Raw genomic sequence first — 71,786 nt, 5'->3', positions numbered from 1 at the left:
TAATACAAATCGTGTATGTACGACTTTTCAAGTATTCAAATATCGATTGTACCGTTATATATGGATTTCTTTGAATAATGGATCCAAGGTGTTAAAATTAACAGGTTTTGAATTTGAGTTCCATAAATATATATATATATATATATATGTACGTTTTTATGTACTTAATAGTTTCATATGTTAATAGTATGGATAAATTACAACATCTCTCCTAAGGTTTGAACATAATTAAAAGTATCTTCTTGTTGTTTAAAAAATTACAAATACTCCCCTGATTTTAATGGTCGTCTAATAATTAGTCCAATCCGTTAAGTTTCTATCCATTTTTATGGTGAACTAAACAAAATGTCCTAGTGGATTAAGAATTATAATTTTATTTATTTTTTAAAATTTTGAAATTTTTTTATGGACTAAGTGAATAAGTTTTTTATGAATTTTAAATTTTTTTGATACGCCCAGTTCAATTTTTTTATTTTAAAAAATAAAAAAGATATAGTAAGAGCAAAGTTGATAATTTTATACCTCCATCCAATAATTACATAATTTCATTAGACATTAGGAGGTATTTGTAATTTTTCAAATAATAAGAGATATTCGAAAAATTACATCAAACCTCAAAAAAGATCGTTGTAATTTATTCTAATAGTATTTGTATCTTGATGTGATTTTTAGTTATGCAATTATTAATACGCAATAAATTATAATGTATAAGTAATCAACTTCTCAAAAAAAAAAAGAAATCATTTCTATTTAATAAGTAATTTTTTTTTTTGCAGAATTATATTGATATTTTTCTTATTTTGATTAAGATCAATTCTAAAAATGGGAATGCCACTACAATATCTTAGCATTAGTGAAAATGCATCATGCAACACTAGGGGTGGCAAATGAGTCGAACCGGCTCGCGAAGCATTTTGAGCTCAATTGTTGAGCCAGCTCAAGCTCGAGCTCAATTGTTTCTGTTCATCAGCTCACCAGCCGACTCACGAGCTTTTTCTATTTTTTATATATATTTTTATTTTTAAATTTTTTATATATTTAATTTTATATTCAATACTTTATCAATTTTATACTCAAAATTGACCATATAGACTTTTATTTATATATTTAATCTTTATATAAAAATAAATTTAATCAATAATTTAGTAAATTATAATATTTTTTGTAATTAAAATTATTATTTAGTATGACACATATAAATTTTATATTATATTTTAATATATATTTGTATTACGTTATACTTTTTTTAAATTGACAAGTAATTCACTTATAATTTTTCATCTATTTTTGAGTTTTATATTTATATCAAGATACATACTATTCATTATGCAATCTATTTTATTATTTATAAATTTATGTCAAAATTTAGTAATTCTAATGAATTAATCTAAAAATAGTGATAATAATAATAATGATGGTTGAACAATTTTAATTATTATTTTATTATATATAATGAATCAAAAAGTTTAATCAATAATTACGATATCTTAAAATTCAAGCACTCGATTCATACTAAATTTAAATATATACAAGATTGTGTTTATTATATCATATCAGATGGAATGATTTAAAATCACATGGCCTTATTCAACGATACACCGTCTTGAATGATTGCTCTTGTGTTCTGAATACGATATCTCGACATCCGTATATTCAATAAGTCTAAAACTTACCAAATGTATTTTTTTGTATATTTGATTATATCTAACGATTTGATCTGAATTTTGATTGCCCGACTAACCCATGTTGTTCAACAATATAAGATGATAATTACATCATTATTATACTAACATTTATAAATATATAAATTTTGCATATTGTGAACATATATTAATTCAATTATGTCTATATAAAAATTTGGTGATTCGATCTCATGATCTAATAATAATAATAATTAAAAAAATATACCAAAAAACCATGTTCTCTTTCTTTCTCATTCTTTCTCATCTCTCATTTCTCCCCAAATCCAACTCCTAAAATTCTAGCCCAAATCAACGATTGCAAGCTCCTCCATCTACCAGCGGCAATGAGGACGACGCTCGCTGTTGTGTCGGCCAACCAAGCAACGAGGACGGCGCTCGCTTTCTTATGAGAATTTCTTTCTTCGCTTTTCTTGTTTCATTTTGTATGAACCATGGGTTTTACAAAGGAGTAACAATGACTTGGATTTGGTGGTTGTCTCCTGTTTATTTGAGGTTATGCTATGTTTATTGAGTTGTTGATGCTCTGTTCTGAGAGTGAATATTTAGCTATCTGCGATTTCAGCTGATTGCTCTTTGTTTAGCTTTTCTTTTTTATCTGGAATGATTTTTATGGATGAATTCGTGTTAGCAGAATGGTATTGTGATATTCATCTTTGCATTTTTATGGATGAATTCATGTTAGCAGAATGGTATTATGAACTTCATCTTTGCATCTCAGTCCACGAGCTTGAGTTTGAGCTTTGAGCCGCTCTCTGAATCGAGCTCGAGCTCACAAAAAAAAATCGAGCTCGACTTGTTTACACCCCTATGCAACACAATTAGGGTCTCTCGGGCGTGTTGTATTGTTTGTTTTAACTTTTTCAATTTTACATTTTATTTTCTCAAATGGTTGCCATAGGTGGCATAAAAAATGCAACGATTGAATGATTAGGGCAATTAATGTAAGATATTGTCTATTTTAATTTTTTCAGCCTATTAATTTTAGAAATAATTATATTTACACTCTCTGTTTTATATTTTATTTATACAAACCATCTCTGTCTTTTGAAAAATTGTAGAAACTACCCTTGATAGCTAAAAAGTAGGGATAGTTTGTGTAATGATGCTAACATTTTTAGGAGGTGTGAGTGAATTTTTCAAAAAAGTAAGAGGTAGTTTATGTAAGTGATAATGATATTTTGATGGGTATATATGTAATTATCTAAAAGATAAGAATGATTTGTGTAAACAGGCCATAAACTAAGGAATGTAAATGTAATTATCCTTAATTTTATAATATTCCGCTAAGAAGAGAAGGGAGGGGCCTTTTTCAGGTAGACAATTTCCTCTTCTACCGCCGACACGAGAGCACAACTAGCATCAACACTCGACAAGGGGCTTACAAGTCCAGACAGGTCACCCATCAGTGTCAAATGATGCAGCATGCAGTGTAATTAGATTACAATAGAGTGAGTTATTGTCTACTTTAAATTTTTTTTGCCTCATTTTTTTGTCTTATAAAAATATTTTATTAAACAAATGATAAATAAATAAATACAAGTATCTTTGCTAAAACTCTCTGAATTGACCTAATAAAGCTCAAGCTCGACTCACGAGTACAATTTAAATACATGCTATAATAATAGGTGTTGTTTATATATAATATATTCAATATTGTCGATCAGGATATGCTTATTATAGTTGTCATTGTTTGATTTAGATTTTCAACATGAATGATCATAATCTATTTATTTCAAATAATAATAGTTGATCAATTTTACTTAAAAAAAAGTACAATTTAAATATTGAAAAATTCAATTTTTTAACCATATTTAATTAAATTTGGTTCGAATATAAATGGGCCAGCTAACAAGTACAACCCAAACCCCAATAAAGCAATTATGAAACTTAATAGACTATGTTGGTGAAAATATGAGAGTGAAAAAATGTTAGGAGTTTGAACCTAATTAGATGCCTTATTCCAATGGAACATAAGTTTAATTTGTTTGAACGGATTGAATTTTGTAATCCAATTTTTTTTTTTTTACTTATATTCAATTTTATCAAAGAAATTCTTTTATACAAATAATATATAGATAGATATATATGTGAAATAAAATAAAAAAATGCAATAGGAATTGTAATAGAAATCGATCCCTTTGTTTGAACAAACAAGCGGGGCAAGTTACAAAATTATTTACTACAGCCACCCTTGCAAAAACCACAGCCAACAATTGTTGCATAATCATGATGTTAAATTTTGGCCCACGGCCTAACTCACCAAGGCCCCTTAATGGATGGCAGCCACTTGCTACCGGCCCATCACCCAACCCGACCCGTTGACCCAGCTACTTAATTCCCTAACCCTAATCCTTTCTTCCAAAGCCCCTCATTTTCAGCCGATCGTTTCATTCCTCTTTCTTCTTCAATTCTCTATTCCTTGATTCTCTAAATTCTAATTTCCATGAATTTGGAAAATCCTCCACCACTTTCGTCTTCAATGTCCGACCACTATAAAACTCTTACCCTCTTTTCTGGTTTAAAAAGATTCGAACAAGAACAAGAAAGAACGAAACCTTCTTTGTGAAATTCTTTGTCAAAATATCTTCTTTGTGAAGAACAAAATACTTACTGTTTTCTAAGTGATTCTTAGTGAAACCTAAGTGGATTTTTGTGGGTCTTAGTGTCTTTGTGTCTTGGTGGATTTGTGGGTTTTGCAACCGTGAGGGTTGCCGGCAGGTGGTGGAGCTTGGGCATTTGATTGCCGAATCTGGCTCCTAAGCCATTTATTTTACTGCTTTCATATTGTATTATTTATCTGTTATTTCGTTTGATTATTTATCTGTAAATTATTATATAAGGGTTTTATAAACCCTTCATTATTTCTATAATTGTCGATTAATTTGGGGTCATCACTTTCGGATAAAAATCCAACACATGATCACTAATTATTTTACAACAACTGTTTATTATTAATCATGATTAAATATTATATTTTTTGTGGAAAGATTATAATTTTGGTCCCATAACTTCCGCTTTTTGCGATTTTGATCTCATTGTTTGACCCGTCACCACATCAAGTCCCACAAGCGTAAAAAAATTTGTAGTTTTAGTCTCATTACCAATTTCCATCCAATTCTTCATGGAATGAGCACGTGCGGCACACGTGTTCCGTTATTTTAACCATGGGTTGACTGAAAGAGTTGGCCAGAGAGTATCATACTTTAGGGGGGAAATTTTGGAGGGAAAAGACTAACAAAAACAAGGTTTTTTCTTCACCTAGTTCATAAAAGAATAAAGTAACAATAATGTGGTTATGTTAAAGAAAAAACTCAAACTTCTCAAAGTCATGAAAAGAACAAGCTCAAGCTCTCAAGCAACGAACAATGGTGATGAAGAAGTGTTATGCTACCCTGACAAGAGGGTGAAATTGCGGACTTCATGGATCAAAGATAACCGGGGTAGGAGGTTCTATAATTGCTCTATGGGTCGAGGTAATTGTTCATTCTTTGTGTGGGAAGATCCTCCAGTTTGTGTCCAATAAAAATTGATTATCCTTGGGCTGCTGCGGAAGATCAATATTTGGAGTATGAAGTGGCGAATTTACAAAAGAAACACAATGTTCTTGTTTGTATGTTAGTGTTTCTTGGTTAATGATTCTGTTCATATAGTTGGGATGAAATTGAAGTTGATTGTGGATGAGGATGGAGAAGAAGACTTCATCATTTTGCAATGGTGTAGATGAAGCATACTATTGGTTGTAAAACTATGTTATGTAATTTAATGTCTATAATAGTGTGAAGTTTTAGATATGTTTTAAATGGTATATTTTATGTTTACGGTAATGTTTTTGCTATTATGAAAATTTAAATATATTGTATGGTTATAATTTAATGATACTTTAATGTAGAATTTTAATATTACTTTGGAAATATATGTTTATAACAATGCATTCTATTCCAATTCAAATATGGAACAAGGTATATAAAACCTGGAATAAAAAGTCAATGATCCCATAAAACAACAAACACTAACCAATACTAGAAAAACTCCACATTGATTTTTAAAATAAAGTCACATCTCCACATAGTAAAATGTGTACATTCATTTTGGTCATGATGTTTTGAGGACAAAAAATAAAAAAAGTACATATCATTGCATGTCAAGCCTTCTCTTTTCCTTTGACTTTTGAAGTTGTTGCCTTAATAATTGCAGCGAGGTTAGACAACGTAACAAATTTCTTCCCATCCTTTTTCAAAACAGGAAAATTATGTTCAGCTGTGATTTTTGCTCTTTCCCGAGTCATAATTGATTTTGCTATTGGTGGATAACCTCGAGCAAATGACACTGATTTTTGAATGTTCACTCTTCCTAGCCCAGATGTAAGGAATTAGGTGGTGATGGTGAAGGAGTGTTTGTGACATTCAGAAATGGTGTTGGAATTTGTGTATTTGACCTGCCCTCCTTGATGCTGCTCTTGTACAGATTCCACTTGTTGCAGGGATTGATGGATAAAATATTTTGGATTTAGTGGTTGGGATGTTGCTCTTCTAGGAATCCCTAAATGCTTGAGTTGACAATGATTGAGTTCGTTTCCTCACTTATAACACAGAAAAATCAAATAAATTAACACATTCAGGCTGCATATAACACTAAAATATTAGGCACTTACTGTTATTTTATTAGGTTGTGTTGCAATCTCAATTCCATCATGTTGCTCCTATCCATAATTAAGCCCCTGCAGTTTTAATTAGTTATAAATCAGCATGTTGAAAATATCAAAAAATCACAATATGAATCTTGTGGAGAAATATGTATCTATTTCAAGCATTCATGCAAGAAAAGTTAAACTCAATTATTCAAACAAGTAATATAAGCATATAACACTTACTTGGCTTGTTTCATTTGTTGTATCAATTTGTCTATTGCAACCTTTTTTGTTATGTCCTTGTTCAGCACATTTGCTGCACACTATTGTCATTGGTTGCCTTTTAAGTCTATGCTCACTTTGTTGTCCTTTGACTTCCCTTCTTCTCTTCTTTTACTTTCTAACTTGTTCATTTGGTTCAAGCCTTCTTGCTCTAGCAGGCCTACCTGATGTTCTTCCTTCTTTCAGCTACATAATCGTATAATCTAGCATATTGGTCCTCTGTTTTCCCTCAATAGCTTTCAATGCAACATGTTTTGTCCTATAAGCTTGAAAATTAGATACATGCAACCTGATATCTGTAATTACATTATTCCTAAATCCCTTCACATTTGTTTTAGGATCAGTCCTAAAAGAAGTCTCATATTTGCCTAATAACCAAGAACCTTTTACATTCTTCTCATTATATAAAACCCCACACTTGTGGTTGGGATTATACTATCTGATTTGAAACATTTGTTCATTCTTGCTTTTCAAAGCATGACACTTGCAGTCACATTCATCTTCTGCACACTTAGTATATATTCTTCTTTTATCATTCTATGTTATCTTCAAGTTTCTTCTTGTTGTGATGGTATGTGATTGGATGGAAATTCTAAACTCTGTTTTAGAAGTAAAAATTTAGGCCCAATTGGAGTTTAGGATTATAAGCATCCACTTGATTGAACAGTGGAAAGTTTGTGCATTCTTCGCCCTCAAACCCCTTATCACTTGCAAAATCATCTTCTGATTGTACCAAAACCATTTATTATGTTTGAATTAATGTTTTTAATGTTTTTGTTTTAATGTTTTTAATGTTTTTGTTTTGATGTTTTTGTTTTGATGTTTTGGGATTAACAAGTACTTTTTTGCTTCTAACGTAGGAATATGATGGTTTAAAAGCAGAACACCGACGAAAAGTGGAATGCAAGCTACCGTTCCCCGAGTGCAACAGTATATTCAGATACATACTCAATAACCAATACAAGTGTTTGAACTTTGAAGTTTAGATGGAGTCGTTTTTTTAGCGAACGATATGAATGCTATATATATAGACCAAATAAGTAACATATATGTTATAGTTTCAAATATGCCAAAAGTGTCACTGTGACCATGTGAATCTCCACAGACAATTGGCAAACAATACAAGTGGATGTAGTCAATGTATTAAAAAGCAACACCGTCACACTAAAGCTTATCAATAAATAAAAGGCACTGACAGTACAATGCATATCAGTCATGCACTGCCACACTAAAGCTTAAAAGTAAATATAATGCACTGCCACACAAGTCAAATTTCAATAAATATAATGCAAAACCTATCAGTGAAATGTTAAATCAAGAATAGTAGTAGCACGAAATTGCAGTGTATAGTCACTGCAATTGATATACATTTCAACACTCCATGCAATAAATACTCAGTTATTGCCTTATCTACAGTGCGGCAAAATAGGTCTCTATAGTGCGCCAATACTATATACTACAACACAACCAAATCAATTTCTGAAAATATATAAAAAAAATTATAATGTACAAATCGGTGCTAATTTTTCTCAATAACCAACATATGTTGAGCAACATGTCAAAATTGATAGAAGTAGTTCATAACTAAAAACAACATCCTAAATTTAAATAAAGAAGAACAGTGTGGCTGACCGGAGAGAAACATGAAAGGCGTATGGATGTTGGGTCTCAGTCTCCAACTCCGTTTCAACAGTCTGATTCTCACAATCTTTATTCCTCCCCGGTCTCTCCACCAGCTGCAAGACTTCATTTTTCATCTCATCTCCGACCCTCTTCATCATTTCCTCACTTCACATAAAAAACCCACCTCCAAAACTCAGCTACTTGGATCAAACTCTTTGACAAAAGCAAAGACAAAGTTAGGTAAGAGATCAATTTTCAGATCTGTAAACTCGCGACAGAGACGGCGACGGCGTTGACTCTGGTGGCGGCGGCGACACAAACGGCAGAGAAAAGGGTGCTCCAATTGCTGCAAATTTCACATAATAAAAGTTAGATCAAACAACAAAAGAGAAAGAAAAAAAAACGCGAGGAAAAATAAGAAAAGAGAAGGAAAACAAGATCTGGCAACCATCTACCAAGAAGAACAAAAATGAAAGAAGAAGAAGGAGAAGGAAAAAGAGAAAATGAGAAAAAGAAAAGGAAACCGACCCTCTGCCAAGAAAAACAAAAATGAAAGAAGAAGAAAGAGAAGAAAAAGAGAAGAAGAAAAGGAAAGAGAGAAGAAACAAGAAAGAAGAAAGAAGAAAAGAAAGAAAGAGAAGAAGGTTGCGACAGAGAGAAAAGAAGGCTGCGACAGAGATGAAAGAAGAGAGAGATAAGAATAAATTATAATAAAAAAAATATATTTAAAATTAAAATTGCACACCTAGTGCAGGTGTGCAAATTACAAAACCAAACATAGGGATTGTCTCGTGAGTCATCCCCCACTTCCTAATCATTGTTTTGATGATTACCCTCCTCATTTCCTTGCCATTCATCCTTAGAATCAATGTTTTCTTTGTAAACAAGATCATCATTTTTATCTCTCTCCTCATCACTTGTTTGATCATAATCCTCTTATTCAGTTTCATCTGCTGAACCCTTCCCACTTAGTGTTTCAATATCCACTCCTTCAAACCACTATGTCAGTTAGTTGTGAATCCCCTGCCCCATCTTGACTGCAACAAATGTTTTACCTATCTTGTAACATAAGTATCCACTACTCTATCACAATAATATTTTAAGCACAATTCCATAATCTCATCTGTTTCCATATACTATTATGTACTACATGATACGTTTTAACACCCAAATAACCAATCTCTACACATAATTTATCAATGTAGCCAATAGATATTGTATTAATATCTACATAATCAAAAATACCAATACCACTCTCCCCCTCCCCAACATATTCAGGGGGCATGTGTCTAAAATGCCTTCCATAATGAATTTTTAACGTAACCTCAAGGGCAAGATCATCTGTAAAGCCATAAAAAAAGAAAAAAAAAGAACAACAACTCAACACACAAGAAAAGGCAAGGCAAACTTTATAATACAAAATACAAAATGACAGAAAGTAGTAGGCAAACGAAAATAAACTATCACTTCAAAATAAAAAAGATCGTACATTATGGTCCACCATACTCAGCAAAAAACAAAATTAAGTCAAGGAAACAGGGGACCACAAATGCAAATAACAAGTCACAACCTCACATGTATTACACACACACACACACACACACACACATATATATATATATATATCAATATCCAGTAACTTTACAATCTCAAACCACAACACAATCATTTTTACACATACAAAAGTAAGAAGGGGAACTCACAGTAATGTGGCGGTGGATACCCAACAAATTCTGTCGGCTGTTTGGACATTGCAAATGAGCCCCTAACAAGTAATCGCTACTTTTCCTTCCTGGTTTCTGAAGTTTCTTCACAAACTTTCATCCAATTTGCTACAAATCAAGTCTGAATGTGAGAGGGGCTAGGGTTCGTGTTTGAGATTTTGGGGGAAATATTTGATTTCTCTCTTTGGCCAACTCTTCCAGTCAACTCATAGTTAAAATAACGGAGCACGTACGCCTTCCGTGAAGAATTGGATGGAAATTGTTAATGGGACTAAAATTGCAAACTTTTTACATTTTTGGGATTAAATGTGGTGAAGGGTCAAATAATGGAACCAAAATCGCAAAAGGCATATGTTATGGGATCAAAATTGCAATTTTGCCCATTTTTGTAATGCAACCCTCGCCAAATCTTTTTGCTGCAAGCCCCAAAAGAGTCATTTCAAATCTTTCTTTCAAAACAAAACCGAACAAAAACTTTAAGGCAATAAGAACAATGATTGAATCGAAATAAGCATGAACACTGACCAATATACTTAAAAATAAAGTATTTGTTTTCGAAATAAATAATGATGCAACAATTTCAGGCAATATACACTGACCAATAAAACTAAAAAATGAAATTCTAACAGCATTTACAACCAGATGAGCAAATTCAGTACTCAGACATAATTATGAGAATGTCAAAAGGTTAGCTAGGGCCGTTAATCATGTCTAGAAACCAACAGATGTAGAGTCTGTTCAAAATTGGAGTTTGATGAAAGGCTTCACCAGTAGACGACAGTTGCGGTTCTTGACGGCATATCAGACGTGCTCCTCTCCACCACCTCCATCGTGGGAGTCACCGTTTTCTTTGCTGAGCTTGGATTTTGATAACAATGGCAAAGCAGATTGCCTCGGTGATACTTTGGCTGATTGCTGCCGTGATTGCAAGTTGAGGTACGTGTAGAAAGACATACCGATGAGAGCTGTGGCGGCTCCCAGAATGCTTGTTAGCCCGGGATTTGAACCAAAGAGAAGAAAGCCTCCCAGAAGAATGACACAAGTTTTGAACTGTCCAAGAACGACATGGGTCGTTGCAGAGGTCGCCCTACGTCGATGAGGAAGCACATGGTTAACGATATAGCTATTGCATTTCTAATATCGATTAGCTCAATACAATGAAGACTCGAACTGCATTTCGGCTGAACTATTTACATTAGAGGACAAGATCACCGGTTTAGCATCTTTAGTAAGTCGATACCAAGCTTTTGGTTTCGTTTAAGTATCGCCAGCTTAACATTCTTGGTCATTTTATAAGCTTAAACCGGAGCACTAGAGCAAGATACCTACCCAAGAGCTAGAGCACCAGACCACTGAAGCAAGAAGCCGAGAACAGCGGAACCACCAATAGTAGCACTGTTGTAGAAGTTCCAATCAAAAGAAAGGACACCAGGAGGGTCCAGTGATGGCATCATCATAACCAGGAAGAACAATGTAATAGGTGTTGTTTTCCACATTAGCCTGTCAGAACAACAGGCATGAAAGGAAATTACGGCCTATAATGTCCAATAACGGAATACTGAAAAGGATTTCCTAAAAAAAGAGAAAACAGAACCTATGTAAACATGTGACTTACGCCAGGGCACTCCAGTTGTCTTGCTGTTGAAGATTCGACCACAGTATTTTATTAACTGCACTTGGTATAATCCATGCTACTGCTATGCAAGCACCGAAAAAATGAAACTGAAGATCGGTCACAGTAGCAACAGCGACACCGATGGATACTACAGTTAGTGCAAGTACCTGAAATTGCATAGTTAGTACCAAAAAGTAGGAACAGTCTCACTAAACAGTTCCTCTTATTTCATAAATATAGCAGCTAGTTGCAGTTCATTGTGAAGAATACCCATTTACTTAAAAGACTTCACCATTTACAATGATTTGAACGTATTAAGGAGTTGATAACATAGATTTCTTTCTTTTCTTTTTCTAACATAACTTTTCCTACATCTAGATGGGAAAAGTTTACGAGCACACTGCAATACAGAAAATGATCTAGGACCAGAATTCTTCAATGTCATTGTTTTCATCGCTGTCTTACATATAGCTAAACCATTTGCATCCAAGAATAGAGTATAGTATCAACCTAGTCTCTAGTTTCACAATGGACTTAGAACATTGGCTAACAGATTGTTACCTTTTGCACTGAAATTCTTTTCCGGAAGAGAAGGAATTCAGCTAAAACTATAGCAGGCGTCACAGCAATCTTAGCCATCTGGTAAAATCCGACACTGGAAAAATATGTTTGCACCGTTACTGAGAACAAATGTACGTAAGACATAGACAAGGTGAAGTGATAGTGATGATAATGCCTCACCTGTTATATTTCAAGCTAACATTGGCAAGACCAGTGGAGAGAGACATAACTATACCGAGTGATAACAATGATGAGTATTTTGTCGACTTGGGTGGAGAAGATAGGGAGAGAATTGACAGAGTTTTTAAAAGTGCCATTATCAACCAACTAACTACGTAGTGAATAAAAGTCAAGAATATTGGATAATTAAATCCAACCCTGACAAGTACCTGGACGAACGAAAACGATAAGGTCAGAGCCTAAATTATTATGTGATTTTCACATAGCATGAAATAGGAGAAAAGGTATGTAGTTTACCAATTTGTTCATCAAGATAATACTAACAGAAACCAAAAAGTTGAATGTAAGAGCAACAGTTGGTCCCCATAGAGATTGCTGTTGACGCTTGGCACCATCGATTAACCGTAATTTGCTGAACATAGAGGCACGTAATTCCTCCAAGGCTCTACCTGAAAGAAGATAGTAGATAAATCAGTTTCGACATATAACATGGTAAGAAAACCAATTAAATTCACAAAAACAATCCGTGGGGATAAGAAATCAAGCAGATTATAGTAAACTAATAGTGTCAATAAAAAATCTATATATGTAATTACATATTATATAGATATAAGTACATATGCATAGAGATGAAATATTTTCATAACAATTACAAGACCAACTCAACATTCTTAACAGCTCTTGGGATTTAAAGTTTTAAGGTTTGGCCAGAACAAGCTTAAGAAGGCAGGTAACTTAAATAGAAAGAAGAAGAAAAAGATGATAAAAGATGACATATACACATGGAGAATGCAGGCACAACTACTCAAGGGTGTTCACAGATGCTCCCACATTTAACAAGAGAATTGTTAAAGTTTTGCTACTTTATGCGGCAACTCTCAGAATTAAAACATGAAGAATCATGAAACCAGGCCTCACATGATGGTATCAAGTAGGGTAGGAATGTATCAGGCTAACAATATGAAACATGTGAAGATATCACTTCCCCAATCAAATTAAATAACTGAAATATCCATATATAGATGGGCTGTGTTCTAAGAGTTTTTTTTCTTTTTCCGTCTCAATGCACAAAGTTTAACTTCAGGAAATAAGTTCACAAAGTTAAAAATCCCAAAAGAATTTCAATCCTGAGGACAGGTTTTTGTTTTTACTGTTCCATATCGACAGTAAACTTGTGGTTTTTAATTGTTTTTTTTATCTCATTGAAAGCTTTTTGAGTTTGGTTGCCTGAATATTGCTCAATCACAATTGTTAGGTAATGTCCCCTGCAGTTTAGGCATCATTCATTTCTAAATGAAGTAGATGCTAGGCTGACATTTACTCTCAGCATTAAAATGCATATTTCATCATCTGAGGAGTTGGGCAGATTACTAGTTGAAATAAAAAACTATGGCCCAACCCCTCCCCCCCCCCCCCCACCCCACCAAGCACAAGAGATTGATTTTTAGAGTTAATCCATAAGTTAAGGATGAATCAGCATTCAAGATCTTAAAATCATTAATTTACTAAATACTAACACTTGCTCATCAGACTATATAGTTAAGGATGAATCAGCATTCAAGATCTTAAAGTCATTAATTTACTAAAAATACTAACACTTGCTCATCAGACTATATACTTATGACTATAAAGTAAAAGTACAATTAGCACTCAACTTACGAGATGAGAATAATCAATATTCTATGGAATTAACAGAACTAATGTCAAAATCCCTCGATAAGTTACTTAGTCTCTCGGACAAAATAAATATCTATTAAGATTTAGGGTAAATTATATTTTGTCATCCGAACTATGCCTCTTTTTACACTTTGGCATCTAATTTTTTTTTTGTGTCAACTTACCATGTCAACTATACGAAAGTTGCACTTTGCCATATATGAGGGGTTTTTTGTTGAATTTTTTGTCGGAAAAACTTCACATGTTGTGCATATGTGAAAAATATTACATCACATAACTTTTAAATATCACATGTGCACTGCATGTGACTTTTTTTTTTGACAAAAAACTTGGTGGAAAAACAGTTATAAATGACAAAGTGCAAAATTTCGTAAGGTCGAGATGGCAAGTTGATGCAAAAAAAAGTTTCTAAATGTCAAAGTGTAAAAATGGTCATAGTTCGGATGCCAAAATGTAATTAACCCTAAGATTTTATTTCATAATACTTTTAAGGAAAAGTTTAAATTTCCTCAGATTTCTGCCTCTGCAAAATGTCGTGTTGGAAGGTTATATGAGCCCGCAATGGTTGTGTTAAATCTGTGCTACAAAACATTCAACCCTTCCCTTGAATCTGGCCTTTTATACCAAACCTTGGGCACAACTCTAGGTCCCCCATCCACTTTAACACTATTACAATGGGGAGCTTTTACATTAGTTACATAGCAGTTTTCGCATATGTGTTCTGAATTTCCGATGCTCCTTTGTTCAAATCTCAATCTCTAAACGACATCCATCACATGTTGCCCACTCTTAACCAATTAAAAATCCAATCTTGCTGGCCATTGAAACCCCATAACACAACAGTAAAGGAACATATAGCAGAACCATATGCTACTCATTATGATTACCAAAAATCAGACATTTCAAGCAATCCAACTCCATGTAAATACCTTAAAACTGATACACAGCCAATCTGCTGAATTTGAACATAACAAAAATCCGACATTATTAAAAAAAAAAAAAAAAGAAAATGAAAGCTGCTTCACAGTACCAGATCAATAGAAATTCACAAGCCCATTTCATTTTACTTCAATTCTGGGTTTTTCTTCAATTTTTATTTCCATTTTTCCCATGGAAACTTGAAATACTACACTTTACCCCATGATTACCAAATATTTTGAAACAAAAATTAAAAGTGATAATGACATTTGCCATTCTTCAAGTAGACAAAGTGACTAGCAGCCACATTTTCAGAGATCGTAACCACAAAATAATACTCCAACTCATAAAAGAAGACCAAACTCAGAGCAATTTGTCAAGAATAAAAAAGAAAGAAAAGTAGATGAACCTCTTTCACCAGCATCACTGTCCTTGCGCTTGAGAATTTTCCTGACATCTTTTCTGATCAAAAAATTCAGCATTTTGTTCCACTTCTTCTGGTGCTGATACTGATGCTGATGCTATTTGTTGCAGAGTCAGTGCATTCCCTCAAAAGGGAGTGCGTGCGAGTGTGAGTGTAAGTAGAAGTGGGGTGTGTGTGTAGGTGACAGACGAGACACTCAGTAAATGTGAAAGAAGTAATTTTCACATTTATTGGGATATATATCAACAACCCAAGAAAATATAGGACAAAATCTTTGTAATCCGCAGATTTAGAGAGAGAGGATTTTGCGGAGAGAGAGAGAGAGAGAGAAATAGGCCGTTTGGGAGATGCTTTTAAAAATATTCTTGGTGAATAACAGGGTGAAGGGGTCTTACATTCAACGGTAGAGGCCCCTCAAATATCCTATTCTTTTCCGAAAATTCCAATAGTTTACATTTCAATTGAATTTATATATTATATTGATGCAATATGCAACATAATTGAGTGTTACGATAAAATATATTATTTTTTTTTATTTTTTAATGTACGCAAAGTATTTTGTATTGATTGCGAATGAAAAGTTTCAGTGGTTTATAAGTTCCAATATCTACTCTCCCTAACAAGGTGTCTTTCTAGGACAAACCCGTAAGACTCATACGATGACGGAGCGGATAATAACTCATTCAACAGGGCACGGATCGAGCTGCAAGTTGCATTACTTTCTTGCCTCACGATAATTTTGCAATTTTATTTTAAAATGACATCTCATAGTAATTCTGATCAATTTGATATAAGACAAGAGCAAGCACCCTCGACTTAATACTAATTTTTTGGATAAATGTCGTATTTTCATTTGTTGAACTTTAAAATTTAAATATATTTCCGGTATTTCCTAAAGATCATAAATGAATCAAAGGATTAGGTCGTCCCCAGACCAAATGACCCCAGCTCATTCATTGATTATGAAACAGATCAAGCCCCACGCCTTTTTTATTCAAGTCATTCCCACAGGCCCAACCTAATATAAACTCAAGTATGTGTGGACTCATAATGACCTTATGATAAATCCTAGATATATAGTTAAATCAATAAATACCAGCCCTATATTCTCCACATACAACTTTTAATATCCATACATTTCTTACAACCTTATATATCTCTCCTATGCAACTTTATTGATTTAGGCATTAAATCACTATAATCAACAACATCTCGATCGATTTTTACCATTTTTAAAGTTACAGGTCACATATAAAAAAAATTAAAATTTATATAAACTATATTAAAATTTTATTTATATATTTGATGTAAACAAATTGAAGGATAGGTGTAGACCTATAATTGTATAAACAAGCATAATTAAATTAATAAATGAATCGAGTAGAGTGTAATACACTAAACTAAATGATAGATGTTAATTAATTATAGGGTAGGGAGTGGTGAAATAAATTTTGAATTTGTTTAAGAATGTCACATGTTTTATTAAAAAAAGAAAAGAAAATTGTGAGACATGGGATTATGAAATAAGAGGTATGTGTCGAAAATTAAGGTGGGAAAGGATGAAACTACAAAGTCGAGTTTTTGAGTAGAAGGTGAACATGTGCAGTCACCGACAGACAGGTGAGCGAAATAAATGTAAAGTAGGAGGGTGGGGGACCCAGGATACCAGTTACCAGTTATACCAGTCACTTCCAGATTTATTTATAGGGTTTTTTCGACTCCTTTAAAAATGATTTTTTTTTTAATATTTTATTTTTCACCTAATTAATTAAAATTTTAATAGGGCTAAATCAAATTTCTAACCTCGTCACTGATGTAACGGCGTCAACTTCTAGCCTCTTCTTCTTTTTTCTTTTATTTTTCCTTTTAAATTAGAGAAATTATAATTTTTTGTAAGAGCGTATTTTTAAAATAAATTATGTCATTTCGGCTAAATCCAATAATATTTTGTAGTCCTCGCAAACAGGTTCCTATCACAAAAGTGCGAGTGCATGCTAGATAATTCACTATGTCATTGATATGAAATTTACAAAAAGTAATAAATATATAACAAGTATAACCGCAATTCCACTGTAATAAATTTAGACGAGGCAAAATTTGGTCTGGGATATGAATTTTTTGTAAAGAAACCTAATTAGTTCACGAGTTTGAATAGGAATTACAATTGAATCGGGGCAATGGTAGTCGGGCCCCCGACCCGGACTAGTCCCTATTGGACGGGTTTTGTACTCTTCTTTGTGGCTTCGGGACCGGACAGGTCATGGTCCGATAATTGATTTCGATTTTATCTCAGACTTATCCCCTTCTTTTTTTAATATTTTATTATTAGTCATATATAACACTAGTTAATATGAAATTATAATATTAAAAATAAATTCGTAAATAATTTTGCATATATCTAACTCTATACAAGAAATATAAAAATAAAAAATAGTTGAATGTATTATTTATGTTATATAATTCATTCTAGCTAGATACAAAAAAAAAATTAATTATTGAGATGAATGTATTATTTGAATATATTCTTCAAATCAGAGGTGGAATGGGTTTGGCGCAGCTATACGGGCCGAGTGGCAAGGCGGGTTTTCCTTATCAGGGGGTCTCAGGTCCATCCAAACCCGTACTATTGTCATTCATAAGTTTGAATAAGCCAAAATTTGAAAACGGGTATATGAATAAGCCATATGTATATAACTAGGTAGAATGTTATCGAAACGTGAAGAAATTCATGGATCACTACGCTCCTCGAGGCTTTTTGGATCAACATGAAAAATACCATATATGAACTTTCTCATTATAGAATACTAAGAATAGAAAATAATCTCAGCACCATCATGTTGCTTTGGTTGAAATAGTTACCCCTTTCTCAGAATCAATTCTTGTATCACCACCTCACAGTTAGTTTTTTTTCATACATACACATCATCAACGTTTGCCGTAACTGCGACTGCAGCCGTATCTCCACGAGCAAGAGCGTGTATTTTTCCGAGTAAAAACTACTATAGCTATGGCATTTGCATTATGAGCCAAAGAGTTTTACATCCGTTCCTATAAACGACATCTAACTGTTAGTCTGGCGTTGTGACCAAAGAAATGTGCACAAGTAACTGAAGATATCACTGGTTATGAGGCGACGTTTGTCTGGCAACCAGTGTGGTGTATATTAGCTCGTTCCAGGCATCAGGAACACCGGGAAGACACCAGTGGCTGCAGTCTTGCCTTTTTGTAGAGATCTTCGTCAAGCCGGTCACGTTCTTCCCGTAAACAGAAGGGTGTCCGTCTTTGCGGTAGTTGGTTAGTCGTGTGACGTTTAGAAGCACAATGGGAACCTGTGTTTCTTTGATCACATTCTCTACAATCCTCATCTTTTCAGGATAGTTATCCAGAACAGTCCCGTTTACTACAGGTTCCTTCTCTCCGTTGCATGTTCCGCCTGAATCCCATGCTCCACCTCTGTTATATAGAAATATCGTGTAAGAAAATTGTCCTTTTCAGTGATTTTTAGTTCCTCCTGAGTGGTAGAATGAGTACACATATTGATGCAGTGAACATGGGAAATTCTTGGCTCCTTCCGTCATATCAAATGTGTCATAATTTCTAAAGCTGAGTACGCAAAACAGTACCTAAAATGAGCAGTTGAGTAGCCACGATAAAACACCAGCTTGTCTTGTTTGAGGTTTTTTTTTATCCATGTAGCCCAGGTCTTCATGGCTCTCCTATACGCTTCCACAGGATCAAATCGAGGATAGATGTACTCACCTTCTTTATAGTAGTTTTTACTGCATGAACAGTCCATATCAGTTTTGCCGGCAAGGCAAATTGAAAGACGTTAGGAGTTACAAAATTGAGATGCACATAACTCAGGACACAACACATCTATTTGGTGAGGAGTTGCTGTCCCACATACCCCCTAGAGGTCTTGCCATGTGTCCACCAGTGCCCTGTATTAAACACAAGAATATCGGCTCTCGTCCAACGACCAGACGACTTGTCAACACGATCTATTGATAGAGTCGGATTAGAGTTTCCTTGTCCATTGACACGAATCCCCTCCCGAACCAGGAAATGCGACCGGACAAATTCCACTGTGCAATTATAATCCTGCACAGCAGTTCAACAACCAGCGTTACTCTTGTTGCCTTCCGTAGAGAAACTCTCTCACAAACTACGTCCTCAGTTAGGAGTTTGAAGTTGAATCCACTATTCCCAACCCAATTATTATAAAAGGAATCATATAAGCTTTTACAGGAATCGGAACATTTGAAAATGAACGAAGCCTCCACTTGAGGTTACCTCAAATTTGAAAATGTAAAAGCCTCTTCCTTTTGTTATTTTATACCCATGGACTTCATACATTTTGCTCTTATCAGGTAGAGCTTCACGTAAAAGACAGAGGAGGGATTCAAACTGGTTCCGGTTCATAGAGTCTCCTACCAGCATAAGCCTTTTTCCTCTCAGTCTCACCAAAAAGTCTGTCGCATTAAACCTACACAAGCCGTCAAGTAGCCATAGATTCAATATTCATGTTAGCATCAATGAGGGATCATAAAACCCAACCCCAGGAAAGATAACCATTAAGCACGACATCACTGTGATTCTAGATGTTAGTGAGATTTCCACCATATAACAAAGATATTCAGATAATATCTATCGTTCAAAGCAAAATCACTGATGCATCAGGAAATTGTGTCTTAACTCGTTACATTAACTTAGCCCTTCAAAGTTTACTAGGCGACATGTTTATTTAATTTTCTAACAAGTTAAAGGATCATATGCTGCTTATGGTTACAGAGTTAAGAAGAAAGTTACATAATAGATCTTCAAAAGAAGTATACAGGTATTTTAAATATAAAGAATATGAAGGACTGGATTAAGCAATTTAAAACAGGGCTGTCTCATTCTAAGATCCAGGTGGCAACATCAGCAACTATTCTCACTCAGATTAAGGTCATTTAGGAAGAGTTAAGCTGCGCAGAACTGGCATTAGTTCAGTCCTCTGACCTGCCTCTGCAAGCACACGGAAGGACTTTTCACACATTCGTGATACAACAGAAGGTTGAAATTTTGAGAGCAACTGAGAAATAAGCACAGGATATTGCTCATGATTTCGCCCAACAAAGAGCTCTAAGACATTATTTTAGTTCAAGTGGAAACTTTTAGCTCGTAAATGGACCAAAGACTTTCACATTTGTTCACCTCATGATACCATTTTCAATTCAAACTATTCCTTCTGTGGGAAATTATAGGCCCTCAATTTCCACTACTGCCATAGATTTAGAAAATTTCCTGCTGATGTGATAATTGACGTGGGATTGGGTAAGGATCCAACAGAAGATCATGTCTCCCATAACAACCTATAAACACTTCATTATGCTTGCATCGATCTAATTTTACATCAAAACGTCAAACAAAGCAAATCAGAGACTCTGATATTGTATTCAATCTAACCAGCACATACTAAAAGTGTTTTCCCTTCATAGATGCACCTACTCAACTTTTAAGTGATGAGACTGTCCTTTTAGCTTAATTTCTGTTCATCGGCAGTCTAAATTAAACTGCAAAATGAAATTAATCCACTGCCTTAATAATCAGTCAAAATTTACTCTATCAGGGTGTACCTGAGAAGACAACACCTGACCCAATTCATTACTCAAGTTAGTAAGTAAATAATGTCAAACGGGCTTACAATTAAACAATACCTAACACTATTAGTCTGACCTCCTCCCTGAATTTCTAATACTACTTAATTAAGTTGGCCATACTAAATGCAAGTAAAAGAATAAACCTTGATGAACAAAGAATAACCAAAGTCATTGTTGCTAAAGTATAATTAATTACGTCTTAATCCCCATAAAGAGAAGAATAGCATACTAAACCTGGGAAGATCACAGTCATCTGGTTTCCATCTCCATTTCAGATAGCCATAGTCAGGCCTTCCATTGCTCAGGCAATCAAAGGCCTCATCAACATATGGGCAAGACCCTGGTCTGTAAAGTGGATAACCCTCATCTCTCACCCATTTTCCCTTGTAAATATCACAATTCCCCAACTTTTCTGCTATAGCATTGTCAATAACACCTCCAGCTTCAGTACCTGATGAAACGGCTTCCTCGAAAGACTTTTCCTTGACGCCAAGAATTTCAGAATTTCCCCTGGTCTTCTCATCAAGATCATCTTTTGATGAAACGGGGGCCGCCGTTTTCCCATTTTCCGAAACGGGTGCACCAATTATTCCCTCAAAATTGCCCTGAGATTCAGCCTCCGGCGAAATAACCTGCCCTGTCGAATTCTCAGTAGTTTCACCATCAAGATCAGATTTTGATGAAACGGGCACATTTCTTTCCTCTTTACTCTCTTCTCCTTCATATCCAGGAGCAGACAATCCAGGGGGGACAGTACTATTTCCATCCACACTGGCACCACGATCAGAACCTGATGGAACAGGTTGTCTTAAATCATTAAATTTCTCACTGAACTCAGCCGATCTCGGCGGAGACGGGAGGAGCGGTACAGGGGCTTGAGAGATGAGATCCCTGTATAAGGAGACCTTGGACTCGAGAGCCCTTCTGCTGAAGAAGAACAAGCAGACGAGGAAAAGAAGCAGCAGAGGTAGTACGGAGAGTTGGCAGCGGTTTCTCTTTCTGGAAAAGGCAGATGTGGACGAAGTTGCCATATGAGGGAGAATTACATGTTCAGATTTTCTGCTTTTTTTTATTACAGTTTCTTGCTTGGTTTGGTAATGCAGCCGAAAGGGGTGAATCGGCAGCTGCCAATTGCCATTTCCCAATAAGCTTTCCCTACACCAACGAGTCTAGTTCAAATTGCGATTTATGATTGGTTCCAATTCTATAACTGTGGGACGTTATTTTATTTTAACTATAATAATAAATTATTTAATATTAATTATTAATATATAATTATTATTAATAATAAGATATAAATATTTAATATTGAAAACTACAATCGATTTAATTAAAAAAAATAATTTTATTATTTTTACTTTAAAAAAATAAAATAACATAAGCTTTCCCCTACAATAATTGTAGCAGTGGGAGCAATCTTGCAATTTATTTAATAGGATATGATCAAAGATATCATTAATAAATCAATTTATTTTATTCTAACTAAGTATTATACTTGTTGCCTTAAATTTGGAATATTAATATTACCCCTTGTGCAGGATTTATTTTTGTCTAGTGCCTCCAAATGAGAAAGAACTAATTGGCAAGACCGAAAATTATAATTTGGGGAATTTATTAGTTGTCTTGTATTTAATTTAATGCAAATATTAATAATTTCTATAAATATTTATTTATACAAACTAATAAGTGACGCGGCACGTCCGCTATAGTTCTGTTTTCGTCCAATATTATAAATATGTGTGTATTTTTTACAATTTTTTTTTTTTTGTAATTTTCATGTATATATGTTTCCCATTAATATTATATCATTATTTTTATCACTATTTCTTCATAAATCTAATATTAATTTATTTGCTTACATATTTAATTGAAATAATAAAAATTAATTTTTAAATAATATATATATTTTGCTCGTTCATGGAACGTATAACAAATTACTAGTATATTTAACAGGATTCGAACTCAAAATTTCATATCCATAGAGTTAAAATCCGATCAACAACGTTTCTCAAGATTGATTGCGACCATATATCAAGTTGGTAATAATCAATTCAACATTTTGGGATTTCAGGCAACTCCAATTGAGCAGGTCACATGCATGCAGGCCTACACACATAAATACAGCAAAAAAAAGTCTGAAGATCCAAAATATCCATGTTTATAATTAGGGAAGAGTATTATTTTAATCCGTTAAGTATGCTTAATTTTAATTTTAGTCTGATAACTATGTCCATTTTTGTTTAGGTCCAGTAGCTTACGAAATTGCTTACATTTAGTTCTCTGACAGATTTTCGGACAATTTTACCCCTATGCAATTTTTGAAATATAGTTTTAGTCCATATGCACTCATAGGGGTAAAATTGTCCGAAAATCTGCCAGATGACTAAAAGTAAATAATTTCGTAAGTGACTGGACCTAAACAAAAATGGACGTAGTTATCGGACTAAAATTAAAATTAGACATATTTAACAGTCTAAAATAATACTTTTCCCTATATGTTGTCATCGTCATAGAGAATAATATTCATTTTTTTGAAATAAATAAATATATATATATATATATTATTTCTTTAAATACATCAAATATAGATAATTATATTGGTCGTGATTTAAGCTTTGGGGTTGCCGACACAACTATTGGTATCATTACAGTTTCAAAGGGACAAATTCAATTATTTAATGATTATTAGACAAAAAGTAATAGGATTGGTCATGACTCTTGTCCAATTGGATATGAAATAGACATTTCACTATATATTATGACCATTAGAAGAAAACTTATTATTACTTATAATTTTAATGATTATGATTAAATTCGTGATAAATAATTATTATTAATTAAGACTAAATAAAAATTAATAAAAAAATGTAATTATCCACGATAAAATATATTTTTGTCATGATTATAAGTCGTAACAAATATTTTTATCATAATTCTTAATCACGACAAATATTATAATCACATGTCACGGTATATATAGTATGTGATTATGCCTATATTTCCACCAAAATTGTGTGTTATTTATATATTTCCACAACAAAATAATCAATTCGATTGGAAATATACTAAGTGATAGGGATGTATCACATCTTTTAAGAAAAAAGACCTAAATAACTCTATCTCTTTTCTTTTTTTTTTTTTTTTGTTTTTTGAGTTATAAAGCGATACCTAAATAACTCTCTTACTGAGCTAAAATAATATAAATTTCACGCTTGATATAATATGATCGTCGTTGTCTAATGTGAACACTCAAGACGTATGTTAGTGTTCTTTAGGTTTTGAGATTCTCATAAGAATGCTTCAATAATATAGATTTTATAATCGACTTGGTACGATCATCATTGCAAAAAACATCCAATACATGTTGAGTTTTTCAACTTGACCCATAAGGTGTATAAAATTGATGGAGAATAAATCAGAGGTAAGCAATCGAAGCTTTTGACTCCAAAAACATGGCAAATCAAGCTAAAGATCTCTCATCTTGAATTTAACCAAAAGGTCCTTTCTTACAATGTTTTCGACGCCTATTTATACTGCACAATGCATTTAATTGTGGGTGGATGATACAAAAACTCAATTTACCCTGCAATCAATTGACTATACGTTAAGATGCATAGTGGACCGAGTTAGACTAACCCAACTCATAACCGGATTGAACCAGTAAAAAAATGGGCTCATTGAACCCAACACCGGCCCAGTCCAATCAATACCTGGGACCAGCCCAGCGGCTCAGGACCACCTGGTCCTAGATCGAGTTTTTTTTTTTTTTAATTTATTATATATTCTTAACTATTATCTTTTTATACATAAATTTCTGTGTGAATTAATTTACTATCTATTTAATTTAGGGAGGTAATGAAAAAAAATAGGGGTAAGTACCACAGTTATTTTTGTTCCATTAATACTAAATTATTTTGTAAGAGGATCGTTTTGTTACGTTTTATACTTTAAGGGGTAAATAAAATTTAGATATACTCTAAAGGTGTGAAATGTATTTAGCCCTTTAACAAAAGTGTGCAACTATATAAATATTTGGTCTTCCTTTCTATCGTCCTTATTTAAAATGTCAATTTTATTTTCGATGGCTTTTCCCTCCATCATTGTCACAAACAATTTGATTAGTTTCGATTTCAATCTCTATCATGGAATAGGCCAGCAAGATATTAGAAATCATATTCTATATTACACACAAATCTTACGATAAAAATGATCAATTCGTACTAAGCCAAAATGTTGAAAGGATCAGTATGGGTCGAGGACTCAATAAATGCAAAGGAAAGTATTAAATAAGAAAAAAACATAAAAACAATGGGATTGATTTCCTATTCTCAGACGTTCAAGCACTCAATAACAAACATAAAGTGATCAATTAAAAATTAAACAAAATTGCTAAAAATTAAATTTGAATTTACTTTTCACTTGTTTGTTCTTTCTCCAAAAGTTGGAATCCTTCTTACATTCACGCAAGACGAAGAAGACATGCTCCCCAATTGTATCTCCCCACCTCTATCAAAGGGACTATTTGATTGCTTGCTAGATATTTCGAACTCACTAGAGGTGATCAGAATAACTTCTAATTATCAAATAGAGAGATTGAGAAAACACTATTGATTAGCGCACTCAATTAAAGGTTTCAACCTCTTAAAATTAGGTGAAATATTGAAAGCATAAGTTTGTGCTTGTGTTATCCGTGAACTTGTAAGTCTGCGAGTACCATATGGGTACGGTTCTTTCTTCATAATTTTTCGCTCTTAGTCTAGGACATAAAAATTTTAATAGGCTCCCACTTTTTTCTGGACATTTATGTATAAACTCTAATAGTGTTCTCCCTTTATCAACATATATAGGAAACCCACTATCCTATTTGATCATCTGTTGTGGCCACAGTTTTTCAGGCAAACAACACACATCAAAGTATGTAGGAATTCACTATCTTCTCATGATGAGCGTGATGGATTATATCTTGGAACTCATTATTCTCCATACATGTTACGCTGAATTGGAACTACGATACTTATGATGATCATGTTAAAACACAGCCACATTTACCAAAACCAAGATATAGTCGTCCCTCTCAAGTTTTTAGGATTAAATCCTATACTTTTGCAATTTAAGAGTTCAAGTCGTACCGATAAAGCCCACGAGCTGCCATAAGACAACTCCTTGCGAGTCAATTTAGTCCGCCCGAGAACCCTTTGTCATTCACCCACTAAAAATGCTGCCATAAGACAACTCCTTGCGAGTCAATTTAGTTCGCTCGAGAACCCTTTGTCATTCACCCACTAAAAATGCATAAACATCAAACATCTGTCGCCAATGAAATTAAACTTGACACCCATCAAATGAATATATTGCTTAGTGTAAGTCTTTATAAAACTTTCAAGGTTCTATCTCGAAAGCTCTCGACTTAGAACATTTTAAACCAACCCTCCAAAATCAGTTTCACAGTAGTCACTATATACACGGCAAATTTTATTGATTATGAAAGACCTATGGGCTTTGCCCATAACATGCATAATAAGCAATGTAAGTAAAACACGACAAAAAATACCATACAAAATTTTTTTTTATCCATATAATTCGATATTACAACTAAAATAATCGTACTTATAAATTATATAATAATCAATCTAATTAACTTTTTGATCACCTATATTATCACATGCTACATTATTAAGGTGAATAATGAAAAAGACCAAATCATGGTTTCTTCACATAATGCAGGGTAGCTGATGTAAGCATATAATTCAGCAAGAATCTAGACAAAGTTAATTTTTCCCTATGGACAAGATCTTTTTCCTATGTGAAAATATTTATTATATATATCAATTTGAGAGGACAAACCCTCAGTTTCTTCTCTTTTTTAACTTTCTTTTTCCCCTTTTCTTGATAGCAAAACTTTTCTTTGTTATTAAATTCCTGCACTGTCAGGTGCCTGCATTGGGACCCTGCCATACATGCATATATAAGGAGGCATGGGCAATATTGTAGCACAGAGAAATGAAGTCTCTTTTACTAACTAAAATCCCAGGTTGTCAATTCTGTTTCCTGTCTTTTTTTTTTTTTCTTTTTTTTTGTCAGCTCTCCAGTGGAATTCAAAAGCAATTAATGCAGTTTGGTGAGGGGGTTTCTGATATGGAGGTGTTGGATGCATCAGAAATTCCACTGTGTATAGTAAATGCCTTTAAACCTGCAAAAACTTGTTTCCTTTTGCCCCCCTCCCCCCCCACCCCCATTCCCTTCTTGGACACCTGCAAAACAAATAATTATATTATCTGTGTAAAATGAAAAAAGTAGAAGAATTATATATATATATATATATATATTTCAAATAAAATGTGCCAAATTTTTGAGTGGTTCGCAAAATTCTCCTACATTTGGAGGTGGGATAATTACACTTTTGGTCTTCATAAATGTCACTAATTTGTTTTCAGTCCATACATATATTGAAATTCTATTTTAATTCTTTATTTTTTAATATTAACAGTTTTGTTCCTTAGGCCTAATTATGATCATTTTGCCCTTTCAAAGAAAATATATAGTCCAACTATCTTTTTTCTATGCTCATGATTAGGCCCAACATGCTTCAAAAAATAAAATTAATCCTCCATAAATTTATATATACCTTTTTTCACTGCCTTGTTCCCGGAGTATTCCAAGTTCTCGGTTTTACAGGACTTTCTCCGACCACATTCCTTGAAGATACCGAGGATTTGGAATACCTGGGAATAAGACGGTCAAAAAAATGTATGAATTTATGGAGGCTTAATTTTATTTTTAAAAACATGTTGGGCCTGATTATAAATATAGGAGAAAGATAGTTGGACTATATATATGTTTTCTTTGAAAGGGTAAAATATTATTAATTAGGTCTAAGGACCGCAACTGTAAATATTTTAAAAGTTGAAAGACTAAAACAGAACTTCAATATATTTAGGGATTGAAAACGAATTAATAATAATATATGAGGACCAAAACTGTATTATCCCTTTGAAAAATTTGTTCAAGTTCATTATTGTAGTAAAATTTTGAACTGTTACAACAGACAGCATCCACAACTATTTATACTAAAATTATAAATTTATCCTTGTAAAATAAAGTATTTGACCGGAATATAACATTAGGTCGTGCTTCAAGTTCGTTCCGAAATTTTGAGTGGTTTGTAGAATTCTCCTATGTTTGGAGGTTGTTCAAGTTTTTTGCTGCAATAGAATTTTGAACAGATACAATAGACAACAGCCCATCAACTGTTCCATACAAGATTTACTAGGAAAAAAAAATATGATTTTATACTAATGATAATTACTATAGTTAAAAGAAGAAAATTGTAATAAATACAAATTAAATATGACTTCGTAACGATTATTAGCCGTTATTTTTGCAAGTGTGGCCAAAATATTAGTCATGATCAAACTGTGACAAGTATTTTGACTATAACTAAATATCATGGGGAATATTGATTAACAGTGGTAAAAATTTAAATTTTGGAGTTGATTTTATTTATCCGTGATTAATAGTATTTATTTATTATGATTTTTAAGTCGTGGTCATTTACAATGTAGCGAAAACTCAATTTTCTTATAGTGATATTATAAATTTACCCTTTTGATTAAAAAAAAACATTTGACCAAAATGTAATATTAGATCATGCTCCAAGTCGGTTCCCTTGGACCGTGATTTAAATACTTGGTCACTTTCAACTATATACTATACAATATCTCATTGTTGGAACATATTCTTTAGTATCATCTTCAGCCCTTCATTTCTAGCACAAATTTGAGAATGAGAATTTCTCATGTTCTCCTACTTGTTGTTCTCCAGCTTCAGATCATTCTGATCATGATCAGCAGCAGCATAGGCTCAAAACCTGTGCAGGCAAAAGGGTTCTTCCTCCCTCCAACTCATCATGATCAGAACAATGAACCAAACATGCCTTCATCTGATCATAATCCTGCGGGCAACAAAAACTCAATTCAGCTGCGTTTCGCTCGGTACTCCTCCAGCAAGAACAGGTACGACGACAAGCGTTTCGTCCCGACCGGATCAAACCCTTTGCACAACAGGTAGAAGAGATGCATGCTGCAAGAACTTGCTAAATTCAGTTGGTTTCTGTGTTCTTGGGCGCTTTGCTTTGTGTTAACTATTTTTCATATATATTTTAGTGAATTTGTTCTTGCCCTTGTGGTTGTTGTTTTTATATATGTAGTGAATTATGGCCAGACGTCGATGATGATTTATGATCATTATTTTGAGGCCCTTATATATATAACATAAATATATATATGTATTGATCATCAAGAAGTGTTGGTCTATTAATTTTTATTGAAATAAACTTATTACGCGATTGTTCAGTTAAATAAATAATTTTTTCAGTTAGAATATCGTAACTATTATTACTTTCGTTATATGACCCATTGGATTCCAAAAATCAAATCAAGATTAAGTTTTCGCAAAAAGACGTCTAAATAATGGTATATATATAATTATCTTGATTTTATTTTATTATATTATATTATATTTTCTGATGGCACATATACATATATATAGAGAGAAAAATGCAATTTATCCCCTATTATATGAAAAATGAGCAAAAAATTCTTCATGAGAAAAAATAGCAAATCGTCCCCTGTGTTTTGAAAAATGAAGCAAATTATCTCCCTATAAATAATTTACACAGGGGATAATTTGATTCATATTCCAAAACATAAGAGGATAATTTAATCACATATTACACGTATAAATTGTATTTAACCTCATATATATATATATACACATATATAGACAAAAAAAAATAAAAAGTTGAATGATGATATGTAAGAGAAGTTAGTTTTGATTCGTTATTAATTAGGTGTTGATGGGACAATGGCATTGAATTTGTATGCATCAGCAGCAGAGAAAATTGAATTCAATTGTTTTAATTTTTTGTCTTTTTGCCCCAACCAAAAGTTAAAAAAAAAAAAAAAAAAATCTCCCATCTCATGCATGCAGATGAAGCACTCCTTTGTCCCACTTTTTCTCATAAATAGTCACTTTCAATTGCTATTTCCAGCCTTCTTCCACTTTGAGAAACTTCTCCTTTTTCTCACCTCACCCTCTCCATTCTCAACAATTATGTTTACATCCACAAATATATCATTTTTTATATATTATATATGCCACCTTATTAGAATAATGTGTATCATATATATAAATAATATCCATGTGATTTAAATGTTAGGGTACAATACAACGAGCTCTTCTAAAATTTGTCATAATTACAAATGCATCCTCTTATTTAAAAAATTACAAACAAATAGCCCTTAGAATACGTTCGTCTAACAAATATCTTCTACGAAGGGGCGGTCACTAGGGGATATTTATTAGACAATCATTAGTTCTATGAGGTATTTGTAATTTTTTAAATAACGAAAAGTATTTATAATTATAGCAACTTTTAGGGGAGCCTGTTGTAATTTACCATAAATTTTATTCCGATACTTTTCGTTTGATGCATATGTTTTTTTTTGTACTTAAAGAGATAAATGTAACATATATGTATATATATTGAGTGAGGTTAACATTATTTTTTTCTTGATAAATATAGAATTATTACATAAGAATGTTAAATTAGAGGTAAAATTAAAAATTGATGTTATTTTTTTGTTGCATAAGTGCCTTCTGTCCAAACCTTAACGAAATGGGCTCAGGTAAAAACTGTGAATTTTTGAAAGACCGTGAATATAATTTGAATTTTTTTTTAATTATAATTCAAATTTGTGAATAAAAATGATGATGAACACAATAATAGTTAAGATGGATTATGTATATAGTTGTGGATTGAAGCATGCAAATCTAGACAAACATCTGATGCTGACACCGTATCTTTGAGACAACATCTACGTAGACAGCTAGAGAGGTAGCCTCATCAATGTATTTTGACTGGTCGGATTATGACTCTTTACCAGCTGAAAAATTTTGTGGGCCCATGGCCAAGCACTGGAAATAAAAATATTATCGACTACAATTTTAATAGTTATAAATTAAAAATCGTGATAAATATTTTTTATTGACCACGATTATACAAATATAAATTTTTGATCAAGAAAAAGTTATTTGGCATGGCTAACAGTCATGATAAAAATATTTACCATACCTTTTAGCCACTCTCACAGATAACATGACCGACAACTGTTGTATGATCATGGTCAATGACTTTTTACTGTGATTATTTTTTTTTCACCATGATAATTAGCCATGACTAAATGTTGCTTTTTTTTTATAGTGACGTGTCTATCGAAAATTTTTAATTTAAATTGAATTCAGGTTTCAACTAATTATATGGTAATACAATGTACTTACAGTATGATTGATATATAATTTTAAAAAAAATAACAAATTATATAATAAGTGTATTATATTTATTTTGATTCGATGAAACATGATTTAAATAAAAAAAATTTCAAAAAGTATATGACGAGGAAAATGATTATGTTTAACATTACCCACCTGACCATGCCTACTTGTCTAAGCTCATCGTTAATCAATCATTGCTGCTCTGTTTTGCTTCGCCCTTTTTTACACATTTTTAAAATAGGAAAAAAAAAAAAGAAAGAATTCCAAATTTTAATATCTTACTTATCAGCCAAAGAAATTATTTTTTCTTGGTTATTGTCTATACGCATACACACATATTATATGTGATAAAATATTACCACATACGGAAATACAAAATCTTGTCCGATAGAGGATAACCCAACGATTTGAACTTAAAATTTTCTACGAAATAAAATCGTATGGTCTTATGATGGCAAGACAACGCAACGCAATGCACCCACGAATTCTCCTAGCTTAAACAAGGTGAAATTTTTTTACTAGATAAAGTGCAACACGTTCGAACCATTCATAACCTCATATGACCCTCATGTGATCCAACAACGGTCCAGAGTATCAGTATTGGATTAATTCCACTTTAGCTCATAAATGAAACTCAAGAGCAAGACTTGACTTGATTCTGTTTTGACAACCAAGATTTTCAGCGTCTCACACGCAAAAAATTTTAGTTCGAATCAGATTTAGCAGAATCAAACTTATCGTCAAGAATGTTTATCTATTACAGTTTCACCAAATAGCAATGTATATCAAGAAATGGTAGTAGCAAGCGACGTTTCCTAAAATAATCAATATCGAGAATTTCACAAAAGTCTTCACTTCCCACAACACCAATATATATATATATACATCTAAGTGATCATCAGCATGTATGTTTATTCATCTACACAACACAAGAACCAAAAGAACTTTTCATCACATGTGGAACAAGGACATGAATAAAAGAATGGTTTCTGCATATTGTTAGCTAAGGATTGAACAACAAGAATGATCTCAAATATCATGGCTTTAAAATTGCTCGATCTATTGTTGAAGGGAATAATGATTCTTACTTTGGATGCCGAGGGAGAGAAGGAGATTCACTCTTTAGCGGAGACGGGAAGTGCTCCGATATAGAATCCCACAAAGTTTTCTCGTCCTTCCTTTTCCTTCGATCCAAGAAAGCTGGTCTTGTAGGCGTTCCCCCCAGTTCAACCTTGCATGTTAACATTGCTACGATCTCAGACATCGGTGGCCTTTGATGGGCGTGAGGCTGAAGGCATAAGAAAGCTACATGGGTTGCCTGAAGAACATCCTTCTCGACAAATCCATTTTCTCGCATTTTGGGATCTATGAGATCAGTCAACATAGACCTCTCATATAGCTTCCAGGCCTTGTGCAAGATGCATAACGCGGATAAGTGAATTTTACTGGTTAATTAGGGAAAAAAAATGAAGAAGTTAATAGGAAGACAGGCATACATATTCAGGGAGGTATTGCATTTCTGAAGGTAATGTAAGGTCAGTATTTTTCCTGCTGCTGATAATTTCAAGAACCAAAACTCCAAAACTGTATATGTCGGCCTTTTCGGACAGTTCTCCTCTAATGGCATATTCTGGTGCAGTATAACCTCTGCAAAAATGAACTGTATAGATTCACGGCTACGACTATGGCCTAAACTCTATTTTTCTGGATGATTATTACAAATAAAACCACACATATATAAAAATTGAGCATCTCTAACATCTTTGTATAAAATTAGCAGTTAAGCATGCATGCTTCTGAGATTCGGAACATATAGCCGGTATTATATTAATTTGCGACTAAAAGACCAAACATAGCAGCATAACTTCTGTGTACATGCAAGAACTTGAAAAGAATAAGATACGACCTTATGAAGTTACGCAATTCTGCCTATTCTTTGATGATTCTTATTGAGTTGAAGCACAAAACCGGTGGGCTGTTATGTGAAGGTTGTCTACCATATTTACTTACATGGAGAGAACTTACAGGGTTCCAGCAAATTTAGTGCTGAGATAAGCCTGATCTTCAGGGAAAAACCTAGCCAGGCCAAAGTCTCCGATCCTAGGATGAAATTTGTCGTCCAGGAGAATGTTGCTTGCTTTGATATCCCTGTGAACAATTCTGACGTGTGAATCTTCGTGCAGATACTGCAACCCTCGAGCAATTCCAAGTATTATTTGGAACCGAGTGCTCCAGTTTAAGAATACATCGCTGTTCCCTGCATCGCATAGAATACGAACAAGGATCCTAGTTAGATGAAGTCATTTTTAGTTTGTCCTAGTTAAATTAAGTCCGCAATACCATAAATGATACGGTCTAAACTCCTATTCTTCATGTACTCATACACAAGTAGTCGTTGAGCTCCATCTGAGCAGCAACCTAGAAGGCGGACCAGATTCTTGTGCTGTATGCTTGTGATCATCTTCACCTCAGCAAGGAATTCGGGTTCTCCTTGCTGTGATTTATCAAGGGATAGTTTCTTTACCGCAACCAACCTTCCATCTTCTAGTTTCCCCTATTAAAAATGGAAGAAGAAATTTGACACTATAATGCAACTCCCCTGAGATATAGGAGAAAAATATTACAAAAAAAGGACTCCTGGAGTTCAAAATTTATATTGCATTTCCTGCATGCTGCAGTCAGATTTAGAATTGTCGATTCGCCCCTAAAGACCAAATCGCCAAGGGATGATTTGTAAAGTAAAAAATGACGGCTGAAGGTATTAATGTATGACTCCAGGCATTTTATGATCAGTCATGAGTTAATCGACGAATCTCAGAAACTCCGGACTCCTTAAGAAACGAAGATAAGTAAATGCTATATAAACATGTTTTGTGTGTTTACCAAGTAGACTGGCCCGAATCCACCCGTCCCGAGCAGATTGTTCTGCTTGAAATTCTTGGTCGCCTTCTTCAACGTCTGGAAGTTGAAATAGCTTATTGTATGAAAATTGGCATTCAGGACATCCTTTGTTACTGCAACACATCAAAATCAGGCCATGATGAGAGAACGCTTCAAGTAATTACTCTGTCGTTCTCTTACATGATAAAATTCACAACCTGGTCGCTTCATCGTTCGAGCAATGAGCATCTTCAGTTGTGCAGGTTTGATAACATCCCGGAAGAAAATTATCAGGATAAGCAGAATGAGGAATAAGATTATCCCCCCAAGTAAAAAGAACAGAGCTGGTGAAGGATGTTTGGCTGTGGAACTCTGCATATCAAGTGAAGCTGATGGAGCAATGGCTGCATTAACTTGGGATTTCAAACTACAATCTTTCCAACAACGAAGCACAGATCAAAAGGGTCACAAGAAAACTGAAGTTTGATCGTATCGCTATGTCCCGTTAGTTTCCCACTTCACCACTTAAACTACGCTGTTGTCAGTTGCAATTCAACAAACATCAAATATGGTTCTTTGAACTGGCATCAATGTGTAAAATTTCAGCAACAGAAGTTGAAGATAAAAGTCATTTGTATTTCTGGTTTCTTGGCCACAGTTTATCAAACAGTATGTAAACAATCTCCACAATTTGGATCCCTCAATATGTGGACAATCTTTGTCAACAGAACCAGAGCACCTTCAACAGCTAAAAGGGGATAATTGCGATTTTGGTTCTAAAACAAAGTCACTTATACAGTCAAACAATTTAAGGTTGCAGGTTTGGTCTCAAACTGTTATTAGTTTAGTCATTTTATTCCTTCCGTTAATAAAACCATCGGAGAAAAGTAGCCATTTTCCTTTCATTTTGTGTTTTTTTTCAAACTTCGATCTAATGCATCCGTTTCCCCCATTTTTCTTCAAGCTTCAAGAGAGAAAAAAGAATTTAAGCAACAAATTTTCTATATAATCTTAACAAAAACTTGTCAGTAATTTGTTTTGTGTATAATGCAATACGGGTGAATAGCAATTTATTCTCCTGTGATATTGAAAATGAGCACATTATCCCCTATAAAAAAAATGTAATAATTTACCACCTTTTACTTTTTAAAATAAAGCAATTTACCTCCTTATATAGGGAGGTAAATTGCTTTATTTTAAAAATCATATCGGGTATATTGTTGTATTTTAAAAAATATAAGGAGGTAAATCGCTATTTGTTTTTTCATAAGGGTGTAATTTGCTCATTTATAATATCACAAGGGGGTTGCTTACATTTTCCCCAATGCAATACCTATAACATATGTGTAACGCTAAAACCAACATTCATACTAAAAAATATACATCCTTAAATTAATTAACACCAACAAATTCAACATAAAATTCCAAACTCTCAAATTGTGTAGTTTATAATCTTAACTTTAACTTTTCTTTATTTATTTTGTCTTTCTTTTTCAATTTTTCGAATCTATAGATAAAATGAACATAATAAAGTCAATATTATAAATACAATAAAGTAAAAATGATAAAACCAATATTCCATTACACATATGTTGCAGGTATTGTGTTATACACAAACGGGTTATTGACAATATTTTGTTAAGTTATATAGAAAATTTGGTTGCTTAAAAATTCTATTTTCAAATTTGAAGAAAAATAGGAAAAATTGGTGCATGGAACCGAAGCTCAAAAGTCACCACAAAATGAAAGGAAAATGGCTATTTTTTCCCCGTTCAAATAAAACTTTCGTTAACTATAACAATTTAAAGACTAAAAACGCCAAAAATAACAACAGTTTGAGGACCAAAAGTGCAACTCAAATGATTTGAGGGCCAAAATTGTATTCATCACAGCTAAAAACGCTATCGATTCTTGAACCAATGATTTTCATAACTTCCCACAAAACCAAAACACATAAAGAACTAACGTAAAACAGAAAATGGCTACACAAAAAACAAAAAGAAACCCAAACCCTGTCAGAATCCATACCTTCAAGTGCTAAACGGGGCATATCTCTCATCAAAAACAGGCAAATACCCTCTTTCTTGCACACCTGCAGGCTGAAAACAGGCACTGCATGCACCCGAATCCACTCTGCGAAATTACAGCTTCTTGATTCCGTTCCTGCAACCTCTCTTTCTTGTGGAATTATGGCAACATGGTTATAATCGAAACTGGAATTCTTTGAACAATTCAAAACGTTGGCAAGTGGTTTCCAGTGAGATACTACGTAGTTATAAGACAGGGAGTAGGACACTACAGCCCTCCACATGTCTCCTGTTCGGACGGCTAGTTAATATCTCATAACATATGCATGCGGAATGAAATATTCAAACCCCAATTCAGCTGCCAGTGTCTGTACAACTATCGGGTTTAATGTAATATATTGTAAATGAATAAATTATATTTTAAAAAAAATTATGGAAAAGTAAATTATTTTATTTTAAAAAATATAAGGAATAAATTTTACTGTATTTTTAAAAATATAGAAATATAAATTACTATTTTTTTTCTATCATATGAAGGTAATTTACTCATTTGTAATATCATAAGAGACTGCTTGCATTATTTTCTACAACTATCATTACATACAAAAGAAAAAAAGGTTATTCCTTATAGTATAAATTATTATGATTTAAAAATCATAGTAAACGAATATTATTTATCATAATTAAATAAAATCGATGCGAAAATTTGAATTTAGTCACATTTAATTAATATTTACTTATGATTTTTTTCACAGTATCCAATATTTGTCATTAATTTTAGTTATAGCAAATATTTTGACCTCGCTTGTAGAAACAACCACTAATAACCGTTGCATCGCAATAATAAATTAGTATGCGCCATTATATTTTATTTTTGACCATGGTATTAAGACATATTTCTTCGAAGGTATAAGCAAGTTCCATAGTTTCAATGTAGGTGCAAAATTCTAATTTGAATTAATTATTTTTGAAAATATTCAAATTAAATTATATATACCAAAAATTAAAAAATTTAATATATATCCAAAAAATAATTATATAACAATTATGCAAATTTAATTTTTAGATTATATGCATATCGAATTTCACTTTTATATTTTAAAAAGTTACACATACACCCCCAAAAACATCAACATAAATACACAGTAGAAAAAAGATGATTTTCCACTATGGTTAATTACTATAACTAAAAGAAAAATCGTGGTAAATATAGATCAACCACAACTTTGCAGCGGCCATTAGCCGTTGTTTTTGCAGATGTGGTCAAAACATTAGTCATAGCAAATATTTTGACTATCGCTAAAAACCATAGTGAATATTGTTTAGTCGTAGTAAAAATTTTAATTTTTAACATACCTTTCCCAAAAAAATTTAAATTTTCACTTTAATTTTTTGTTTAACCGTGGTTAATAGTATTGATTTACCATGATTTTTAAGCCGTGATTATTTATAATGTAGCGAAAACTCAATTTTTTTTGTAGTGACACAAACTAGTCCTTTTTTATATTGTCAGGGTGGTTCTGTAATTATGAAAAAGATAAAAATAATTTGTATAAATAATCTATGAATCAAGAGGTATAAATATAATTATCCCAAAGATTTATCATATCATTATAGATCCCCTTAAAAAAATATCAAAATTACACCTTTTCCCAAAGAATTACATTTGAATTGTCCTAAAAATGTGAAACTATATTTTTCACCCAAAAAAAAATAGAAATTACATTTAAAATAATTTCAAAAAATAATAATATTAATTGGAAAAAAAGTAAAATACATGAATTTAAGATTTTTCCAATTTGAGGTCATAATAATTAGGTAAATGCGGCGTTTGTTGGGAAAAAATTAATAATTGGCTGCCCCTAATATTTTCCTAATAATTAACCATAATATCGTTCGTTCTGATTTAGTGGTTAATTCGAATACTATTATATTTATAAAGTGAGTTTTAAATACTTATAATACCTTTTTGGGGGAAAAAATTTGTCCTATAATTTTGGTCTGAATTTATTTTTGGTCCATTATTTTTGGTAATATTAGATTTAGTTCTTTATTTATAAATTTTGCATAGATTTGGTCCTTTACCATAATTTATGACTCTTTTACCCTTTTGATGATCAAAGCTAATAGTCCATCCTAATAGTTGAAGTGTAATATATATAAATATTTTTTCAATAACCCTAAATTCTTATACTATTCTAGGCGAGCATTAACTACGAGATGTAAAATGAATGGATATAGATGGACTAAAATTGCTCATGAAAAGTTGTGTAGGGGTAAAATTGTTCGAAATTGAATCAAATGACTAAAATTAAGTAATTTGAAAAATTACTAGACTAAAATTAAAATAAACAAATTTAAAAAACTAAAATTAATAGCAGATAGTCTCAACGGACTAAACAAATATTTTTCCCTACTTTGGTAAATGTCAACTTGCATCCATATTTCTTTATTTAATTGGATAGCAATTTCTTGTTTTTAATTGGATTACAAGATAAATAAGACATATTCAGTGAAATTTATTTAAAAGATTCTATAAATTTTTATATATCATATAATTTAATTTTTGAATTTATAAGATATTAATTTTCTTTTTAAAATAAGCTTTTGAAAACAAAGATTTACAAAATGTTAGTAACAACGGCTTTATAATTAAAGTGGCCAAACTTTTAGAATTTGATTGAAACAATAATTAAATTAGAAATTTCATACTTCTTATTAAAAAAAATAATATTCTAAGATTTGAGAAGCTCTTCTTCAAAGGATTTTACCAAATACTTTAGATTATTTTATGATAATTCAAACATCATATATGTAGTCCGACAAAATCATTGTTCCATGATAAAGGGTGCAAAAAAGTCAAGTTTATGCACAAACAATTCTGTGATATTATAAATAAATAAATTATCTTATTTTAAAAAAATAGTAATTTACTGTTTTTTTAAAATTAATAATTTATTCTTTTTTTTTTAAATAAAGAAATTTTTACCTTCTTAGATTGGAACGTAAATTATTTTATTTTAATAAGCACAAAAGGAGGGTATTTTTTTTTTAAAATAGAAAGGTGATTTGCTCATTTATAATGTTAAATAAAAAATTTGGATCGCTATGAATTTTGTCGTTATAATCATTTTCAATATGATTATTCTATTGTGATTATAATTAGTATTTTTTTAGGGTAAATTGCATAATACCCCTGTATTTTTAAAATTTAGTTAAAAATTTCTTGTGTTAAAAAAAATAAAGAAAAACCCCCTAGATTTTATAAAATACAGCAAAAAAAACCCCTCTAAGTTAGAAATTAATGGAGAGTGTGTGACACTAGGCTATTGTGAGAGTGGACCTCATTTTTTTTTTTACTTTTTTAAAATTATTTTAAGTGTATAATATCCACTTTGCCCATTTCTTTCATATTTAAATATATTTTAAATTAATTTATTTATATTATTATTTTATTTAAATATACTTCATTAATTTAAATTATTTATTGAGTCCAATATATTATAATAAATTATATCTATTTATGAAATATATTAATTTAATATAAAAAACCTAAAAAGTATATAAATGTTTTAAAAAACATAATACGAATTTAATGCACTAAAATTCACTTTTCAATTAAAAACTTATAGGCAGTATAAAAGTCACTTATTAATTATATATTATTAACTCAATTAATTTTTTATTAATTTAAATATATTTTATTTATTTATAAATAATACTAATTAAATATCAAAATACCAAAAATTTAATATCAATTATTTTAAGTTATATTATTTATCATAAATAATATTTAAATTAAATACTAAAATTTGAAAAAATTAAATTATTTTTACTTTACTTTTAAAAAATAGAATTTTTTTTACCTTCTTCTCTATCACCAGCATATAGTGGTTGGTGACGGCGCCTGGGCGAAAAAGATCGCCCTTATTCTTTGAGCGACTATTGTTATCCAGATTTGGCCACCGCCCCTTCTAGAATGGGGCAATGAGGGCAGTCGCCCCCTTTGGCAGGGGCAACCTCACCCCCCCCTTTGCATCGCCTGAATAGTCTGAGCTTGGCGGCAGCGGCCGTCATCGCCTACAAATACATATATATATATTATATTTACATATTATATATAGTGTATATTTATATATTATATATATATTGTATCTATAAATATATATAAATAAGAAAATATATTTAAATTACTTAAAGTCTGAATCATTCATTTTTTATAATTGAAAATCAATGGTTATTATAAAAAGGGTATAACAGTCAATTCAATAAAAAATTACCGCCGTTAGTGCTTACCTAACGGAAGGGGAGAAAATGCAATATTTTAAAAACATAGGGAGTTTTATTTTTTTAACATGGGGGATTTTTAGTTAATTTTAAAAATACTGGGAGATTTTATGCAATATACCCTTTTTATTATAATAATGTCACATGTAAATGTTAAACTATAAAGGATTTCTTTTATATTTATCATAATTATAAATATTTTCTTATTATTTAAAAAAATTACAAATACATCCTTATAGTGAACTGTTACAAAGAGGTATTTGTAAGAGTAGGATTAATTTCATGAGGGTATTTATAATTTTTTAAACAACAACTGTGTAATTACAATTATGACAAATCTCAAAAGAGCCCGTTATAATTTATTCTAAATAAAAATTAAAATCATGGAATTGTTAATATTATTATCATTATTATTCTTACCACTACTATTATATTAACATTTATCAAAATCAAAATGATATTAATAATATATAAGTTAAAAGATAAAAATAAAGAATATACGACTGAATTATAAATTTTTAAAATTGTATGTTTTGATTCAAACCCAACTCTTAAAGTAATAGAAGCTCAACTCGCTCTAACTCCAACTCAAAAAACTTTAATTTTATATCAGTATATGCACGTTAGTTTAAAAATCGGCTCGACTCATTTTACACCCTAACAATTAGACCATTCTTCAAAACTAAGTATATATACATATACATATCTTTCTAATTTTTCTTTTTTTTTGTGTATTTTCTCCTAAAAATAAAAATAAAAATTGTCAAAGTCCAAGAAAGAAATTCAGAAAATTCCATTTCTTGAGTTGGGGCGGGTGCGGGTGCGGGTGCGGGTGCGGGTGCAGGTGCAGCGTATCGTCCACGGTATTGCCACTGTTATTATTTTCTTGTTTCTTCAGTAATGTCGAAATAAAGCAGCCATTTTTCGCAGTCCCTTCTTCCCTCAAGCATACCATCTCTCTCTCTTTCTCTCTCTTTTCCATTTCCCACCCAATCTTTCTGCTGTAGAACAAAGATCCTCTATTTGAAGGAAAAAGAAGAAAAACCCATCAGGAAAATCTGTAGAAGAAAGCAATGGCGTATGTGGATCATGCTTTCTCGATTACGGACGAGGATATAATGATGGAAACCTCTTATAGCGTCAACAACAAGCCCCCCATCAAGGAGATCGCCCTCGCCGTAGCTCTCCTTGTCTTTGGCGTCCTCGGAATCGTCTTCGGCATCATCATGGCCATCAATCAAGTCGGCGGCGACCGCGCTCACGGTATTCTTTTCTCCAAATTTCCTGTCTTTCCCTCCACCGACTTGTTCGTTTCCTTCTCCCTCGCTGCCCTATTATTGGTGGGGGGTTGGAGATTTTGAGCTGGTCTGTGTTCCTTGGAGGGTCTGTATTGTGGTCTTTGTGGTGGTGGTGTGGAGGCACTATTGATTTGTTAGTATTATTAGTTATTAATTGTGATTTTTGGGGCGTTTAATTAGTAATACAAGAAGTTTTTTTGTAGTTGAGAAAATCTGTTTAAGCCCTTTTGTTTTCTCCCCACAGTCTGAAATTGATGATTACTGTAGCAAATTCTTGGCTATATTTCACAGAAGTTCGTAGTGAATAAAGTATACTAGTAAGCAAGAACTAGCATAAATCACAGTGTATGTCTTCGACATAATTAATGTTTGAGCTTATGTATTACATTCATTTATGTTGCTCTTTAATGTAAAAAGCTCATTAATTAAAATGTGTAACTTTAGAATATTTCAGAGTAACCTGACAAAATAGGAGAAAGATCAGCTTTTGATTGCTGAATCAAAGTTTATTTATACAATGTAATATGATGGGGACTGAACATAGATTATGTTCCCAATTTCTGACCTTAAGACTTAGACTTCACTGTAATGATTTGGTCATTTGTTGGCCAGCCCACTTGTTCTTGAAGTATGTCGAGGGTAGGTTGTCACTAATTTTTAGCGACTTGGAAGGAGATAAGGAGAAAATGAGGTGATTAAATAGGGGAGACGCAGCTCTGTAAAACTGAATGGATAGCTTATAGTAAGGTTTATATGGACATATTGATGGTACAATATATGATGTTGATCTAAGTTAACTTAATCTATGAAGTTATCTTGTAATAAATAAGACAAAAAGTGAAAAATTTGCATATTTGTTCCTTGGAGCATACATTCAACAACAACATTAGAATGATTTACGTCAAATACAGTGCATTCAGGTATCTTGATTATGTTATCTAGTTATTTAACAAATATTGCATCTACTACCATTCATCAGTCAATGGATAGTAGCCGCTGGCCAGTGCTGAAGTTGCTTTGCTGTCTTCTTTCTGTTACTATGATATTGAATATATTCTATTTGTTAGCTTATGTTGTGTTGGTTGAGGAGGGAGGTTTTGCCAAACACTCTGATATGTCCTACTGAGTAGCTTTGGCCCAGCCATCGAGCAGTATATTTCATGTTTTATGTATTTCTTTCGGCAACTGGAACTTATGTCATTTATCTATTTCACCTTTCGTCTGTCACTTTGTCATCTTTGCCACTTGAATTGAGAATTCCTGGCTGATCACAAAGAGGCGTCCTCTACATCATTGTTTCATCTGCACAAATTCTGCAATTAACTTTTTCTAGTTGGAGAGGTCTAGTATTGTTTACTAATTCTCTTCTAACAACATAGCTGCTTCCGGCGTTATTAATTCGTTTTGATGCAATGCTGTATTGCAGGGACCTTTTTTGCTATACTGGGTGGTCTGCTATTCCTTCCTGGATTCTACTACACGCGGATCGCCTACTATGCATACAAGGGGTATAAAGGTTTCTCCTTCGCCAACATACCTCCTGTCTAGATATGTGTGTTTGGTGACTCCAAGCTATGTACAGATCTCTCTCCCCTCTCGGCCATTACTTCACTCTTCTCTTCCATTTTTGGTTTCTTTGCTGTTATCTAATGCTGGTAGCAATGTGACTGTAAATCACAAGACTATTTCCACACGAATTCAATTTCTTCCTCTGCAGACAGACAGATTAAATTGAATGTCATTTAACATTTGAGCTGTGTACTCGTATGTTCCAGATGTCGGAGTTAGAACTTTGTTGGTAATAAGATTTGCTTCATCTCTAGACTCCTGATCTCATGAGTGAAACACTTGCTGTAGTTTCCATCTATGAGACTGAGTTGTTGACTACAATTAAGGAGTTTCTACACTAGGCTTCTTTTGAATCTTGAATAATGGTAAGAGGCGGAGAAGGGAGTTGTTGCCATCTCTTTCTTGTTGCCTAATGATTCTGTTCATTAGATTTTTCTTGTCATAATTACGATCACCAATGCACGTTTAATCTTCAAAGTAAACTCTAATTATGTCAAGGACGATGATGTTTCTTGCAAGCTAATCTTTCTTACCAGTCAACCTTTTCCTCGGCTCAAGTGACCTGGTATTCATATTTTTTGACAAAGTCAAGTTTGAGGTTACAATTCTTAATTCAGCTCAAAGGCCCTCTACCATTTCTGGATTCTTCTATTAGTATATGGTCTTCAATTTCCCTAGTAGCTGATTAGTTAGCTATTTCTATCTTTGCATAGAAGAAGATCTTTTGTTCTTTATAGCGGGATTCTTTTTCCTGATTTTTCTTTTGATGGATGTTCTTTCTAGAAGGATATTGCTGCTTGTTTCATTCTCTTATTACTTAAGAAAACATTATAATACAAGTAAATGGAAAAATATTAATTTTCATATACATGGGGAAAACCGCAAAATCACACATGGATAATGTGGGAAATAAACATGCAAGTATTCCATATCAAACGATGAGAACCATACCATGTCAACACAAATGCTCATTGTTAATGTAGTCTGATTTAAGTAAAAAATTTCCTATGTTCTAAGCGAACAATCCAGATCAAGCCTGGGCATCTAGAGAAAGGTCAATTTTGTGTACAAGAATTTTGTACCCACTCATACACCATTAATATAATTAGTGTGTGGGTCCTCCGAAAATTTGTGCTAAGGAAATAAAGCAAATCTGATCTAATAACTTGGGGCTGTATGGAATTAAGATGATGCTAACATTTAGAATAGATGTTCACAAGTTTAACGAAGAAAAGATTTTCCTCAGTAATAAAACGTGTTAGGCATGCCATTTAGGACGGCAAAAGAATAGGCACTTGATATCACATCAGGAATTACATATTGCAAAATATTGTTAATCTTACATCAAATATTAGTACAGACATGAAAATAGCATTTGAATCGTCCAAAGATGCAGGGTGCAGCTCTTTAAAGTTTGCTCAGCTGCAGATATTAACAAAAAGCTAAACTGGTGAAAAAGAGGAGGAGATTAGAGGGGCTACACGATATCGTTCAATGGGTTAGATACGATATCATCAGAACAGCAGGAAAATGTAGACTATATAACACGAGGAGTAATTTCCCTTGGAACTGTATGACATTCTGTCGTTTGATATTTCAAGATTTAGGAGGGAATACCAGAAAAGACTTTCTGCAGTTATCCTCCATGAAGTAAAATCTGCAAAACGGTGAGTCCAACTTTACTAAAACTTAAAAGAAACAAATGGCAAAGTTTAAAAGAGCAATGACGAATCTCTTACCTGCTCATAAATGTTACACATTCTGTATTTTGCTGGGTTTAACCTGTGGTTTTGCCTCTGTCTGATTCTGCAGTTGATCAGAAATTTGATCAAGTTATTTGAAAGGCATTTGGAGTTAAAAGGCAAAGATGACAAGGCACAGAATTTATAAAATTTGAACTTGTAGTTTATCCTCGTGATGAGCACATCAATCGTGCTGTTCACTATGACACTTTCTCAGCTTAAATCAGCACACACTATGCCTACCGTTTCACATCCTTCCCATTTTCATTTGACTTGGATGACTAACTTCATGCAGAGTGGCCTTTAATGGGTAGTCAATTTCCTTAAAGAAGTATGGGGGATGTATTTTCTCTGTAGTTTCTTTCTTAAAATCCCCATACAGAAAGTTAATGAACCACTATGGCATTTGGACAACTACACAAACAGAGCTTAATCCCATTCAAAGCACTACATATAATTGTTAGGCCATCCCAATACCTATAATCTGTTAAAATTTCACTTCCTTCAATCTGACTGCTCATGTTGGCAATCTATTGCCTGCACTGTAGCTTTGTTCTCATCAATAGGCTTAAGGAGCCTTCCATGAAACAACCTTGTCATAAGCAAACTTTGGAAATAAGACCAAATGGGAACACAAGGCAAGTGCTTGCTAATGAATAGCCTAGTTGATTACATGGGAACCCACTACACTTATTCGTTAAAAAATATCCCACCTTTTACCGGGAACACCATGTAACCAGGAGTTGCACGTAATGTATTACATACACATATCTGGTCATGCTAGAGCTATGACTTGGAACATTTTTTATTGGTTCTTACTTTGCTCCAATATCACACACCAAGTTTTGTCAGATAATTAAACTTATGAGACAATATTTCATCTCAAGACAAGTCATGCCGAAAAATGGTACAAGTAGTTCTTTTCTCGATTTTGCACCTGGTAGACAACATCAAGTCTGCAGATTTTAATATATATCAATCGGAGCTTTTAAAGATCTTCATAAGTATTCCCTCATTTTTAATTATTTTTTATTGCACGGTTTACTCACATTTTAATCAATCTTCCTTATCTGAGATTTATTTTCATAGTCTTTCTCAAATCAACCATGCACCAGAGTGCATACATGCTGCCATATTCAAATCTGTGCACCAAGAGTTGGGCATGGCATAATGTTGATATTTTTTTTTTCCCAAAAAACGGAAATGGGTGATTAATTAAAAAAATTCAAAAAGTGGCAACATGTACCAACATCTACCCAAGGCTGCACAAAATTTGGTAGACACATGTCAAATCTGCAACCCCTGGTTTGTGCACAGTGTGTGGCATGGAGAAAACCGTTTCTCTCTCCAGATAGTCCAGAAATGCGTCTATTAGGTTATGTGAATCAGATGCATGCATCTATGAGGTCATTGTTTACATCCTATCACAAGGCCCTCATGGTCTTTCTTTTCATCCTATAACAAAGCTCCATTCGACCTTCTATACCATCAGCTTGTAACGAAAATCTTCACTCCTTTGCTAAACTATGTTTCTTGTTTTCTGATTTGCTATAAATGAAGTGGAAAACTAAACAATTTTCACTCCTTTAGTGCAGCAAAATGCTCCTCATGAAAACAGCAAATCCCTTTCGTCCAACCAAACTGCGGGAGTCCATATCTCAAGTTAGTATAAGTGTAAGTGATTTTTTTATCGTCTCACATAACAACCTGGATTAATCCTTCCGAACAAACAAATGCGTGGATAGCCTGTCTATTCTGTGTTCAATACTTGTCCGTCCAGAGGTAAACCATACTCAGACAATTGTGAAGAGATTGCCAAAGGACATACCGAAATCCAATTGCAATTAAATCCAAAAACGTCCAAAGAAAAGAAAAGGGAAAGTTTTGATTTTGGGAACCTTAAAAATGCAGCAACAGCTAAAATCAATCGGCTCAATGTAAAGCAGAAAACTTACCTTTCCATTGCTCTCATAGTAATCATCCAATGCCCACTGATATTTTGATTGATTCAAGCCAAACCAATGTGCCACATGCTCGTCCAAACTCGCGTGCGCTGGAAAGGAATTTAAATAAGATAAACTATAAAAACTCAAATTCTTCCCTCTCTCAACCACATTTAGTTTTAATCAAAAAACAAAATATCAACTTGCTGAATTTTCCAAGATTTCAGCATTTAATAGAAATAATAAGGAAAAGGGAGTGGCGAAACGATACCATTCTGAACCTTGGCAACCGTGTTCCAGAAGAAGGCAAAAGAAGAAGGCTTCTCTTTGTAGAACTGCGCGGGCGGGGCCATAACTGGGGGAGGGGAAGGGAGGTGGACCGGCTGCTGAACCGGTGTCTGTGCCTGAAACTGAACCGGTGTCCTAGGAGATTCGGGCTTGGGGCTGGGACTGGGACTTGGCGTCGCCGGAGGCGTCACAAACACGGTGTAAGGTCCGATCTTCCCGATCCTCGGCGGAGGCGTCCCTGATTCACTCTTGATTGGCATTTTTCCTCAACAAAAAAAAGAAGAAAAGAAAAGAACCTCAAAGAAGGAAAATGGAGCAAAATTCTTCCTCCCCCCTATTTCTTCTGCGTTCGAGACCACCAGAGAACTCAAACGAGGGTTCTTTCGACTAGATTGGAAGAAGGTTCTGCCTTTTCTCTAGTGTGTGTTGTGTGTGCGTATTAGAAGTGAAGAAGTGCAAGAGTGAGAGTGGAGAGAGGGTTTTGGGAGTGTTAGAAGGAGTGAGGTCAGTACTTGGAAGGTAATTGTCAGAGAATAGGAGGGGTGTTTTTGGGAATTCCACGTGGGGAAGCACACTACCCCATGTTCGCGTCGATCTTTGTCTCGCTATCATTCTCATTTCTCTTTATTCTTTGTTTTTTCCTGCAAATTATTAAAATAAAATTATTCTAATTTCATATAATTATTTGATTCATCATATCTAAATAATACTATTTTGAATAGTAAAAGAAATTAATATAATTTAAAATATATATATTTTATTTATATATAATTACATGTACACTATAATGTATATATATTACAATTATATATAATAGGTGGCGTCGAACGACTACAAAAAGTGGGCGACCTCGCATAACCCTCCTTTTGGAAGGGGCGGCGGCCAAATTCAAGGTGACGTCGCCCCCTTACTAAGCCGTGGTCGATGATGGAGAAGGAGAAAAAAATTATTTTTAAGAATAAAAAAGATTTTAAATAATATTTATAGTAAATAATATAATTTAAAATAATTAATATAATTTATTGGTATTTTGTTATTTAATTAGATATATTTTATAAAAATACAAAATTTGTTGAAATATATTTTAATTAATAATAATTTAATTTAGTTAATAATATATAATTATTATAAATGATTTTTAGATTTTATATGAGTTTTTAATTTAAAATAATTTTAGTATATTATATTTGTATCGTGCTAAATTTAAAATTTTAATTTTTAAAAAAATTTATATACTGTTTAGGTGTTTTTATATTTAAATAATATTTCATATGAGTTCTTAATTTAAAGATAATTTTAGAATATTAAATTTGTATTGTATTTTTTAAATTAAAAGTTTTAATTTTTAAAAAGTTTATATACTATATAGTTGTTTTTATATTTAAATTAATATATTTCATAATAAATATAATTTATTGTAATATATTTGAACTCAATAAATAATTTAAAATTAATTAAATATATAATAATATATATAAATAAAATTAATTTAAAATATATTTAGATATGAAAGAAATGAGCAAAAAGACATTTATATACCTAAATTAATATTCAAAAAGGCAAAAAATAAAGCCTACTAACACAAAATGCGAGTGTAATCTACTCTCCGTTTGTTTTTAACGGAAAGGGGATTTTTTGCTGTATGTTTTAAAATACAGGGATTTTTTTGCTTATTGAATTAACATATGGGAACTTCATGCTATTTCATTAAAACAGAAGGGGTGGTATGCAATTTACCCTAATGAAGAAGAGAGAGAAAGAAAAAAAGGGTTGAAGGGAAAGGGAAAGATGTACGTTTTGATTTTCTTACTTTGATTCGCTTCAGAGGAAAGAAAGGGCGTTGAGATGGCCAATTTTCTCTTCACATTATTATCCCACTTTTTTGTCAAAAGAATTAAAGTAACTTTTGGGCTTCCCTTTCTTGTTTAGATTTCCATTTTTTTAAAAATATATTGATAATTTTAAATTAATTGACATATTATTATTAACATGCGATATACTAATATTTTTAAATTAATTTATAAATTTAAAAATTATTATTAAAAATAGACTAAATACCGATATTCATTAAACTTAAATCATAATTTTTTTTATTATAAGACCTCAATCTTACCATTCAGCTAAGGAATCACTAGTTTTAAACTTTCAAATTGTGAACTTCAACTTAGCTAAAATGATTCCTTTGAAGCTATAAACTTTTCATAAAAATTTGACTTTTTTGTAGACATTTTAATAGGATAAAATTCATATTACCCCATGTAATACCTAAAATATTTAAATAAGCCTTTGTGATAAAAAAAATAAAATAAAAACACATAACCCTTGTAAAATTTAAAAAGTTGCATTGCCCCCTGGTGCATTTGAACATGAGTCTTATATTGCAATGATACTACAAAAAAAATATTTTATTGTAATGGCTTTTTTAATAATTTTTAATGACTTTTGTAATGGATAAGCCTACCACGGCTAAATGAGGTGTTACAAACTATTTATAACGGCTTTACACAAAGTCGTTACAATTTGTAATGGTGTTTGGAGCGGCCTATAAACCTGGTGACGTGGGTAAAAATAAATTTGGAACTGCTTTTGTAACGACTTTGTTGAATTTGATTTAATTGTTATTGTAACGGCTTTTGTAGCACATTTAGGTATGATTTTACTTGATATTTAGAATGGTTTTTGTAGTACACTTTGTAACGGTGTTGAATTATATTGTCACTGTTTTTGTAACTGCCTTTTCCACTGCTCTTATAGCAGTTTTTTGAACGACTCATTTCAAAATTGATAATTATTTTTGACATAGTCTTTGTAATGACCTGACGAGTTTATATATTTTTGGTGTATTGGTTTACAAATGCAGTTACAAAAATTATTATTTATTTAATATATTTTAATATTTATTTTATTTAATATATTTTAATATTTATTTTTGTAAAATTAACTAAATGAATTTATATAAAAAACACATAATATAACAAAAAATAATAATTTAATTACAAATATAAAAATATTATTATAAGTTTGTATTTTTATAAAATACAAAAAAAAAATCCTAATCTAAATTATTATCCCCGACGGCCGCTTGTCTTCATCGTCGTCATAGCCGTCAGATGTCGGGGGATCAGTTGGAGGCCAGGGCGCTACATGATCGGACCAATTGGGATGGATGTTTCTGATGTAGCACTCAAGGGACAATACCGGATGATCCATGCTGGGGGTTGCAATTGTGGTAGCGAGGGCGATGGAGCAGTCGAACGGCTGGCCTGTGATGGTCCAGCAATCGAGTGATGGGCCTCGAAGTCGAGACTAGATACTTGACCCCTCTTCTGACTGCCCGTTGCTGACATCCAAACCTGCTCCTCGTCCGAGGCCACGGAGCCTTTAGATGACAATGGATGCTCTTCATTGTTGTTGTGCTATCTCTGGCGTTCCTCCATCATCCTCAAGAATATCTCCTGCGAACATGTTAAATAATTAGATTAAAAAAATTAAAATTAAAAGAATGAATTACGTAAGTTTTTTTAATTATTTACCACGACCTCCTCCGCCCTCAGGCCGGTCCACTAGCCATCCTCTTTCTTTTTATAGACCTTCTCGAACACCTCCATCTGAGTAACGGGACGTTCGAGTTGTGTCTCCTATTCAAAAATCAATTCAAAAATTGATTAGAAATATGCGTTAAAATACTTACCATCTTCTGCTTGTGCAGCCCAACGGATGACGACCCCGCGATAGACGGTCGTAGCTGTTTATGGGTTTGCTCCCCGGTTGACCATATTTTTGGCCGACTCTACTTGAAATTCTAGGTTCGACCAGAACTCTAGGAGCTGGCGCCAGATCTCCTCGGCCAGCCACAACGGTCGAGCCAACTAGTTATGGGCGTCAGCAAACCGCTTCCACAAGAACTTCCCCACCTACGACTTAACGAGTTTGAACATGCTCTCATCGTTGCAATCCCACCAGTACGGCATCTGAAAAGTTGATAAATTAAAAAAAATATAATTATTTGATAAAAAAAATAAATTTTAATTATTAAATAATATTATACTTACCTTCAACTTTTGAAACCAGAATAACTGGTGCACTTGCGGGATCTGCGAGATAGTGGTTCAGGGATGCAGATAATCCTGGGGAGCAACCTTGCTCGTCACACGGAACCTTTCAGCTACTTTTGCACCCAACGCAGGCCATTCTGGCCCTACGCTGCCCGTTCGGTTTCCATACCTTTCGAGGACTTTAAACACTCCTTTGAGATGCCTAGAATTGGTTCTTGAAGGTCCCCAATATGCCCCCAAGAGATGCTCATTTAATGCCGATGTTGTCTACCGCCGCTGCCATCGTGCACGGGGAGGGCTGGCTGGAGCTCACCACTGCATGCCCCCCTTATAATAGGCTTAAAAAAGTTTTTCTTTGTTTTAAGAGTAGACACTGAAATGGCCAGAGGCGCACTTTTTTTGCATCTCCTTCAACCAACGTCCAAATCACGTGCCGCTTGAACCGTAGCGTAGGTTATGACTTCCATATCATAACTCTATAGTTTTAGCCCCATACGATCATCTATCGTTGAGGAATTGCCCGTGCAATACTCTGAAACTACAGTCTCGCTACTGCACTGGCAGACTCTGAACATCGTCGTCGTTTCCTACATAAACGGAACAGTATAACTCTGGAACATCTTGGAGGTGCTCCCAACACTCCAAGGATCTCGCCATTGAAACAATTTTGCAAATTTCAAAGGATAAAGCAATGTGTTTCATGCATTTCTCTCATGTTCGCGTGCAGGGTGATGCCTGATCGTCGCCCCTATATCTCCTTGCCCAAACGTCCTCGGAATGACTTTATACTTGATGGATAGCATCCCCACACATCAAGGAAGTTTTCATATAAACTGTATTGCAGTACCAAATCGGTAAGAGTCTCTGTTCGAAGGCCTTTTGCGCACCTACGTGCTGGGCGGCATCCCCTAGCCGCCCGCACATTCTCCGCAAATCACTGCTGGCCATTTTGCCCAAGGAGCAACCAGTGACATTCTCCCCCACTCGATCTGTTGACGTTCTCGTCAACACATACACGAAGGATTGAGGTGTATGCGGTGCCCAACTCTCTCTTAGTATCATGCGACACCAGACCGACCTCCTGCTCTTTCGAGAGCTTCGGCCGTGAGTGCCTCTTCGGCACAACACATTTTCTCCCCCACAAACGATGCCTCTGTTGCATCTGATGTGATCATCTGAATACAAGTGGAAGTCCATGTACTCTATCGACACCCTTTTCCCAAATCGGTGGTATTCTCCCCTACAATATATAGTGCCTCTAATGCACTCAATTCAACATGAAAACTCAAAGCGAAAGTCAGTGCCTCTCTCTGCACTCTCTTCACCAAAGTGGCGGGTAGCTCTCCCAAAATAGTGCCTCAATGCACTGCATTTTGCATTATTGGCTCAAGTTGAAAGTTTGTGTACTCTTCTACACTCTCTTCCTAATATCGCTCATGTAGGAAGTCTATGTACTCTTCCACACTCTCTTCCCAATGTCGCTCATGTTGGAAGTCTATGTACTCTTCTACACTCTCTTCCACAATGTAGCCTACTGAAGTTGGAAGTCTGTGCCTAGCTCTGCACTCTATTCTCGACTGTTGCTCAACCATTTTTGGAAGTTTGTGCCTCTCTACACTCTCTTTCCAACTGTTGCTCAACTGGTGTTGGAGTCTGTGTACGCTTCTGCACTCTCTCCCAATTGTTGCTCATTGATTGTTCGCCCCCACAAATAGTGTCTGAATACACCCAATTCACAACGTAAGTTGGAAGTCTATACACGCATTCTGTACTCTCTTCCTAACATTCTTAAGTGGTAGGTAGTTTATGCTCGTATCAAGGAGCCTTTAATTTGAATTTGTAGATATTTTACACTCATATTATGGAGTCTTCATGTGAATTTGACAGATAGTTTATACTCGTATCAAAGAGCCTTTAATTTGAATTTGTAGATAATTTATACTAATATCACAGAGTTTTTATTTGAATTTAGCAGATAGTTTATACTCGTAATCAAGGAGTCTTCAATTTGAATTTATAGATAGTTTATACTCATATCAAGGAGTCTTCATTTGAAATTTTTTAGATAGTTTATACTCGTATCAAGGATTATTGAACTTTCCATTTGAATTTAAGTTTGGGGGATAGTTTATACTGGTATCAAGGAGTCTTCATTTTCATTAAAATTTAATAGATAGCTTATATTCGTATCAAGGAGTGCTCGAAGAAAATTCAGTTTAAGAGTTTAGATAGTTTATACTCGTATGAAGGAGTGCTTGAAGAAAATTCAATTTAAGAGATTAGATAGTTTAATCTCATATCTAGGAGCATTATTGAAAGTTTAGCCTCTTATAAAGGAGAGTTATTGACTATTTAGGCTCTTATGAAGGAGCCTTCCAAAGTTTTCAGTGTGATGCGACATATTCTTCGCTCTTTTTCTTGGTCATCTTCATCAGTGCCAACACTTAAGATCCATGGTTATCTTAATGACATGTGCACGAGTTACTAATTCTTCAAAAGTTTTTGATGTGGTTCCTTCAAGTATGTAGCAAAGACCCTAATGCATTCCTTGGATGCAGATCTCAATTGCTGAAGTCTCGGATAATCTATCCTTGCAATCGAGGCTCAAATTTCACTAGCAGTTGATATAATCAATAACAGGCTCTTCCTTCTATTGGTAGAGTTTGTAAGTTCGATCATGTTGATTGTCCTTCTTGTACTGTAGTAGCGATTGAGAAACTCCTGTTCTAATTGCCCCCAACTATCAACTGAGTTGGCTTCCAAGTCAGTGTACCAGTCAAATGCATTTCCCTTCAAGGATCGGACAAATTGTTTTACAAGGTGATCTCTGTAGGTTTCTCTATTATTGCACGTCTCAATGAAATGAGTAATGTGTTGCCTCAGGTTACCCTTACCATCAAACTGCTGGAACTTTGGAGGTTGATAGCCTACTGGCATATTCAAATTATCAATTCTTTGAGTATATAGCTTGGTGTAAGTCATGGATGACTTAGAGCTTCTGTCGAGTTTGTTTTTAATAGTCCCCATGAGGAATTCTTTCAGTTGGTCGACGGGAATCAACCATTGTGAGGAGGTTTGTAGCTTTTTCATTCAGGACTTCTTTCTTTCATTGGATTGCTGCCTTAGAGATGTCTCGGCTTCGCCATGTGCCTCAATTTGTTTTCCAAGCACGTGACTAACATCAAATCTATCGATCTTGTTCATTAACTTGTTGATTTGACAAAAATGCTTTGCAAGAACTTCTAAAGCTTTCATCAGATTTGCAATTTGTTCCTCCAGGGTTGTAGTGTTTGTCACCATGATAGGAGCTACACTTGATATTAAGCGAGGGGTGGATGAAGAAGAATCATCCTTCAAATGTCCATCATCTTCGTTGATCACGCTGAGATGGAGTAGATCTTTCTCAATAGCTTTGTAGAAGGTCACCCTAGGTGCATTGGACATACTTCTTTTGATGACTCCAATGGTTTCAATTGAACTTGAAGCATCAACTTCAAGTTATCGAGAAAGTTTTGAGTGCCAGAATCTTGTTAGCAGTCATTCCGATACTTCAAAGTTTTGGTGAAGAGATGAGAGGTGGAAATGGTCCCAGTGGGCTTGCCAGAAATTTATAATGCAAATTTCGTGTTTTTGAATTTATTGAAATAAGAAAAACATTACAAACGATTTTGGATTTAGTCGAATATTTTGTGGGTACAAAATCTCTACCTGGAACCTCTAATTCTTCACTTCATGAATGCGATCTTCGATTTTGGAAACTTTGGAGGTGGAGCTTGATGCTTTGATCTTCTCCGATGTTGACTTGGGTCTCTAATAATGTTCATTCGATGGTCTTTTGACTTGTTTTCGAATCAAAGCTATAGACTTGGAGAACTTGACTTGAATCCGAATATTTCTTGGTGGGATTGAAGCTTCGATCTTCCGCCAAGATGGATTTTTATCTTAACAACGCAACTTCGCGGATCTTCCGACTTCTTCTCGAATCAAACGTGGACTTTGAATTATTTCATCAATGAACGCCTTGATTTTTGCCTTGAACGCCATAGATTTTCCTTGATTTGCGCTTTAGAGGATTTTGAGACTTCTTAAAGGCTCTCTTGCTTGTGTCTTCACTCGTATCTTTAATTGTGTCATGAGTGGCCTCTTGACTTTTCTTCACGTGTGTCATGTCTTGCACCTTGAGTTGTCTCTTGACTTGTCTTCACTTGTCTCTTGTCTTGTGCCTTGAGTTGTGTGTTTTGTTGTTGATGAAACATCCCTATTTATAGTTGTAGGCTGGAAGATTTTGCCATATTTACTTAATGACGTGGCACGATATGATTGGCCTTTTATGATTTGTTTCATTAATCACAAGATGTGATATAAAATTACCAAATTATTGATATTTACTTCCTTTGTTGGCAAGAAAAGATTTAAATTACCTTGAATACTTCAACTCCTTACATGGAAATGTTTTATTTTATCCATTAATCAATATTTTATTTTATAAAAAATATAAAATTGATGGAAAAATATATTACACATATCAATATGTAATTGCCAATAAATTTTGCATGCTTACAGTATCTATTTTTTACTTGAGATGTAATATATTCATGTATACATGTATGCATACAACAAGTACATGAGATGTATCTTGTGTGTGTAAAGTGTATATCCTTGTGTATATGTCATTTCGTATATGATATGAAAGACAACACTCCTCCATCACTCTCATTATCTTGACCACTCTCTTCTCTCTATTCTCTTGTTCTACTTGAATTCAAGTTAGAGTAAGGTCATCTTGAACATACAGACTAATAGTACAATCAAGTCTCTTATACTACATACACCTTATCTTTAGCAAGATTTTTGTGTAGACCACCTTGCAATATAGTATATGTTCGATGTAGAGTAGATCTCGTTGGTCTTTGCATGTGCATACCGTCGGAGGATAAGAGCTTGAAAAAAGTCCTAAAATCGAAAAGGTAAAATTTCGTGATTACATTTCCACCACTCTTTGTTACAATAACAACTTGTTTTATTTCAAACTTCTTTTATGCTTATTGAGTGCCGAATGTTGGGGATTACGGGACTAGTTTCCTTCTGATTTATAATTTAAATATGCAAACTTTCATGCTCTCATTACATTCTTGTCAAGTCTCGGTCAATACAGATTCTTTCATTATCCCCCTATATATTGCACGGTACGGATAAGTGTATTTATAATTCTAACAGTACAATAAAACTTTACCATTGACTTAAATTTGTTTGATCCTTGTGATTTTTTATGTGATTATATGATATATCTCAAACGCGTACGACTCACAATATCCTGCTATTATCAGGAATACGTTGGACTAAATGCAAGAGAATGGGGTATGTGGAGCTAATATTCTTTACATATAGATCCGAATATATTGATCAAGTGGAGTTGTAGTCTATTTTGACACCATATGATGATGACGCCCCTGATATTCATTCCCTGTTGTTTTATGCCGCCACATGCCGTGGAACATAAGACATTTGTTGATTTACTATGCTATTGTGGAAATGCATCACCTGGAACTAGTTCTCCAGCAATTCAAAATGTTTTAAGATATTCCCCCGAACCCATTGGTAAGTGAAAGACATTACATTCACTAGATAGATAGGGATGTCAAGGGAAAGATTAGCATCATCTCACAAGGACTATATTGCACAGTGAAATGACGTCCAATTGTTGTTGATGGTAAGACCCAAGATAAAAAATGATCATGGTATCGTTCCTAATTATATGAGCTCGTATCACCAAATTATTTGGGTTAAAATATCGCATGGTATCTTATTGACAAACACACCCGGATATCGTATTGCAAACCCAAGAGTATGTGGTATGCATTTTGGTTGTTTTTTTTAGTTATTAGAATTACGAACACAAATGTCTAATTTTAGCGAATTATGTTTGCAGACTAACAGAATGGAACAACTCATGATGGAGTGTGACAATGTCAAATTGATTTATAGTCATTGTTAGAAATGAGGATTAGACACCGTGAAGTTGCAAGGAAAATTATGAATTTTTTGCGTTCACTGCATCCTGTTGTACGTGTAGGGACCAACTAGCACATACGATCCACTGACACTTCATACATATCATTTATCATAGAGGACTATGTACAGAACGTTAATTTAGAAATGCGAAGAAATTATGGAATATCTCCAGTTTTATTTGAAGGCCTAGACTTGAACACCCCTGATGAGCCGAGATAGAATGATCACCCTCAATGAAATAGACGGCATCCACGTTGTAGCACTGAGGGTCATTACGAGTGTAATAGAATTTCACTTGATATATCACATGCAATACTCGATTTGAAATTTAAACATTTATTGCATCTATTAAACTATTACATACACTACTAAAATATTCTTACCTATTACATTATTATTAAGTTTGACGTGGTCGATATTGTTGGCGTGCACGGGGTTGTGCTCTATCCATTTTGTTTTATATCATGGTCGAAAATGTGCCTGCCCAGGCTTCGGCAAACTCGTAATTTCGGATGATACACAAGCTCAAAATGGATGGGATCCCAATACTCCTCCACCCATAAATGCTCAAACCTCCATTGATATATCTTCTTATATGATCGAATATTATAATATGATGGAACATAATTTGAAGTATTGGCCCCAAAATATTGACATGTTTGTATGACATGGGAAGAAGGAATTTCATGAGTTCCCCACTTGCCACACGAACACTAATGATGCTTCAATATTACCATGTATGTATGTGAATCCTGACCAGTTAAGCTTACTGTTAGCACAGAGACAGATTTTTTGTTATAATCAAACTTCTATACTATGTAATGTATTGTCCCACTTTGGCTAGCCTTATAACCTGAAAGTATAATCAACGCACTGTTGATTATCATTCAGTATCCGATGACATCGTGTGGTACGCTCGAAAAAGTATGAGCTGAACGGAAGAACGTTATTTGTACAATAGTCATTGTATATAGGCGTGTGGTACCCTTCAGCACCACTTATACACACAGACATATTTGTTGTTGGGATACATGTTCGCCAACCACCATTAAGGAATAACATCCAGTGGGTCTTACCAATCCTCCCCAAAACAATTGTATGCTTCTTCATTCAATCATTTAAATTCTTCTATTATTTGGACAAACTTATGAGCACTCACCTCTACACCAACCCTCTAGTAAAGATCCTTCAATTAAATGTTGTTGAATTTCTTATTAAAGTTCGAACATACGTGCCCGTAAGCAGAACACTATGAATCCCACGAGAAAGCTTGAATGTTTGAACAAAATTAATAGCATATATCAACCTACTATGTCATTCCGAAATTAGACAAATTCGATTTTTCCTCACCAAGCATTAGATGTTTGGAAATATTTTCATGAACCATCGGCACAATGCTAGTGATTCTTCATCAATTTGTGTAAAAAAATAACAAGCACACCTGCTGATTTGCATCTAAAGTTACTACCAACAATAACTTATGCGATTTAACGTACTTGGTAATCTTAAATAATCTCATGCTAGACTTGAATATCCATCGGATAATCCAATTGCACCCTTTTGTTGCATCATATTTGCACGCAACCTTCCATAAATTTAGTTTGCTCTCAACCACACGGTATTCTTGTCTTGCAAAAACGGACCCAAAAATCTTGTACACTTATTTTCAAATGGTCTTTATTCTTAAAATCATTCCACATGCAAGCTCTCCAGTGTTTGAATCATTGTAAAACTACCCCAATTATCAGTGGGGATATTGAACGAGTCGACAAGTATCTTTGGATGTGTTGTATTGAAAAATTGAACAACCAAATATAGACAAGTTGGTTCCCATGTGCCAGCCATTTTCAAATTAATTCCTTCTTTCTCAACCCATTAACATTATTACCAAGTACATCCAACATAATTGGAATGCTGACATCATCATTTTCATGATTATCATCAACTTGACCCTCTACTTTAAGGTTATCTCGTTCTAAGTTCATTGAATCATTATTTAAGAAACTGTCGGTTTCTGGCTCAACATTCAAACACTCATTGTCTTGTTGGTTGTATGTAGATAGACCTGCATAATCTTCATTAATTCTAAACTTGCCCATTACTTGAGTTGCTACTTACATACTCAGTGAATCTTGTGTTAACATAGGCACCAACAAACGGGTCATCTATTATGAATTGCTCTGCTTCAATAAAATTATCAACAGACACATATCCATTCACTGAGTGAAAATCCAAAAATTGCACATCTCGATCTGTCTTAATTGGCAACATCGCTGCGCTTCTTCCACCAGCATTATATGTTGTGTATTTAAAATGTACTTCTAACTTAAAATCATTCCAATAGAAGCCAAGTTTTTCATACAAAATTGTTTCTAATTCGATGTTCATAGTACTATGATATATTTTCATAAATTCAATCAATCATATAAATCAATTCGTTGACCTCCAAAATGTATAACAATATCAATATTATTTTGCTATGCCATATCTTTACAATAAAATAAAATACATATAAAAAAGTTGAGCTAATAACAATGTCATAACGAAAATAATTAAATGCATAAATATAAAAAAAATTTAGTAAAAGGAACTTATTACACTAGTTTCAATAGTAAAAATCTTCGACTGGTTTTCTAAATCTTCAACCCATTTCAGCAATAACAAAAAAACTTCAAAGTAAAATATTTTTTTTCTGCAATTGAGAAAAATTATTGTATTCAAGTGAGAAAAATTATCAAAAGTTAACAAGCACAATGAGGCAATTACGATAAATTATCGCAATTTATTCAACTTGATGAGACACATGCTCAAGCATGTGTCCCATCCAGCACGTGTCCCATGGATGGGACGTTGCTGGTTCGTGAGAGAACCGATAGCTATGCCAAAGTCAGAACTGATAGCACAACTACGATTCTATTAAAAGTAGGACAGTAGCCTGCTTTTGTAGGCTGCTGCCCCTGCTTCAATTTTTTTTTTTTTTTGAAAAGATAGAACCAAAACAACGGCTCTGCATACTTTTATAAAAACTTCAAACGCCCCTATTTTCGTATTCTTCTTTTTTTGTATTATTTAAATAATCTTTCTCCTTTAACAAAATTTTCAAAATAGAAGGTGATTTCATGTATCTAACTCCGTAATACACAAAGACCTTTTGGTCCATGATTGTAAATAAGTTGGCAAAATTATTTCATTTACAATCAAAGTGAGGGTGAATGTAAAGATATATACTAGCCAATCAATTTTCATTAATTCTTTTTTACTAAACAAGACTTGACCAAACTTGTCCAAACTTGTCCATTTTGCTGATTTGAGACAATCAAATTATAGTTGCTCCAATATGTTTGGCCAGTTTCTCTTAAATCAGCGTATAGGGTTGTCTCTTTGCTAGCCCTAGGACATGTCTACGTTTCATGCTTTTTGAACATGAAATCAATGTACATCTTATGTCACGTGAAAATGAGACTGAAAAAAATAATCAAATACATACCTTCTGCACATATTTTATTATAGGCTAAATTGCAGTCATTTTTTTCAAAATTAAATGTAATTATAAGTATTTTTATATTATTTGAAAAGATACAAATATTTCTTTCAATTTAACATCCGTCTAACAAAAAACTCATTCCGTTAGCCTTCATTCAATTTTCATGTAATATTTTTTGTGATAAACTGACCAAAATTCTCTTTAGATTATAGGTTATAATTTTATATACTTTTTAGATTGTTTTTTAGAAATATTTTTATAAACTAATATTTTCTATGAATTATTTACTTTACCACCCTCAAATTTTTTGTATATTTTTCAAATGTTTCTTTTAAAAAATCAATAAGGGTAAAACAGTAAATTTTACCTTACCATTTAGGAATTATATAATTATTTTTCACTAGAGAGTGGTATTTATAATTTTTCAAATAATAAGAGTGGTATTGTAGTAATATAGTACTCTATTAGAAATAATATTTCAATTATGAAAGTTTAAATTTAAAAAAAAAACAAAGGAAAAGAAGTCCTTATGCAATCAAAAACATCAATTTTGACCCATTCTTTATTTCACATGAAAGACTAATTAAATTATTTAACAATTTATTTTATATCGTACTCAAACAACCATAAAAATATTGGCAAGACATTATATTAACAATTTAACACATTACTTACATTAAACTAATATAAACAAAAGAAAACGCTTTAAACATAAAAGTCTTTAGAAAAGTAAGTATTTAAAAATTAAAATTTTAAAGAAAATACATTTTTACAACAAAATTTTCGACTAATTTAATCTTTCATAAAATTTGATTTTACCCTTTATCTTTGAATCTTTTATTAATTTTTTTAATGCAAGTTTTTATTTAAAATACATTATATTTTATTAACAAATAAGGACATTTCATTATAGACAATACAAATAAAAAATTTATCTCTGAATTTAAAGAATATTAATAAATACCCAGTTGAAATAATCATTTTTATTATACCGTTTCATTATGTACAGTACACATCGTACCGTATATTCTTATTCGGTTTGTATAATCAGTATATAAATAAAGTAGCCATGAGAAGAGGATAAAGAATTTTGTTGATTAGTTGTATGTCATTATCATTAGGGCATAGTGTTTTACTACATTATGCTATGTTTTTAAGCATAAACATAGGACAATGTGCCCTAAAGTTAGCATCCATACTATATATCTACCACCAACCAACCACCCTTGATGAGAATGGACTTCACAAAACTGTACTCCCTCTTCATGCTGCAGATAATAATTCTGGAAATTTGGAATAGACTCCACATGACTACCAGCTCCCATGTTTCTTCTATTTTTTAGGGACCATGCCCCATGTTCTCTCATAATTACATGGTATTAATAGTTTTGGTGATTTATGATTTTTTTTTTGGCATCATTTTTAATAAATTAAAATGAAATTAGATGAATAATTGTTCGTTTTGCAATCGATAACGCTCCGGCTCATTCGATTATTATGAAGGGTTTAGTGGTTTTTATTCGAGAGACGTGAAAGGGGTCGTTTCCTTTCAGTGACTATTATATCCCTATATATGGAAGGATCTGGTGCTTTATTGTGAGAATGAAAACTTGCGGGTTTTTACGTATTTTTTCTTTTTTTAAGTATTTTGTGCTTTTTAAAGGTGCATTTTTGTATAAGTTGCATGAAGATATGGGACTCGAATAACATCTAAGCTTGAAAGGTCCATTTTTTCCTAGCAAGACTTTTTTCACAAACTAACTAGTGATACTATGGCTGACGTGTCATAATATATTGTGCAACGACAATTGATTCATATGAAAAATTGCATATGACATCAATTTGTTTGGTTCTTGGGAGCTGAATTAAAGAGTTTACGTCTGTAATTATAGGGTTGTTTTTTTATTATTTATTTTAAACATAGTTCATCTTTCCTTCATTCATGACAATTAGGCTTTTGCCTCAACAGCAAGATTGATGTTTCAAAACTCTTTACTAAGCACACGTCTTAAGTTAGAGGTCCACGTATGTGGGTGACGGACTACTCGTACAGTAATTTATTATTTTATTTGTTTTGAAATTATTAATATATTTATTGGAATTAAATATTTTAATGCATTTTATTAGAAGTAGCTTCCCTTGATCCATGTGATAAAATGGCTTTTTATCACATTGACATTAGAAGGCCAACCAACTAAGGTGAATAGCAACATTTTTGAAAGTGAGTCACTTGAAGGATGCCACTAATTTAGGGTCCTTACTTTAAATTAGTGATTCATATAGTATTTGTGCACACTATGTGTGTATATATATGCTATAGAATATAAAAATATCAAATTTAAATAAAAGATATTTTTATATGATAAAAAAATAAGAAAAATTATTTGTTTAGTCCTTTAAGTTTGTCTGCTATTAATTTTAGTCCTTTAAGTTTACACATTTTAGTTTTAGTCCTGTAACTTTAAGAAATGTGTACTTTTAGTCTTCTGACCCAATTTCTAACAATTTTATCCCTACACAGCTTTTTAAAGAGCAAATTTAGTCCATCTACATTCATTTTGCATCTCATAACTGATGCCCACAAGAAGGTATGAATTTATAGAAACTTAGTTTTATTTTGGAAGCATGTTGGGCCTTAGAATAGCATTAGGATGGACTATTAAGCTTTATTCTCAAAAGAGCAAAAGAGTCCTATATTAGGCTAAAGGACCGAATCTACACAAAATTGATAGATAAATGATTAAATCTAATATTACTAAAATTAAAGGACCAAAAGGGATTCAAGTCAAAATTATAGGACGAAAATTTTTTTTTTTCCAAAAAATAATTTAGTTGGATTGGAAAGTCAAGATTAAAAAAAAAAAATAGTCAATTTTAACGATTTTAATTTTTTAATAAATACTAGTAATTCTAATTATTATAATCCGCCTTACTTACAACCTACCTATTACATATCTATGTAATTCTGTTATATTTATATAATAATCTTTTATCTATTATTTTTGTATTATAAAATTCACTTTTTCTTTAAAAAAATTGTTTTTCTTCTTTAAAAAATTACCCTTTTTTTCATTTTTTAGTTGCAATTGCAAGCAAGAAAACAACCCCACTAGTTTATGTTTTTTAATAGCCTTGGCAATGGTTTGGGATTTTTCAAACTCTTCGGGGCGGGTTCGAGTCTAAAAAATTGAGTTATGGGCGTTGAATTCGAGACCTTCTCATGTATATTTTATTTTATTTTATATATTTTTTTTAATATTATTAATAATAGAGTTATAAAATGAAAATTATATTAGTAATATGATATAAATATTAATCTCTTCCCAAGTAATAATAATTTCACGGATGTATTATTAAATTTTATTTTTCTTTATATGTTTTCTTTTAAAATATAAAATTATTAGGCAAGAAAAAAACGAGTTACAATTTATGTGATTCGTAGTTTAGATTGACGCAAACTCACATTCTTTATAAATAAATAGATAGATTAAGAGATCAAGAATTTTAAATTTTCATATATTTGAAAATTATAGTTGATCAATCACTCCAAATCTCGTTTCAATTTAAAAGGTTAGGCCCACCCTATCGGGCGGATCTTAGGCCCACTCTAACGTGTCCTACTGCCACTCTTTATTTTTTTTTACCTGTCAGCTTGATTACTAAATAAGTTGAATGTAACCAAGTCAATTCGCTTTATTTGAAGATGATAATTAAATAATTTTAATCTAATTTATTGACAACTCCTAGTAAAAGTTTCCTTCTAATTTGGAGCAAAGTGAACCCAATCATGCACACCCCGAGTAAAAAAATGTTGTACTCTTGTACTCCATTGAGTCTTGGAAATTTTGTTTGGTATTATTAGAGGAAAAAGGAAATATTTGGGCAAACATGGTCAAAATGTATATCTTTCCTACCATTTCATATTTTTTTTAACAATATTGAAATTTACTATATTCTTTTCAAATATATTTACTTTTTTGTATTAAAGAAAATCCAAATATAACCCAATTTTTATTTATTGAGAAAAGTTCTTTAGTCGTGTGTCCAGGGGCAAAGCCAAGCCCCGTCGAGCGCTAGCGGCCGATAGGGTTTGGCTTCGTCTCGGATCTATTAGCCTATCAAGTCTTAGGTCTGAACTTTGTTTTACCTATTAATAAAAAAAAAATATTAATTTGTTTAAACAATAATTACTTCGGCATTCTCGTTTTAGTCTCTTTCTACTAGTTAGAATCACATAGTTTCCATTTAGCCCAAAAAAAAAAAAAAGTTTGCTATCTTGTGATTTTCTCAACACCAAGTTATAATTATCAAATCTTCTTGCTTGTAAGTTTCAACCTATCACTCGTTGTCGGAATAAAATTTGTTCGAATCAATTGTACTGACATTATTATATTTATTTAATTTGTAATGATTATTATAATAATTAATTTTTTTGGAAATTGAATAATTTTATTTACCACCTAATTAATTAAAATTTGATAGGGTTAAGCCAAATTTTTGAGTTCGCCACTGTGTGCATCAATTATATATTTCAAGATTTCTTTTATATATGCAAGCAGTCCTGACACGCTTTTCCTGTGTATATATAATAAATAATTCTTGATATTTTAAATTATATTATAAGTAAGAATAAAGTATATTAATTGGATATTTAAGTGAATGTAAAATTTAAAAATTTGAATTAGTTAACTATCTTATCAGTTGAATTGACATTTTTTGAATCACAAATTTTAGTAGAACAGTATCAAAATCGACTTTATATTTATAACACTTCTCTCTCTCTTTTACTTATAATACTATAGATATATATATTTATAAATATATATATATATATTCAATATACTATACATAGAATATGAAAATATTATTGTGAATTATCTTACGCCGGAACAATATAATATTTATCGTTAATGTAATTTATTCTTTTTTATATTTATACTCGGTATATATATAACATAATATTAGATATTTAATTTTTTTAAATACATCGATATTTTTAAATCAATCAACAAAAGAATTACAACATTAAATATGTAATACATTAATATTCTAAAATCAACCAACGACATAAAGCAAATAAAGAAAAACAACATAAAATTACTAAAATCGGATTGAATAATTAAATGGGATTTTTTCCATAGAAAATTTAATTCACTCTGGAATACGAGATCGACATTTGAAATCAAATTAAATAATACGTTGAAACAAAATAAAAATAATAATAAAATTACTATACGCACCGACTTCGTACAACTCAAATTCACGACCTCTTAATTATAACAATTGGAGCAACACCTCATTATCACAAATTAGATGTAAATAATTTCGAATTTTGCGTGAGAATGAGACAGCAATAATTGGAATGGTGCCAATTTGACATTGAACTCACTACCACAACTTAAATTCGGTAATTGTCACAATTGCAAAAAGATTAGGTTTTGCTTCTTTGGTAATTACAAAAAATTCAATTTTCGTCATTTAAAAAAGTGGTAAAAGTAAGACCCTCAATTTGGAAGTCTCATATTTTAGTTTCTTTATTTTTTTTTTCCAATCATCATTTTCTTTAATATAATGTATACTTAAAACATATTTTATTTTATTTTTAATCTACGCAATTTAAAAAGTGTCAGTGTAATAGAGTAACCACCTGATGATCACCTTGTTGTACTGTATTGCTTTACTTAATGAAAATTATATTTTTAAAAAAAAAATTATCGGTCTTTTTTTTTTAAAAAAAAAACTATCCCATTTTTACATATTTTTGGAATAATTACATCGTCTTTTTCCTAAATTTTCGTAAATTTAAATTTTTATGGAATTTTATTGAAACTAAAATATGCTTTTGTTAGGGGAAAATGGATTGTAGACCGATACTATTTATTACACGTGGAGAGTCAGAGTAATTAATTTTGGTTGACGGAATATATATTTATTAAAATACCCTTGAGAAATCGTCTTTTTAAGTTTTTAATTTTTTTTCTATAAAAATACTTAAAATTTACGCGTATTTAAAAATTAATAAAAAGTATTTAAAGAAATATTAATTAAGATCAATTATTCATGCTATTTTTCATAAATTAATAAATTTAAAAATTAAGGTACATTATATTGGATTACTCTGAATTTTGTTATAATTATAAGTATTTTTTAAAATTAATAATCATCTAACAAGTATTTTTTTATATTAAATTATTAAAAAATATTTATTAAACGATCATAAATTTTAAAAATATTTAATAAAATTATAGACACGCATTGGACATAGAGCTGTGTTGTATATATTATGGATGAAAGTCAAAAAAACAAAAGCCAGCTGTAGCATTATCTCCCTCGTATCTCCATTTGCCTAACCCAAAACTAGTACTACTACAACTTCGCACACACTTCTCGCAGATCTTTTCTACCTCAAGCTGCTCTGTTGCTCGCCGTAGTTTCTCTCTCTAGATTACTAATCTATATCTTTCTTGCTAAAACCCAATATCTCCTCCAACCCATTTTTGCAAGCGCAGTGAGGCTTCCCCAAATTCTTGAACCCTAAAACCCATCTAAAGCCCAGTTGGTGGTTTTGTGGTGTTTTTTTGGTTTTTGTTTGGTTGTTATCTGTTCGGTCAGAGTTAGTATGGGGTGATTGGAGAAGGTGTCGTGTGATTGGGTGAGGTGTGATGGAGTGGGATAGTAACTCGGAGTCTGATCTCAGCGGTGATGAGGAGGAGGAGGAGGAGGTGGAAGAGGAGAGTGGAGAAGGGTTAGGGTTTATGTTGAGGAAGAGAGGCGGAGGTGGGCTGCCGTTTCCTGTGGATAGGCTTCTGCAACCCTCGCCTTGTGGGTTTGTTGTGACGGATGCTTTGGAGCCTGACAATCCCCTTATTTACGTTAATTCGGTATTTGAGATGGTTACCGGGTACCGCGCTGAGGAGGTTCTAGGTCGTAACTGGTTAGTGTTTTCTTGAACCTCTCCACTGCCTCCCTCCCACTCTCCGTCTTGACTTCTCTTTGCGTTTTATGATTGGATAAAATGCTTTATGAAAATTCATCGGTAATTGTTCATTTTTCATCTGTGTGGAGATGTACGGAAACGGATGTTAATTTTGAGTCAGATAATAATGAGGACGAACAGAATACCTCGGGACCATTTACATAATGGTGACGGTTTATAACAAATGAGACAGACATTGGGTGGGCTAGAGCAGGAGGTAATTGATGTTGCAATTTTTCTGTTCTCATTAGTTGACGAAAAAAAGTATGAGAAAGTGGCAGTGCTAGGTTCAACGTTGTGTGTTGTTATAATTTATGCATTGCACTTAGTGGTCTTTGGGATTTGTAATCTTTGTTCTATTATTGGTGGCATTAGTCGGTAGAAAACATTTGTTTCGTCTCAGTTTTAGACATTTGAACCTTTGCCCTATTGTTTCTAAAGATTTGGTGGCATGGTAAACAAAAGTATTGAATGTCACATTAGATGATAACTGGAGGACAAAAACAGTTAATATTGAATCTCCTCCTTTATTTGGTTTAAAAACAACATCCGACATGACATGACTTTTTGTTCATGTTACTGTTCTTGGGTATAAAAGATGTGCTATTTTCTGGAGGTGACCCGTGACAGTAGACCCGGATCTGTTGCAATATATGTAATGGATGCATGAATTTTGTTACTCTCAACTATCTTGGTATATGGTATAGAAAAATTTTCAAGTGCATCAGGGTTTGTCCCACATGAAGAATGTGTGATGGGCTTAGGACTTTTAGGAAGGCATGAACTTTTGATTTTTATGTCTTAGTTACCTGACTTGGAACAAGGATAGATCAGTGTTTGAAAACTTGGTAGTCTGGTTGTGACTGTATTAAGTATTAAACAAGTTGACATTCAGCATAACTTATTGTGAATGTCATATCTCACTGGAAGAAAGTTGTACTGCAACATTTTGAATTATATTCTGAAAGTTGAACTGCCCACAGGATACATTATAAGTTCATTTATAATTTTATTTATGTCGAACAGGTGGTTTTTGAGTTTACTGAGACATGGTTATTTTTTTGGCACAAAATGCGACCTGGTTTATGTAATTTTACTTTGTTATGTTATGTTAACTGTATATTAAGTTTTAAGTGATATTTGTGGTCTTTATGTGCCAATTGGATTTTCCTAGTTACAGAACTTAGGTGAGATATCAATCAGAGTTCAGATTTAAAACATTAGATGGAGTCTGATGACAATTTGACAGTTGAAATGGCCAAATGAAGTTAGAAACATAAGATATACCCAGTACCTGGTTTCACAGATGAGTGCTAAACTGGAGTATCTTTTGAGCTTTAACCTCTAGCTTTGGGAGGATTCTCTGCCTACAACCTTAGGCTTAGGAACTGCTGTGACCAGAAGAAAGAGAGGTGAACCTCATCTGTGCTAATCAGTTACGATGTGTTGCGTCTGACCTTCTGTAGTGAACATCTATATCTTTTGTAATGTCAGCTGCAAATTTTCTATATTGGTATCTTTTGTGGGTGACAATGACAGAAAATATGGAGACTTCTTGGAATGGCCCAAATAGGCTGCAAATGAAGCTTTGCGTGTTTCGAAGGATTGGTAATGTTTTGGACTTTGAGTGAAGAGCTTTCAAAATCTAGTGTCTATGCAATGTTTCTTTGTTCCTTTTAATCCAGGGAGAAGAACAATTATTTATACATATTTAAGGTAAGAAGTAAAATTGCAAAGAGTGGCGGGCATCAAATAAAAAAATTGGACTTTAACCCAAATAGAGGGGTTTGGCTAAAGTGGATTAGGTATGAACTGGTTTAGGACAGGCGTTGAGTGAAGCAGAAATCGATGATTACCTGGGAATTAGGATTTGTTTTAAGTTGGAAATGTTCAGTTGACACTAAATTATTTGCCACAAGATTTGGAAAAAGGCGGAGAAAGAAGCTTGAGAATTATAATAATGTCTGAAAACATCCTTTCTCTCATTTTTCCTATCAGCTCGTGCTATTTTCCTCTGAGGTTTTCTACCTTTTCCATCTTTGAAGAATATTCTCTCCTTTTCAAAGTTACCTCTCTCTCAGATTATGATAGTTTGGGCATGCTCTGTTGGAAATGTTCAGTTGACACTAAATTATTTGCCCAAAGATTTGAAAAGAGGAGAAAGAAGCGTTAGAATTATAAATAATCTTTGAAAACTAATTCCCTTCTCTCATTTTTCCTATCAGCTTGTGCTATTTTCTTCTCGAGGTTTTCTACCTTTTCCATTTTTGAAGAATATTCTCTCTCTCAGATTATGATAGTTTGGGCATGCTTTTCTCATTATGTCATCAACCTAGGTTGTCAGCTGCCCTGCATTGCACTTATTGTCTGCTGCTTTAACACACCCTTTTGGTTCTGTGTATCCTTCCACTTGACTATGCCCATTTTTTTCTCGGGCTGGGGGGGGGGGTTGTTGGCATGTGAACATGAAGTGTCCAATATGGAATCCAGCCTGTTGCTTTCGTAGCATGTGTAAGTTAAGTTTATTTGTGTTTTACTGAATATATCTCTTTGACTCTGGTATTTTGTTCTTCACTTTCAGTCGATAACTTTGATCTGGATTCTGAGTCAATAATTGGAAAATTAGAATAAGTGTTGGCCAGAGTGGTCGAGCCTGATGTATGGTGGTTTGTGGCTGCCTTTATAGCATATGACACACTGAAATTTTCAAGCATGATAGTCTGTTGGAAATGGGAAAACCTGACTGTATCATATCCTAATGCTGACATGCTTGACACAGGGGAAAAAAAAGATACTTTATTAGCTGTTCTGGATAAATATTTAGATTGAGAATTTGCTTCCAAAATGGTTTTGGTGAGAGGGACTGGACAGCAGCTATTATTTGTTTTTGGACAACATAAAGTCATAAACAGACTTGAGGGTTGGATTTGTTATTTTGAGATATTATTACTTTTGGTGGCACCAGTTTCTGTTGATTATCTATTATGCTAGTTCATTATTTAAAGCTCTGTCAATCTTTTTTATGCCTGTGATGAACACCAAGAAATTTTGAGAAGCTTTTCAACACATGCGTCAAATGCTGGTATCTGGTTCTTGTGTCATTTGTAGTTTTCACAAGGTTGAAAGTGGTGATAGACCTTTGAATGTGATCTGTTGATTTCTTTGTTAAAAGCTTTCCAAGAACCTTAGTAATGGATTCTTTTGACTTTGGGCAAGAAGTCAGAAACACTGCAAATCCTTGTTTGTATTACACTTTACATCATTCTATTCGATTATTAGCTTAGTTGACTTAGTTAACGCGGCACTTATTAAATATAGATCTATTGCTGCTGGAATAGGAGGAACATAGGAATCTAGGGACTTCAGTGATCATAATAAGGAATTTCTAGACTAATAAAAATAACTGTTGTAGAAGTGTAGAACTGGGTTCGGGTCCTTGGGGAGTAATTACCTATTCTATTGAATGGATTTATTGGTATCTAAATGTTTCTGACCAAGTTTCTGAAGAGAGTAGAAACTAGATTGAGTTGATGGTAGATGATGTTTTTGCCGAATGCCTCTTGCAGTGAAGCAACATTTTATTTCTTAAACTTCTTAGCAACTTCCTTTTCGTAAGGCAATGCCTGCAAATGTTGGTCAAGATATTTGGTCAACGGATGCATTAGCTGTATGGTATTCTGTAAGATCTGCAAATTTTAGCTTACCTTTTTAGTTTAATTGCGCTACTCAAGGATGGTATAACTTTCCTAACTTAGATTAGGTTCGGTTTAACATTGTTTCACCTGACTGTTTTTTGGTAAAAGTATCTTTGGCTTTAAATAGAAGCTTTTGGTCTTCTCACCAGCAACTTCTGGTGGAAATATTGCTGTGTTAGTCTTGCATTTGTTTGTTTCTTATCTTCACTTGGTAATAATCCT

At 33.0% G+C, this 71,786-nt stretch overlaps 7 protein-coding genes across 9 annotated transcripts in view; 3 read left to right on the top strand and 4 right to left on the bottom strand.

Annotated features, from left to right (window-relative positions):
- Positions 1–5,720: 5,720 nt before the first annotated feature.
- Positions 5,721–15,674, bottom strand: LOC105155716 (nucleotide-sugar uncharacterized transporter 2). Of its 3 annotated transcripts, none has more exons than XM_011071637.3 (10): positions 15,320–15,674; positions 12,613–12,764; positions 12,316–12,524; positions 12,136–12,229; positions 11,575–11,741; positions 11,289–11,459; positions 9,939–11,046; positions 8,245–8,581; positions 6,355–6,420; positions 5,721–6,282 (listed from the first exon to the last, which is right to left on the bottom strand). In XM_011071637.3, exons 1-7 carry the CDS (start codon positions 15,390–15,392, stop codon positions 10,761–10,763), a joined length of 1,152 nt encoding a protein of 383 aa, XP_011069939.1. In that variant the 5' UTR covers positions 15,393–15,674; the 3' UTR covers positions 5,721–6,282; positions 6,355–6,420; positions 8,245–8,581; positions 9,939–10,760. The 3 variants fall into 3 exon arrangements, 2 of the variants coding, with proteins under 2 accessions (XP_011069939.1, XP_088733912.1); XM_088877786.1 differs by having other exon boundaries at positions 5,721–6,249; XR_847331.3 differs by lacking the exons at positions 9,939–11,046; positions 11,289–11,459; positions 11,575–11,741; ... (2 more) ...; positions 12,613–12,764; positions 15,320–15,674 and adding an exon at positions 8,764–8,923.
- Positions 15,675–18,171: 2,497 nt separating this feature from the next.
- On the bottom strand, positions 18,172–22,122 carry TBL5 (TRICHOME BIREFRINGENCE-LIKE 5). The gene is made up of 5 exons (XM_011071636.3): positions 21,211–22,122; positions 19,628–19,820; positions 19,242–19,435; positions 18,958–19,113; positions 18,172–18,787 (listed from the first exon to the last, which is right to left on the bottom strand). Exons 1-5 carry the CDS (start codon positions 22,005–22,007, stop codon positions 18,451–18,453), a joined length of 1,677 nt encoding a protein of 558 aa, XP_011069938.1. The 5' UTR covers positions 22,008–22,122; the 3' UTR covers positions 18,172–18,450.
- Positions 22,123–27,084: 4,962 nt separating this feature from the next.
- CLE21 (CLAVATA3/ESR-RELATED 21) lies at positions 27,085–29,233 on the top strand. Its single transcript, XM_088877921.1, has 3 exons — positions 27,085–27,229; positions 28,101–28,153; positions 28,720–29,233. Exons 1-3 carry the CDS (start codon positions 27,085–27,087, stop codon positions 29,041–29,043), a joined length of 522 nt encoding a protein of 173 aa, XP_088734047.1. The 3' UTR covers positions 29,044–29,233.
- Positions 29,234–32,201: 2,968 nt separating this feature from the next.
- LOC105155899 (cold-responsive protein kinase 1-like) lies at positions 32,202–36,499 on the bottom strand. Its single transcript, XM_088877920.1, has 7 exons — positions 36,217–36,499; positions 34,407–34,631; positions 34,192–34,322; positions 33,649–33,862; positions 33,334–33,565; positions 32,805–32,955; positions 32,202–32,716 (listed from the first exon to the last, which is right to left on the bottom strand). The coding sequence occupies exons 1-7, from the start codon at positions 36,497–36,499 to the stop codon at positions 32,393–32,395; spliced, it is 1,560 nt and encodes a 519-aa protein (XP_088734046.1). The 3' UTR covers positions 32,202–32,392.
- Positions 36,500–41,396: 4,897 nt separating this feature from the next.
- Positions 41,397–43,622, top strand: LOC105155714 (uncharacterized). Its single transcript, XM_011071635.3, has 2 exons — positions 41,397–41,765; positions 43,227–43,622. The coding sequence occupies exons 1-2, from the start codon at positions 41,576–41,578 to the stop codon at positions 43,346–43,348; spliced, it is 312 nt and encodes a 103-aa protein (XP_011069937.1). The 5' UTR covers positions 41,397–41,575; the 3' UTR covers positions 43,349–43,622.
- A 1,017-nt stretch (positions 43,623–44,639) lies between these two features.
- On the bottom strand, positions 44,640–47,825 carry LOC105155712 (uncharacterized). Its single transcript, XM_011071634.3, has 4 exons — positions 47,326–47,825; positions 47,067–47,164; positions 45,109–45,175; positions 44,640–45,026 (listed from the first exon to the last, which is right to left on the bottom strand). Exons 1-3 carry the CDS (start codon positions 47,600–47,602, stop codon positions 45,122–45,124), a joined length of 429 nt encoding a protein of 142 aa, XP_011069936.3. The 5' UTR covers positions 47,603–47,825; the 3' UTR covers positions 44,640–45,026; positions 45,109–45,121.
- A 19,373-nt stretch (positions 47,826–67,198) lies between these two features.
- Positions 67,199–71,786, top strand: part of LOC105155711 (adagio protein 1) — a 7,486-nt gene continuing 2,898 nt past the window's right edge. The window contains exon 1 of the mRNA XM_011071633.3: positions 67,199–67,827. Coding sequence (XP_011069935.1) covers positions 67,556–67,827 — 272 coding nt within the window. The 5' untranslated portion in view covers positions 67,199–67,555. The remainder of the gene's footprint in view (positions 67,828–71,786) is intronic.

Source organism: Sesamum indicum, linkage group LG2, assembly GCF_026168435.1.
Source record: "Sesamum indicum cultivar Baizhima isolate 11 linkage group LG2, ASM2616843v1, whole genome shotgun sequence".
NCBI lineage: Eukaryota > Viridiplantae > Streptophyta > Magnoliopsida > Lamiales > Pedaliaceae > Sesamum > Sesamum indicum.
The sequence above is the reverse complement of the archived record's forward strand: the minus strand, read 5'-3'. Positions and strand labels throughout refer to the sequence as shown.

Bases quoted from the DNA above. Each gene is read 5' to 3' on its own strand.
- LOC105155716 (XM_011071637.3), bottom strand. From the start codon at position 15,392: ATGCTGAATTTTTTGATCAGAAAAGATGTCAGGAAAATTCTCAAGCGC. The intron at 12,230-12,315 runs GTGAGGCATTAT...ATATTTTTCCAG, and splicing joins GTTAGCTTGAAATATAACAG to TGTCGGATTTTACCAGATGG. The intron at 11,047-11,288 runs GTAGGTATCTTG...TCATCGACGTAG, and splicing joins TCTGGTGCTCTAGCTCTTGG to GGCGACCTCTGCAACGACCC.
- TBL5 (XM_011071636.3), bottom strand. From the start codon at position 22,007: ATGGCAACTTCGTCCACATCTGCCTTTTCCAGAAAGAGAAACCGCTGC. The intron at 19,436-19,627 runs GTAACCTCAAGT...ACTGCTGTGCAG, and splicing joins TTTACATTTTCAAATTTGAG to GATTATAATTGCACAGTGGA. The intron at 19,114-19,241 runs GTATGTGGGACA...CTGTTCATGCAG, and splicing joins CATGGCAAGACCTCTAGGGG to TAAAAACTACTATAAAGAAG.
- CLE21 (XM_088877921.1), top strand. From the start codon at position 27,085: ATGCAGTTTGGTGAGGGGGTTTCTGATATGGAGGTGTTGGATGCATCA. The intron at 27,230-28,100 runs GCAAAACAAATA...ATATAACATTAG, and splicing joins CATTCCCTTCTTGGACACCT to GTCGTGCTTCAAGTTCGTTC. The intron at 28,154-28,719 runs GTTTGGAGGTTG...CATATTCTTTAG, and splicing joins GGTTTGTAGAATTCTCCTAT to TATCATCTTCAGCCCTTCAT.
- LOC105155899 (XM_088877920.1), bottom strand. From the start codon at position 36,499: ATGTGGAGGGCTGTAGTGTCCTACTCCCTGTCTTATAACTACGTAGTA. The intron at 34,323-34,406 runs GTTGTGAATTTT...GATGTGTTGCAG, and splicing joins TCGAACGATGAAGCGACCAG to TAACAAAGGATGTCCTGAAT. The intron at 33,566-33,648 runs GTATTGCGGACT...TATGCGATGCAG, and splicing joins TTTAGACCGTATCATTTATG to GGAACAGCGATGTATTCTTA.
- LOC105155714 (XM_011071635.3), top strand. From the start codon at position 41,576: ATGGCGTATGTGGATCATGCTTTCTCGATTACGGACGAGGATATAATG. The intron at 41,766-43,226 runs GTATTCTTTTCT...GCTGTATTGCAG, and splicing joins CGGCGGCGACCGCGCTCACG to GGACCTTTTTTGCTATACTG.
- LOC105155712 (XM_011071634.3), bottom strand. From the start codon at position 47,602: ATGCCAATCAAGAGTGAATCAGGGACGCCTCCGCCGAGGATCGGGAAG. The intron at 47,165-47,325 runs GTATCGTTTCGC...ATTCCTTTCCAG, and splicing joins GGTTGCCAAGGTTCAGAATG to CGCACGCGAGTTTGGACGAG. The intron at 45,176-47,066 runs GTAAGTTTTCTG...GATCAACTGCAG, and splicing joins ACTATGAGAGCAATGGAAAG to AATCAGACAGAGGCAAAACC.